Source organism: Benincasa hispida, chromosome 12 (assembly GCF_009727055.1).
Source record: "Benincasa hispida cultivar B227 chromosome 12, ASM972705v1, whole genome shotgun sequence".
In the NCBI taxonomy this organism is placed as follows: Eukaryota; Viridiplantae; Streptophyta; class Magnoliopsida; order Cucurbitales; family Cucurbitaceae; genus Benincasa; species Benincasa hispida.
The window spans coordinates 55,699,185-55,771,273 of NC_052360.1; the positions used below are offsets into that span (position 1 = coordinate 55,699,185).

General features: G+C 31.7%; 2 protein-coding genes across 2 annotated transcripts; one reads left to right on the forward strand and one right to left on the reverse strand.

The window, feature by feature from the left end:
- The first annotated feature begins 15,324 nt into the window (after positions 1-15,324).
- Positions 15,325-18,823, forward strand: LOC120092836. Its single transcript, XM_039051061.1, has 8 exons — positions 15,325-15,484; positions 15,574-15,639; positions 15,753-15,850; positions 15,954-15,991; positions 16,109-16,196; positions 16,424-16,633; positions 16,739-16,804; positions 18,472-18,823. The coding sequence occupies exons 1-8, from the start codon at positions 15,454-15,456 to the stop codon at positions 18,646-18,648; spliced, it is 774 nt and encodes a 257-aa protein (XP_038906989.1). The 5' UTR covers positions 15,325-15,453; the 3' UTR covers positions 18,649-18,823.
- Positions 18,824-25,102: 6,279 nt separating this feature from the next.
- Positions 25,103-31,337, reverse strand: LOC120067292 (probable linoleate 9S-lipoxygenase 5). The gene is made up of 9 exons (XM_039018832.1): positions 30,817-31,337; positions 29,873-30,165; positions 27,637-27,877; positions 27,169-27,504; positions 26,975-27,060; positions 26,780-26,887; positions 26,384-26,688; positions 26,021-26,284; positions 25,103-25,946 (listed from the first exon to the last, which is right to left on the reverse strand). The coding sequence occupies exons 1-9, from the start codon at positions 31,064-31,066 to the stop codon at positions 25,178-25,180; spliced, it is 2,652 nt and encodes an 883-aa protein (XP_038874760.1). The 5' UTR covers positions 31,067-31,337; the 3' UTR covers positions 25,103-25,177.
- Positions 31,338-72,089: the final 40,752 nt, after the last annotated feature.

Sequence of the window (72,089 nt, forward strand, 5' to 3'; positions counted from 1 at the left end):
ACCTATTATTGTCCGACCTTTTCTAAATTAATGTATGTGTTTATACATTTTTGCAGGTTATTAATTAAATCTTAATTTCATCCATATATTGGTTTGTGAAATTTTTGCCTTTTTTTTATTTAATTTGATTAAATTAACTAATTTAGTCAAGGGTAAAAAAAGAACAGAAAAAGTAAAATTTTTTAATTGGGATTTGGTTAGCCTAAAACTCTAGCTCATTTTGAGCTTAAACTATGTTAGGTAAAATCATAAAATTTAAATAAGTTTCATTTAAAAGAAAATAGGCAAATATGGCAATGTTTTGAGTTTTATAAGTCCCACTTTCTCTTCCAAAAAACGCTATCCTCCATCATTTTCTTCCTCACGAAAACCCTAGATGCAAGAGCCAAAAAAACCCCAAACTCTCCATCTTCTCTTCCAAAAAAATCTTAGCTAGCCACCACATTCATTAGTCTACAAATTAGGGGTGTTCAAAAAATCCGATGACCCGATCAATCGAACCCAATCCGTGCAGTTTGGGTTGGGTTGGGTTCAAATAAATGAAAATTTTATGGGTTGAGTTGGTTCATGGATTCATCTAATATAACCCAAACCAACCCGAATTTAATATTAACTTTAAAATATATTTTTTTATTACATATAACACAATTATTTATACATATATTGATTTTAATTTTATTTAATTCTAATATTTTTTTAATAATTTATTCTTCAACAACTCTTAAAAGTAGTTTCTTTGCACTTAAAAAGAAAATTTTCATTATACTAATTGAAATTAAGTTGTTAATCTTAATTGAATATATTAAAATAATTAAATAAGACTTTTACATATTTACGTTGTGTTTCTTTTTAGAACAAAAACAAATGACCCGATTAATCCGAACTAACCAAATCCAAATATTTCATGGTTGGGTTGGATTAGGTTCATTTTTTAATAAGGGTTATTGGGGTTGAAGAAATTTGCAAATCGAACAATTGGGTTGGGTCTAAAAAGTCTTTCAACTCAATCCAACTCAACTCATGAACACCCCTACTCCAAACCCCTTTCTTTTCCAGCCATTAGACGTCGTTCCTCTCTTTTCTAGCCATCAAACGCCATTTCTCTCTCTCTCACACACGTTAGATTCAGTCATGCACACACATATGCGCACACATACGCACACCCGTACACACATAATTTTTATTTTTATTTAATTTTCTTATCTACATATTTCTTTTTATATATATTCTATTTTAAGTAATAGATTTAATCATTTTTAAAATTATTTATTATCTTGTTGTTTTATTATATTCATGTTATGTATAAAATACATTAGGCTAATTTTTTTAATTCTTGTATTTTATAAAAATTTTGCAATGACATATTCTAAAAATATTTGGAAGTCCAATTTTCTAGAATCTTGAGGTGAGGAAGTTGATTCTTTGAGAGTCTAAAATCGATTTCCAATATGTTTTATTAAATTTTTAATATTCTTGTAAATATTATTGCTTGTTCGTAATTTCTTTAAATGCATTATTAAATTATGTATTTTGTCCATATAAATTACGTTTTAAATTAATGTTAACTTTTTTTAATAATGTTTCTTTATTATTTTCAACACTTTTAAGTTTATTTTCATATCTTTAAAATTTAATCTTTTTAAGTTTTGTTAAAAAGATGTTTTAATCTTTTTTTCTCAAAATTTTGTTTTCAATTATATTTTTCTAAAATTTCTTTGGGAATCTGATTTTCTAGATTCACGATGTGAGAGCTTCTTTTGGAGTCTGAAATTTTGAACCCAAGATAAAATGGATTTAGTTAAAATAATATTTTTTAATAATAATAAAAAAAAAAAAAAAAAAAAAACTTTAACTAAAAGGTTATCCTATGACGGATTTGAGAAATTATAATATTTTATCACATTCTTGAGATGAGAAACATTCCTTCTATTCTAGCATAGCCCAATTGATGGATTCTTTTCACTTATTTTATGGGATTGATGGATCGAACATATGCGCAGCGGAAGAAAAAATGATCTAAAGTATTCTAATTAGATTAATTACAAAGATAAGCATGCATGCAATAAAACAAGTAAAAAAAGAAAAAGATTACAACCTTCGTAGTCTTTAAATCTTCTCCAAATCAACTCCAATCTTCTTACGAACGTTTCGTAGACCACTACGAGAGTCTTCCTGACTTTTCTCTGGCCTTAGAAGAGGATGGTAGAATCCGGTGAGTGACTAGTTTGGAGTGAAAAAATGCTAAAGCTTTGAGAGGAAAAAAGGATGAGATTATCACATAATCTCATCAAAACCCACTATGGCCAAAAGTCCTTCAAAAACATTAAACACTCGCTTTTAAAGACCATTATATGCAAACTCATGCAACTTTGAGTTTGATGAGAATTTGACACTAAAAAATCCACTAACTCAAAGTGGGACTTAGTGAGACAAGTGTCTTCAAATGAAATCAACACTTAGCCATGCAAAAGTTGGTATTTCCCACTCACAAATGTTGGATCTTTCCACTAACTTAGTCAAAGTTTGACTCTCAAAGTCCAAAGTCGAAAAATTTGACTTTTTTACTTTCAAAAGTAAAAAAGTCAACAATTTGACTTCTATTGCATTTTTTACCTAGTCAATGATTTGACTTTTTATGCAATTTTGACCAATTTCATTTAATTTCAAAATTAATTTTAATAATCAACTTTAAAATTAAATTAATATTAAATAATTAACTAAACAATTTAATTAATTTAATTTAATATTAAATCCAATACTTATCCCAATTTATATGAATCCCTATTCATAATCTTGATATTTAAATCTTATTTAAATATCTCCTATTTTCTCTCTCTTTATGTTTAATTCACAATTAAACAGTAGGTTAAATATATCGTATATATTTAATGCTTTGCTCCAAAAATCGAATTTGAATATTTCAAATTTGTTCGCCATACTATTCTAAGGTTTAGTCCGATATGAGCTAGTAGGGGACCTCATGGACCTACAGATCATGGGCTCCAACGATCCACGATTAACTGGCTAAACTCTTTAACCTAATTAACCACCATTTGTTAACTACCGGGTCACTCCACTAAAGCCCAATAGTTGCACTCCCCTCACTATAGATATATTATATCCACTCGATATAACCATGATCAGTAAATTAACCCTTCACAGGTTGTTCATAATAATGGTTAGATCAAAAGTTGTTGTACCCCCAAGATTACATCTTGCTCCTCAAGTCCCACCGATCATCTAATGAACAATGGGTTTGTGATTCAATCACTAAATTGAGTCCTTTCCAAGCCAATGAGAGGGTGGGGCCCCTTGTTCAAGACCGGAGTCAGCACTTAAGGGAACAACCTCTCTACTATCCCTAAAAGCGAGTAGGAGTGAATTCCATCTTGCACCATATGTCCCCAGCTATTTACCCGGTCTTACCCCTAAAATTGGAGGCTTATTGAGCCGGCGCTATTGAGCCAACCCTCACCCATGCAAATCTAAGGATAATCCTGAATAAACAGAAGTTCATAGTTAGCTTAGGATTAAGGTCAAGTTACCTAGGTCGTCGCTTTGAAATAGTCAGTCTTAAACAGTAAACAACATTATAAAGCAAGAGTGACTTAATTTTGAGTCCGATCTTATGCAAACTCATTGCATAGGACGTCCCCACTCCTCATGTCAATACATGAACGAATCAGGATCATTTCGTTTGTAGAACTTTACAACAAATTGTAACAAATACATAGTGGGCCACATTCGATTGTGTTACCAGAATAAGGTACCCAACCTTGTTCACATACTATAGACCATTTTGGCTATTTACTGAACTTGATCCACTTATGTCTCCACATAAAGTTCATGTATTCAAATAATAGCCATGAATCTTTAGTTTATTGGATTTAGACTTTATAAATTAAATTCACATATTCAACAACAGTTTAATTGAATAAACGTCAGCAGCATCTTTATTGATAATAGAATATATTTAATAACAAACAGTGAGTTTTATGACAATAACCCAACAATTCTTACTTCAATATTGGGGTAAAATAAAACATTTTTTTATTTAAAAAAAAAGAAAAGAATATTTTGAATTCAAGATTTAAAATTTGGTCACCATTTTCTAAACGGGTGTTGTGGGTTGCTAACACCTTCCGCATATCCAAAAAATTCCTGAACACACTTTCAAAATTGTTGTTGAACAATACAATATTGATTTGTGCATTTTTCTCTTCCATTTAGGGATTATTTGTTTCATGAGAATCTAAGGTTTTCATGATATGAGCATCTAGATTATCGTGTTTGTTTTGCAGTAATATAAAATGTCTAAACATTTGAAAATGTCGAACCATCTCAAAGTTTTCTATACCTTATTGAAATATGGGTTTTCAAGATTTCATGTTGACTTTTTTAGTGTATATATATATATAGTCTATGTGGGAATCTTGAAAACGATATATATCATTCTCTTTTGTTTACATTTTATAACTAAAATAAATATTGTCAACTATATATATATTCTTATTGGTTATATTGTAGTTGTTCTTATTTTTTAAGAAAGATATTCATATTCAAATTCAAATTTATTTTACAAAAAAAACTCTTAAAATAATATATATTATTTTATTAAAAAAACAAAATACAAAAATAATATAAATTACATTAATGTAAAAATAAATTTAATTATATTAAATTAATTACAAATTAATTGGAACATTATATAAATTTAAGATATTCCGAGTAGAAGTCTTAAATACAGTTATATAAGTAGTCCAAAATTTCTTTAAAAAAAAGATATATTCATATAAAACAAATATGATTATCTAAATATATCAAACATTATAATTTCGAACAATAATACTGATATTATGAACTTATTATAACATATATACCGTTTTATATTTTAGTATTACAATACATTGACTTTAGTTTGCTTATAAAAAAAAAAAAATATTAGTCTTATTAGAGGTTAATTTAACGATAATCGACATAATTTTTTTTAAACATGATAGATTGACGTTTCGATCTCTTCTTACAGTTGCTTATTTGATTGGTCGAACACCACTGAAAGACTTATTGCAGATATTATTCATTAAGATTACTGACAAGAAAATTAAAAAAAAAAAAAAACAAAAACAAATTCGAAAGTTGAAGGAATATAATTTAAATATGGTAAAAATATAACATAATTGCGAATAATTGAGAATAAAGATAATGTTGGAATGCTGTTGTTGACCTGGCTATCCAACTACTCTCTTATCTCTCTCCAATTTTCAAATATTTTATTAAATTCTTGAATTTTATATCTAAAACCAAAAATATTACAATTGTTTTTTCAAGTTCATTGAACTTATAAATATCTTCAAATTTTTTAGAAGAAAATTTTGATCTTGTAAATATTTAGAAAGTTTAGCAACAAAGTGGAATAATTCTAAAATTTTCAAATACCAATCAAACTATATTGAAAATGCATGAATTCGATTTTATAGAAGATTGTTAAATAAAAAAGTGTTTGAAATATGTTGAGTTACGTTCTATTAGATACAAAATTGAATATTTAAAAATCTTATTGACATTTTTAAAGTTCAAAACTTATTAGAGATATAATTGAAAATCTGTTGACTTATTAAAGTTTTTTAAAGTTTATGAACCAATTAGATAGTAAAATGGGTAAATTATAATTTACCCTCAACTTTAGGTTGAAAACTACACTATTATATTTCCTTTTGTGCTATCTTAGTGTAAAGGCACTATAGTTACATATATCATAAACCATAATGTATAACGTCATAAAAAGTTAAAATCAACAAGGCAATCCTATTAAAAAAAAAAAAATTAATCGACTACTTTAGATCATAATAAAAGACATTGATTATCATCTCAAAGATTGATATTTCATGTAATTAATAGGTGCAAGTGCACGCATCGAGTAATAATATAGTTAAAATAATCAAGAGACTGAGTACCGTGATCCTCTAGAAAATTGGTTTGATATATACCTTTAGTTATTCATAGATCAGTCTAATTTTATCTAGAGAAACTAATTATCCAATTCTAGAAAGAAAATAAAAGATAACAATCAGGTAAATCAAGCAAACATCGTAGGGTAATGGCTTCATTAATGGATTAACTAAATTAATTATTTAAATCTTAGATTGATTAAATGCTAACTATAAACTTAGAAGTCTTATTTTCAGGTATCCTCTCTCAAGCTCAACTCTTTCTAAGACCTAATCATTACCTCATTTTCATGCAATCAACTAATTAGGTACAACGTTACAATCCTTTTTCATTAATCTCTATTAATCTCCTATATCACTTTCGTGCATAATTGATTAACAGTTTAGCATGTTAGATCCTACCTAGTGCCCTTTCTCTCAAGCTAGACATTAAATAATTATTATCCAAACAGTGACCAATTTTTTTAAAGCAATAAAAACAAACACGCTAAATAGTTTATGCTTTCATCAAATCTAAGAAGCAAAAGAAATAGTTTTCAACCATTCAAAAACAAATTCATAAACCCTAAGGACTACAAACTAAAGACAATTTACATCATATCCAAAATGCAAAAAAACATACGATTAAAGAGGGAAAGAGATGTAAATCACACTCTTAACTGTCATCCTCAAGCTTGAAATCACCCTTCAACAATGTCCCCGATCATCCATTCCTTTGGAAGCTCCAACATCGTCTCTACCCAGAAATCAGCTCCCAGTAAAGGCCTTTGACGAACTCTAAAGACACCATAAGACTAGCTTTTCCAAATATTGACGGCAGAAAGACATATTTATAAAAATCGAGGTAGCGTCGCAGCATCATAAAGTGGGTAAGAGTTTTTAGAGAATGTGGGAAAAACTAAAATGTGGGCTTTATGGGTTTTTGCCCATACAAGTTGCATCGACAGTTACTGAAAGTTGCGTGGGCATAAACCCAACCTAATGATTTTCACCAAGACCACACAACTTGTTACCCAAAATATATTTTCGTTAACGAACATGATGTTCTACCCATGCATTGAAAATGTGTTAGTAAAATGTAGGTTTGGCAACAGTTTTTGTTGCATCGGCCGAAAAACCATTAGAAAAGAAAAAAAAATCCTTATAGTGTAAGGTAGCATTGCTGCGCTGTCTAAAAAACAAATGAACACCACATGAAAATTTTGTAGTGCCAAGGTGCTACTTTTTTTAGTGCCTTCTATCTGCAATGTCGTCCACACTCATTTTTGCCCTAATTTTCATCTTGTTTACCCCTTTCTTGCCTTAGGTCAAACTTTGACCTACTATAGGGTATTTTCGTCATTTCACGTTCAAATTAACCAATTTTTATCCAAATACACAATTTCTACAAATTAAACATAAAAAACATCAACGAACACAAATCAATAATAAAACTAACAAAATTTTAAGCCCAAGAAAACACTTTTAGTAATCTCTATCCATTGACAATAATTGAACTCGAACCTATATATATATATAAAGGTTTATGAAAACTAGGCTTGGAACTAAAGTCTGATGGAGATATATAATGATTTCCACCTCTCTTTTGTAAAATTTTATAAGGTCGGACATGAAAATAATCAAAGAGTTTTGCAATACAATATATAATAGTATGAATACTACTTTCTTTGATGACAACAATATTGACACATTCATTTCTATTAATTCCTAATAATATTTTCATATACAACCAAACAAAAAGTTATTTTATATATTGTAATATTCGTTTCAAATATTTTACTTCAAATTATTGGTTATTTTCTACATTTGATAATAATTTTAAACAAAAATTAAAAAGTCATAAAGTTAGCAATGGAATTACGTAACACACATAAAGTCACAACCCACGTCCCATCGCCAATTAATAATTGAACACCCAAATTTCTTGCTTAGTGGGGTTAATTAACTAATTAATCAAGAGTGTTCGTTCAATTATTTGGGAATACGTCATTGCTAAATGTGACTGTATAAAGACAATGAAGCCTTTCGTTTTCTTAACACCTCCTCCCAAGCAAGAGCTAGTGGTTATCGATAAGTGAAGCAATAATAATCGCAAATATATAATATTAGAGTTAATTTCTTGTTATGATTTAAGTTTTCTTATTTTGAAAATGATGGGGTTTAGATTTTGTTTTGGTTTGTCAACCTTTTTTATTTGTTTTATTTTGTTTTCATTTTTTTTTTTTTTAATGTTTATGGTATATTTGATATGAATAAAATATTATATAATATTGTATAATATTGTATTGACTTATGAGGTAATTAAGTTCAAAACATTAGGCCTATAATTTGAAGGATAAAACGAAAATAAATGTTAAGATCTCGTTTGATAGTCATTTCGTTTTTCGTTTTTTATTTTAAAAAATTAAGCTTATTTTCTCTTCATTTCTTACCATGATTTGTATCTTTCTTTTAATATAATTGTTGAATTCTTAACTAAATTCCAAAAACAAAAATAATATTTTAAAATTTTTTGTTTTTTAATTTTCGAATTTTGGCTTTGTTTTTTAAACCATTGGTAAAAGTAGATAATAAAAGAAGATATTTAAAGGTAGAAATAGTGTCTACAAACTTAATTTTTAAAAACAAATAATTAAAAATCAAAATTTTACCAAACAGGACTTAAGTTATCAAAATTTAGGATTAAATCATACTAAGTTATAACGAAATATATATATATATATATATATGAAAAGAAGTGTTTAAATGTGAATGTGATTATGATAAATAAACTTAAAGTGATAATAAGTTATATGTACTTCTTCATATGAGGTTGGAAATTGATCAAATCTTTCATACACTACTTGTTGCACTGAAAAATTATAGGGTTAATTACAAAATAGAATTCAAATCCAAAATAATAGAATATGTAGTACAAGGATATAATAATTGCATATATAGATAAAAAAAAATGGTAAAAGACTAAAAAACTCATGCCTAGCCACCATTTTGCTCGCATCTTCCTAGTTTTGTCAAATTAAAAGCTATCACTGATAGCAACTATTAGTGATAGCCACTAATAGCTGCTATCAGCTACTATCATTGATAGCTTCTATCAATTGCTATCGATGATAGTTGCTATCAGCGATAGCTTTCAATTTGAGAAAAAAATAATACAATCTTGAAATATTAGCTTTTAATTTTCTATCAATTATTAGTAGCTATCATTGATTCACTTTCATTAATTGGAATCAACCTTGAAATATTAATACTTAAGTCTATCGGTGACTATTAATGATATATTTATAAATAGTGATCAAATTTGAAAGAAGACCAACAACTTTGATTATCATAGTAACTATCACTAATAATCTTTTATCATGCTATCACTAATAGCAGCTATTAGTCGCTATCACTGATAGAATTTTATCAATTAGAATCAACATTGAAATATTAACACTTAAGGCTATCAATGATAAACTTCTATAACTAGTTATCACATTTGAAAGAAACTCGATATATAGATATCACCTAAGTTCTATCACCGATATCACTAACATCACTTACATTGTGGTTATCAATGATAGCTTCTTTCACTGATAACATCACTGATAAGATGCTATCAATGATCTGATTGATATCATGCTATCAGTGATAGTTCTCTATCACCGATAATGTGCTATCAGTGGTAGCTTCTATCACTGATAACGTGTTATCGGGTAGCTTCTATTATCGATAACATGCTATTAGTATTAGCTTCTATCATTGGTAACACGCTATCAGTAGTAGTTTCTATCAATCATAGTCACTAAACACCTTCTTGCCCCTTTATTGTCCCTTTCTTGTCCTTCCCAAACATTTATAAGTCCCTTTTCTTTTCGATGATAGCTTCTATCACTGATAAACATGCTATTAGTGATAACTTCTAGGCATTTCACTTACATTTTAGTACGAGATTCAAATTTATTAATTAAATTCACTAAGTTGTTTATCAATGATAGATTTCTATAAGTGGCTATTAACTATGAAAATATAATCAAAGATTAAGCTATCAGTGATAGAAAATATTAGTGGTTATCACTGATAGACTTTCATTTGTTATTTATATTTATTATTTGTTATAATAATCAAACTTGATGATTGGCTTGTTAATGTTAAGTCACTTACGAATTGAGTATTTTCAAGTCTTGGGTACGAAACTCAGCCTCATAATTCTTGTGGAAAAAAAAAGAATAAAAAAATTCAAAAAGAAAAAGAAAAAAAAAGGGAAGAAGCAAAAAAAGGAAAAAAAAAAAAAAAAAAAAAAAAAAAAAAGTAAAAAAGTAAGAACCGAAGAAAGAAAAGAAAATTAAAAAAAAAAGTGAAAAAGAAAGGAAAAAAAGAAGGATATGAAAGAAAACAAAAAAGAAAGGAAAAAAAGAAGGAAAGAAAAGAAAATTAAAAAAAAATGAAAAAGAAAGGAAAAAAAGAAGGATATGAAAGAAAACAAAAAAGAAAGGAAAAAAGAAGGAAAGAAAATAAAATAAAAAATAAAAGAAAGAAACAAACCTCGGATAAAGAAAAGAAAAAAATTTAAGAGGGGGAAGCAAAATTTGAGAAGGAAAAGAAAATGAAAAAAAAAGGAAGGAATAAGAAAAATCGAATAAAATAAAGAAAATAAAAAGACTAAAAAAAAGGTGTATATCAAAATAAGACAAGTGGTGGCAAAATTGAAAATTAAAAAAAAAATTCAAAAATTGACTAGTCAACCTATCCATATTTACAAATATTTTAAAGAATATAATATATTTTTAGACTTTTTCTCTTATTCTATTATGTATTACAAATATCCAAAATTGTAAAAACAATGGGCTTTCTAAAAACAAATAATAATAAAGATAGTCTAAATTTTCATATGTGTGGAATTTGCATATAATGTTTGGCATCTTTAGGAACCATATTTGTTTTTCAGGGAATTTGTAAGAATGTTAGAAAATATTTAGATCACCAAATTTGTTTTGTAGGAGTTCTTAAATGGGAATGTCTTGAAATGATGTGTAAAGATACCTTTTTATTTTTAGATAATTTTTATATTATTTTAATATAACTAAATTTATATAAATTTTAGTTTCTTTAATAATTCAATATTCTATTAATTATGAGAATTCCATATATTAATTTTAAATGTTTTTTAAACGGGTTAATTTATAGGTTTTTAAAATTTTTAAAAAGAAATGATATTAGGGGAGTTTTAAATAGAAATATAACGCAAACTATTTACATAAAATAGTAAAATTTTAATCTTCTTTAATAGAGGCGAATAGAAATCTATAGAAATCTATCACTGATAAACGTTAATGAATAGTTTGACTTTTTTAGAGTCTAGCAGTATTTTCTTTTTGGTATTTCTATAAATAATTTGACATTTTTTACTATATGTAAAAAAATTTTATGATATTAGGTATTGATTTTATCTAGACTTGAAATATTTTAGCATATTTAAAAAAAAAAAAAAAGACAATAATTATTTGATTTAATAGATTATATAGTTGATAGTATTTATTTTAATTAATAAAATGGAATAAAGAAGAATGAAAATAAAGGAAAGTATATATATACACACACACAAAAGAAAAAGGAAGTGCAAAAAGAAGTAAAAAGAAAATGTCTCAACATGAAAATTTTAAAAATTTATATTTAAAGAGGGCATAAAAAGACTTGAGATGTCTTTTGGATGCCCAAACATTTTTAGATATTTTAACATCTTGTACTACTTTAAGATAAAGGACTCCTTAAATGTTGGTCAAATCGCTTCACAACAATTTATCTTTACAAGAAAAAAAACAAAAACAAAAATATCACCTTGCAATCATCGTCTACAAAATTGAACCAATAGTCCCAAAACTCTAAAAATTATTCCGCACATAAAATTAGGTCAATTTAAGCATAACTTTCCTTTAACCCAGATGGAGTGTTAAAATCTCTCGATTTCACATGTCGTTGAAGTAAAGAAAATTATTAAAAAAAAAAAAAACAAGTAAATAAAATATTTGAACTTTTAAATATGTAACTAAAATGTCTTTGAAATTTTAATTTTGAGTTTAATACGCCATTAACATACATAAAAATCTTATAAATTAATTGATTAAATTTTATAAATTAGTTGATTTATTAGAAATAAAATTGAATTTTTTTTGTCTAAATTCTAAGCATTCAATCTTATGTCAAATAGGATAGTAAATTTTGATAAAGTTGAATAAATATAAAATATTTAAAATTTATTGATCAAATAGACACATTTATCTAAAAATTGATAAATTTATAATTGACATCATATGAACTTGTACAAATATTGATAGATCAATTAACAATGGTCAGATTACAATGTTGATCTCTATGTTTAGTTAACAACCCTTGGTCCCTTACAAAGCATACATGTCCGTACTATATTGACATATTTTTACCATAAATTATTGGAGAAATGATGTTGTTTAGGAAAAAAAAATAATAATTAGACATAACAAGTACTTTTAAAATTATTTAGACAAAATATACAATTTTTTTTGTCTGTTATGAAATGCATTAAAGAAGATTTGTATCTTTAACGTTAGTTTTTCAAATATATATATATATATATCATTCTTCCACATTAATTTTTTGGAAAAAATTGTTATGAAATCTTGAATGTATTATTGAAAAGACGCATTCTATAAAAGATTTAAAAAAAATGGACATTTTTAAAGATAAAAAATATTTACACTTTTATTGCAAAAAAAATTCAAAGTACTTTTTGGTATAAAATGTAAATATTTTTTGAATTTTTCTATTTATAAGAAGAAAAAAATTACATGTTTTACCTAATAATTTCAAAAGTACTTGTTTTGTCTAATTGTTTTTTAAAATAACAATATTTTTTTTATTAACCCGATCTTTTGGGTTAATGTTTTTTTTTTATCTATGTTGTAAGATCGAAATTCAAATAGAATTGATATTGTGTTATTGTTAGCCTAATATATCCAGGTGCTTTCACTTTTTTGGGCCCAATTTAAATATTTTTCTCTAGGCTCCTTTATTGAAGTTGTTATACTCTTTGATGTCTGAAGGAAAAAAGTTAGACCATTAGTCTTTCTAAAGCTTATATGAGTGGTTAAGTGCTCGGTTGGAAGAAATCTTCCTCCTTCAAAGTTGTTACAGAAGGTTTTAGGAGATTGACGGATGGCTGAAACTGTTCACTTTACAAAGGAAATAGACATGCGTGAAGAAGGCCAAACTGAAGAGATATATTTTGTTGTTTAAATAGTCTCCATATAGAGAGGTTTCGACAAAGAAAAATTGAATGAGTAATTAAATTTTAAAAAGAGTTGAGAGTAATTGAAGTGATGAATTTCATGGAGATATTATTCATTTTCTTCCTCAACATCATCAAGAAAATTGAAAAATTAAGAGGTGGGAAGTTATATAGAATTAAAAAGAAAAATTAAAAGATAATGAAAATATCAAAAGTTCATAATTGAGCATATAATGAAAATGAAATTAAAACTAAACGGGGATTTTTTAATTGCTTTGGAAGGCCGCAAAGTCGCACGTGGGTGGTTGTGCTTTGTCCAAAACGTCGAGTTGGACACGTGCTTGAAAACGGCGAAGGTTCGTCTCGTCCTAACCTTGATCAAACTTTCAACATCAAACCGCGTGGCTAGGCCCCATTCCAACTCGACCCACCAAATGGACAAATTATCTATAAATAATTCTAACCTAACAATGTGACTAATAACTTTACACTCTCATACTCTTTCACGATGAATTGTCGTTGGCTTTTCATACGGATATTCACTTCAAGTGGAAACGTATTACGTTCTTTCGTTAATTGTGGGAGGATTTTGTGCAATAATTAGTTCCAACTAATAATCGATGACATTTAATGTTTACGGAGATAACATCACTCTTCCATATTTTGTATCCAACGTGCTCTATGAGTACGCAAATGGAGTAGCCAATGCCTTAGATCTCTATATTCAATTCTATTGCAACTACTAAATTTGGATGGAGGATTTGTTCGTTAGGATATCACATGCAAGAAGAAACTCATGTAACACTATTGAATATATGATAGAAAAATAACGCTCATTCTATTCATTCACTTTTTTTTTTTTTTTTTTGAAAAAAAGTAAATTGTTGAATATGTAACAAGAAAATAACGGGTGAAGATTAGAGAGCGTATAGATGTTAACTTACGACCGATAATTGTTAAAATACTATAAGTTGTAGAATGTTCAAGAAGATTGGTAATTCAACAAGCACAAGTACTTCAATCCAATTGAACTCACAATTCTATTGAATTAAAAAATAATTTGAGATAAATTTGATATTTGATTTTTTTCAGTCCATTACGATTATCAATTCTTGAGTATGATGAACCTAACAAAACCAACCTAGTTTGGAAAAATATATAATCATAAATTTATGACTAGCACAAAATTTAGTCCCTTACAACCCATTTTTATATCTAACCCAAAGGCATTTTAAACCAAAGTTAGGTTGGTTATTTACCGTTTTCAAAATGTTCTTTTTAGACCACCTTTGATTGAAGACATATTTGAAAGCTAGGAAACTTAAATAAATTAATATAAAGTCAGAGTTTTAGTTGAAACTTGATGAAACTGTCTCAATTCGACTCAAAATTTATAAGTTGGTTGTGGTTGTATTCATGACTTAAAATAGTTATTCAGATTATAGAAATTTATCATCTAAACAATCGAGTTGTGTTTATAATATTAGAAAATCAACTCAACTTAACTCATGAATGTGTTTAAGAGAAGGTTAAATTACTGTTACATTACTATCTTGGTTCTTTTGCTTTCAAAACGTCCATTATAATCTTTGTACTCTTTTAGTGTGTGAAGTGTCGTGCTAAAGTTTTGGTCGAATGACAAAATGATAAAAATAATCACATTTTTAAAAAAAGACCATAAAGTAAAGCAGATATTTTGAAAGTAATGTAATCAAAATAGTATTTTATAGGATATTTGGAACAAGGACTATCCTGATAACCATCTCTTGATACAATAAATATTAAATTTTGTAGTATCTAATTAACTACAGTAAATACTATTTCAAAACACTTAACAGTATTTATTATTTGCTACCATCTTTACTATTTTACATTCATCATTTTTTTTTATTCTTTGCTACTGTATTAACTTTTTTTTTCTCAAACTAAAAAAGTTTATACCTCAAATACATATTATTATAATTCAAATTAAAATAATCTACATTTCAAATACAAATACTATAATAATCAATTCTTTGTCACGAAGATCATATCTTTATTTTTGGGTAGAGTAAAAAATGCAATTTAAAATAATAATAAGAACGAGGAGTCTGAGTCAGCATTGCCATACATGTTTATCCAAGCGCGTTATCTCTTGCCCCTTTCCCTATATATTATGCCACTCCTCCTCCCTCCCTTCTTCGCTCTCTGTTTTTCTATTGCTCCTTTTAAGTTCCTCTGTTTCCCTCTGTTTTCCTCTGTTTCTCTCTGTTTTCACCCATGGCTTCTTCTTTCGACTGCCTCATTTTTGGTATCTTCGTCCTCTTCTTCTTCTTCTTATTCTTTTCCAAGATCTGAAGGTTCAAGATTTTGTGACTCTTTTTTTTCTTTTCAATACAGACTTAGATGACACTCTGTACCCATTCAACACTGGAATTGCTGCTGCTTGCAAGAAAAACATCGAAGGTCTCAAAAGAACTGTTTTGTTTTGTTCTTAAAGATTATATTATTAGTTTGTAATCAATGGGATTTAGTGTTCTTGACGATTAATTTGAGTAGTGAAATTGGGTATTTGACAGATTTTCTCATCGAGAAATGTGGATTCCCAAAAACCCAAGCTCCCATTCTTCGAACAGAGCTTTTCAAAACATACGGCAGCACCCTGGCTGGTTTACGAGTAATTTCCTCATCATTAACAAATTAAAATCTTTATTACAAAACCAGAGTTCTAAAACTATGTGCTAATTTCCTTTTTTGTGTGTGTATTTAATTATGTTCAGGCATTGGGCTATGACATCCAAGCCGATGATTACCATGGGTAAGCTTTTATTAAAATAATAATGATTGAAATTAATTTTTGATTGAGAAAAAGACAAGTGATAACCCAATAATTCTCGAATAAAAACGTAAAGTTTTGTAATTTATGGTTTCTTAGTTTCGTGCACGGGAAGTTGCCGTACGACCGGATCAAACAAGACATTCAGCTCCGGCGTCTCTTACTTGCCATTCCTCACAGAAAAATCGTAAGTTAAAGTTACGACTTTTTGAACAAAAGTTTGTTTGTACTTTTCAACCAAAGTAATGCAAGGTGTGAATTGATATAGATATAAAAGTTGATAACTTGAAACCATTATTAATTTAAAGTTTTAATTAATATTACTGATAAAGTTTTGATAAAGTTTAGAGGTATGAATCGATTCTTTTTGTTATTTTTTAATTTAATGTTGATAATCACTTGTTCAATTTGTAGATATTCACAAATTCCGATATGAATCATGCAACTGAAGTGCTCAGTCGACTCGGTTTAGAGGATTGTTTCGAGAAGATCATATGTTTCGAGACAATGAACCCAAATCTTCCAAAGGCGACTCGGCCAAATGAGTTTCCAATCCTTTTGAAGCCGTCGATGGATGCCATGAGAATCGTGCTTGACGTCGTCGATGTTGACCCTCGTCGTACGGTACGCCATCGCACAATAAAATTTGTGATATTTTATGAGAAATGTCGGTCTCTATCACAGACGTTCGTTTAGTTGTTTGTTTATTTGTCTTGTTGTTGTTTGCAGTTGTTTCTTGACGACAACGTCCGCAACATCGCCGCCGGAAAAGCCCTCGGCCTCCGTACCGTTTTGGTAAGAAATTTCCTTTCTCCCGTCTTTTAAACGTGCTAAATTTCTTTTTTTTTTTAATACCTAACACAATTTATTTTGTTTTGAATTTTGATGCATAAAGTTTTATTTTACCATTTAATTTTTCTTCAAATATTTATTTTAGTTTTTGACTTTTAAAATTGTGAAGGCTATTTAAGCTAATAATTCAATATATAATTAAAACACAACGTCGTGTATTTAAATTCTTGTTAGATAATTTTCTATCCAATTAACGTTTATATTTAATATAATCTATTTGCTTATACTTTTAGGTTTAATAATAATTTGATAAAAAAAAATATCTAATAAACATTTGAAGTTCTAATAAATTATCTTCTTGATCATCATTTGATCATCAATCATGTTTAGGTAGTCTAGATTACATAAATTTATTTTTTAAAATCATGTAAGCTCACTATGATGCTTCGTCAATATAAAATATTCATAGATTTTAAATATTGATAGTTAATAAATTTAATATTTGAAGGATCGATGTGAGATTTTTTTTTAAAAAAGAAAAAAATCATGAAAGTTTTTAAATGTTATAATTTATCCGCATTATTTATTTTCTAATGAGCTACTTAATAGTTGTTATCAACATTTTGTCTTTTTCAAAATAAAAAGTTTAAATAATGAAAATACATAAAATTGTTAGATAAATTCATAAATAGAAAAATCTAAAAGATATTTATACTTTATAGTTATAAATTTTAAGAGTGTTTTGTATTTATAGGACTTTTTTTGCAATAGTGTGTAAATATTTTTAAATACTTTTTATATTTAAAAAGTTCTCTAATTATTACTTTGATAATCAGTTAATCACATGCAAATAATCTTAATATTAAAAGTGATCAAGAAGTCGTCTAACAGCTTCCCTTCCTTTAATTTGTGTGTATGGTGTAAAGTGGATTTATTCCAATTAATGGGAAAGAATATTTTGAAAATGGCACGTGGCATCTACTAGTTTGTTATTCGAAAAGTAGGTACGGATCTCATCCAAATAGTGGAGCCACGTCATCTATATCCACACGAAAGAGAATTTAAAATTAAATTTAAATTACAAAAGGATTTTCTTCTTATTATTATTAGGTATTTGGGTCAATAGTATAAAATAAAATATGTACTTTCAAATATTGTAAAAAAATAAAAAAAAATAATAATAACTAACAGTGTACTCAGATGAACCTAAAATCAAATTGTTATATAAAACACTATTAAAATACAGATTTTTATTTTTAAACTTCAAAAATATCAAATAGATTTCTCTATCTTTTGAAATTTTTTCTCACATAGACTTTGACATGTTCAAATTTTTTAAAAATTAATTGATTTAATAGATATAAAATCGAATTTAATTTCATTATTTTTTCCCCAACTTTTAAAAAAAAAAAAATTGTTGAACATGTCTATGACTTGTAAAACATAAAATTTAAATATTTAGTGACATATTAGATCCAAAATTGAAGGTCAATTAAAAACTTGTTAAAACATTATTTAAAGTTCAGTTTGACCTATTGAACACAAAGTTGAAATTTTATGAATCAAATAAATACAAAAATGTAATATTAACATAAATTAATGATATGTAGTGAAAATTTTTAATTTGTTGAAAAATATAATTTATGCGGTGTTGATTTTGTTAAATGAAGGTTGGGAAGACTGTGAAAAGTAAGGAGGCAGATTATGTGGTGGAGACCGTGCATAATCTAGTACAAGAAGTTTCAGAGATATGGATGAGCATAGAATTAGATAGTGATGATGAAATGACCAATCGGAGCTGCAATGATGTTGATTCTATTCTCATGGCGACACCTGTTGGTGCTTAAATTATTATAATGAAATCTGATTTTTGTACATAAGTGATCGGTTTGATCAAATGTATAAACCCTTAATAGGGTGTTAAAGAATGTAGAAAATCCTTTACCCCATGCAATGATAACATATATAAATAGTAAGTATAAGAAAATATATTTTCAATAAATTTTAATCAATTTCTTGTCTCTCTCAAAAATAATATATTTAAAAATTTTTGCATTGTCCCAAAAGAAATCTTGTGGTCAAGTAAATGCAATTGCTTATTTGATTTTCATTTTTTCTAGAAAAAATACATACCTGGTTTATTTAGTTTACGATTTTATAGATTTCTAGAAATAAAGTATATATATGAATAACATGTTTGAGAATAAGATTTCGAAGAATAAAAAGTGAATATATTCAGTTGAGCATGAGAATGTTTTAAAAAATGTACGAACATAATAAGTTTGTATTTAATTTATTAATAAAAAAACGTATCTTTTTTTTTTACATTGAATATATATATATATATATAAAGAGCCAACTTTATGTATATATACTATAAAGTCTCAGGCTTTTCCTTCCTTTTACATAAAAAATATATTTTTTAATTTTTTTTCAAAAAAAAAAACCACGTGACAATTTTTAACTAAAATTTTTCCTTAAATTTTATAGTTTAAAAAGGAAAGGGATAGAAAAAACTCATACTTTTGTAAGCTATAAAAATACCTTTATTCATGAAATAAACAATGTCGGAAAATATACTATTTTATATCGAATCTCATAAATCTTACACCAAACAAAGGTATCAAAAACTCTTAGAGTGTGTTTGGTATGTGATAAAAGTAGAGAATTGAGTTGAGTTGAGTTGATAATTATTATATGGAGAGTTAAATTATCTGGAGAGTTAAATTATCTGTGTTTGTTGTGCAAAGTTGAGTTGAGTTAGTAATTATTGTCTATGTTTGTTGTGCAGAGTTGAGTTGAGTTGATAATTGTCTGTGTTTGTTGTGCAGAGTTGAGTTGAGTTGATAATTGTCTGTGTTTGTTGTGCAGAGTTGAGTTGAGTTGATAATTGTCTGTGTTTGTTGTGCAGAGTTGAGTTGAGTTGAGTTGGAGGATCTGATGCAGTTTTTTTGTGACTGAGATTAGTTCTATTTTTTTCTGTTTGTTTTTTATTTCATTCTTTCATTTTTTTAGTTTTATGCTTTGCTATTGTTCATTAATTTTCAAATATACACGTATTTTCTCAAATCATTTATGACATAAACTAGACGATCTCAATTTTTTTTCTCAATTTGTAGAACATAATAGATTATTTTTCATATATTCTTTTCAAAAACTGTAATAATTCTAATTCTCTTCAATCAGTAAAACATACCAATAAAATATATTTCATATTGCTGCTCATTAATTGGTATATTGTATATTGTATGTATATATATTGAAGGTATATATATTTCATATTGAATGTTTGTATGTATATATATCCAAAAAAAATTTACAAAATATATGTTCTTTTCGATACTTATAATATTAGTTATATTTACAAACACAAAAATTACATATTTCCAAGTATGCAAAAGTTATCATTCTTTTCGACATGACAGTCCATTGTCCATTTGCTGTTATCCAAAAGAGCTATAAACAAAATATAGGGGTGTGATCAGTCTACATGTTTCTTCTTAGTAGACAGAGGCAGTACCTCTTCTGTGTGTGTTCTGGTACTGCAAGGAAGCAATCTGTCTTCTGAATGTCTGTGACAACAAGGTCAATCTGATCATCCTCATCCAGGCCATTAATGCTGTATATGGCATTTACTACTTCCTTCCGACGCCCGAACTCCAGCTCATACTTCTCCTTTTGCCACGATGCAAGTCTACCCATGTGTGTGCTCTGCATTTCAACAGTCGATCTCATGATGTCGATCATTTAAGCTTGGAATGATGACCTCTTCTTCTTACTACCTCGAGATGACTCGGTAGGTACACTCGCTCTACCTGTAGACTGTCTCTTATACACATCTAGATGTGTATAAGAGACACCTCTAAGGGTGTGTTTGGTATGTGATAAAAGTAGAGAGTTGAGTTGAGTTGAGTTGGTAATTATTATATGGAGAGTTAAATTATCTGGAGAGTTAAATTGTCTGTGTTTGTTGTGCAGAGTTGAGTTGAGTTGATAATTGTCTGTGTTTGTTGTGCAGAGTTGAGTTGAGTTGAGTTGGAGGATCTGATGCAGTTTTTTTGTGACTGAGATTAGTTCTATTTTTTTCTGTTTGTTTTTTATTTCATTCTTTCATTTTTTTAGTTTTATGCTTTGCTATTGTTCATTAATTTTCAAATATACACGTATTTTCTCAAATCATTTATGACATAAACTAGACCTGTCTCTTATACACATCTAGATGTGTATAAGAGACAGTAGCAACCTAAATGCTCGCTCGATAACGATCCTTGTTGAAGAATGTTTCATGTTGAAAAATTCTCTTGCAGTTGTCAGTGTGTTTCCTGCTCCACACCAATTAGAGAGATGGTATCATTCCCCTCTGTACGGCACCAAGAATCCTTCAGCGATGGGGCTGTCTCTTATACACATCTAGATGTGTATAAGAGACAGGACCTGGACACATTTGAACTCCTCGTTCCAGCCGAACCCCGACTGACTTAACATCTCTGATACTGCGTTGTATTGTTTCTTCAAACTCCTCACCTTGCACTCAATGGTGTTCTGATTCAGTGCGCACCCAGGGACTTTCTTATGCAGAATTCGCTCTAAGTGTTGTAGGTATCCTAGTCAAAACGTCCCATTATCGGACCTCCAACCGGTCTCCACCAAATACAATAGAGCTTCCACTAACTTAGCGTCCTCCACCTTTGACCATACGTGTTTAGACATCTTACCATTACCTGCCATTATGCTGCATGCATACATTTGTTGAATAAAAAGATGCTATAAATTAAACACATGCACAAACAAAGGATAAACTGCTGAAATTATATGTTCCAATTTAACTTGTTCACACAAAGTCTTGGCATAAAACATTTTCACGACATACTTGGAATGTTCCAAAATTAAATTCCATTTAGTAGTAAAAGAAAGTAAGCAATGAACATTGAATAATCAAGCTCTTTGCCATTGAGTAAACATTTCGACTGCTAAGTCATCCCTGAACTTGGTCCATTCCTCTGATGATTCAACAAATTCAATATGATCCCCATTAAGACCAACTGATGTAGAATTCTCCTCATCGGGCACGCCAAGCATTGCACCGATTCCCATCTCCCTTGTGATCAAGTTGTGAATAAGGCAACATGCAGTTATTGTTCGACATTGGGCTTGTATTGGGTAGAATGATTTTCCCCTAAGAATAGCCCATCGCCCCTTTAGCAACCTAAATGCTCGCTCGATAACGATCCTTGTTGAAGAATGTTTCATGTTGAAAAATTCTCTTGCAGTTGTCAGTGTGTTTCCTGCTCCACACCAATTAGAGAGATGGTATCATTCCCCTCTGTACGGCACCAAGAATCCTTCAGCGTTGGGGTATCCAGCATCATATAGGTAATAGTATCCTGTACACGTTTCGAAATGTCATGCACATGTGTTGTGGCAGGTACGCATGTTTAAATAACGTATACGATTATTATAATACCCTTTGGAACCCTCAATCCGTACGTTCGCGAAACCGCATCCCTAGGAACCCTTGAATCGGCTATAGACCCTTCCCACCCTGGCAAAACGAAGATGAACTCCCCATTTTGATCACACACCGTAAGAATGTTTATGGCAATCTCTCCCTTTCTCGTCCCATATCGAGGTCGATCGACGACACTAACATTCACTTTAATGTATGTGTCGTCTAACGTACCTAGACAATTCTGTTTCTCTCAAGTGATCAGAATGAATTAAAAAAAAAAAATCTATCGTTGCATGCATATTTATGACGTATTCATGTAAAAAACTGAGTACTTTTTGTACCTGAAACCACTTCCATCTTCCATCGGTGCATGTATTTGTGATCGGTTCTGGTTTTCTTAACAAAACAGTGTGAAGTTGTAAGACTGCGCTAAGAACTGCGTTGAAATATCTCAAAACTGTCTCACTAGACCTCGAAAAGTTTCCGCGTACCACTCGATTCTTGACATCGTGTGCAAGAATGTGTAGGAATATCACAACCATCACTTCGACGTCCATACATCTTGTTGGTTCCAAACAACCAGTCGACCATAGCATATTACATAGAATCGTAGAGGTACGTCTATCCATTCGGGTGCTTTCACGACATGCCAAGTCACTCTCGTAAATTAGGCGAAAGAAGGTCAACTGCCTAATGCAGTGCCTAGCATATGTCGGTTGTCTCTCTATCCTTCGGTAGTTTTTCAATAACGTGGTTGGTGTTATGAACAACTGTATTTGAGAGTGCGAAATAATTCTTATGATCGAAAAGAGGTCTTCAACAGTATCCATCTTTATAGGGAAAGGGATACACAAGTTATTCCTGAAAGGGTAAGGTATTTGGCGGATTATGTTTCATGATTAAGAAAGAATAGCAAACGATGTCAAGCGTCGGTATTGGGCATATTGGGTTATAGTTTAGATTTATGGTGTTATTTCCAATGAGGATCTCGCTCATGAGGGGGATCTCACTCCTCATTGTTTTTCACCCATTGAAATGAACTTATTATTAGATAAAAAAATTACATAATACTACTATTTCACCCATAATTCATAAAAAATTTGAGAAGTATCAGATTAAAAAATATAATGTCGGCAACCATTAATAAAAAAATTTGTGAACTAGTATTTCAAAAAAATGTGACCAACCATTAACAAATAACATATTTCCATAAAAAAAATAAAAAAAAATAAGTCCTAAAAAAAGGAGATACTCTGAATCTCAAAATAACAAACCTCCTCAAACTAATTAGGAATGATTTGTGCAATTAGTTTAGACCCCACAACAAACACAAAATAATGATAGTTAGATTAGAAATAAAATAAAATAAAATAAATTGAACTAAGAAGTAACCAACCAAAAAAGATGGAACTAAAGAGTAACCAACAAAAGCATACCTTTTTTAGTGGAGAAAGAAGTGGAAATATAAAACGTGGAAAAAGATAGTGAAAATATAGTGGAGAAAGACCGTGGAAATATAAAACGTATGAGTGGGAAGTCATCTGTAAATAGAAAAGGGAGAAAGAAGTGGTTGTTGGAGAGAGTTGGGTGCATTTATTAAAAATTTAACCTCATTAATTAAAGAGTAAAATTAATTTGAGTGTTAGTTGAAAGTAAGTAGCAGCCACGTTGGTAGTAAAGCCAAGTAAATACAAATAGTAAAGTCAAGTATATAGAAATAACATATTTCCATAAAAAAAAAAAAAAAAAAAAACAATGAGGATCTCGTTCATGAGAATCTTCATGAGCGAGATTCTCATTTCTAGTGAGATTTCCTTCTAGAGCGAGATCCTCATCACAAAATTAGCGAGGTTCGCTCATGAGGAGGATCTCGCTCATGAGGCTGCTCTCGCTCTCTCCACTCTCACTCTCTCCCACTTTCTCGCTGGCCTCGCTTTCTCTACTCTCGCTCTCTCCAACTTTCTCGTTGGTCTTACTCTCTCCAATCTCGCTCTCTCCCACTTTCTCGCTCAAAATCTTGCTCTCAATGATCTCGTTGGTCTCGATCTCAATGGTCTCGCTCTCAACGATCTCGTTGATCTCACTCTCAACGATCTCGCTCTTAGCTCATACTTCTCATTTTGCCATGATGCAAGTCTACCCATGTGTGTGCTCTACATTTCAATAGTCGACATTCCTAGCGAGATTTCCTTCTAGAGCGAGATCTTCATCATAAAATTAGCGAGATTCAGCCCACATTTCTAGCGAGATTTCCTTCTAGAGCGAGATCCTCATCACAAAATTAGCGAGATTTCACTTGTACAGGGTTAAGTTTCGACTTATGTACAACCCTTTATACATATTGTTTCCAAGTTTTTTTTGTTTGTCGAGTTATTTATGTCGAAACTTCAACCTACAACAACCCTAATATGCATTGTTTCCAAGTTTTTCTTTGTTTATCGAGTTCTCAACGTTCAACCTCTACATTAATCCAATCCTCAACCCTCGACTTCTAGTAAAACAACAATATTTCTCTAATATAAAAGGTCTAATATTTCTCTAATATTATAAGTTTTGAAAACAATCATATTAATATAAAAGGTCCTAGTTTTGAGGGGATAAAAAAAGAAGAGTTTTGAGTGGGTAAAAAATAGGGTTTAATAACCCATAGGTTTTCTTCATGGACTTAACAAACATGATAATAAATATCCACCCAACTCAACTCAACTCATACCTATTTATCAAACATCCCCCTTATTAATTCTCATCTCTCATTTACTCGTACCAAATTGCTCTTAAGATAATTTCAAAAGTTAAAAAAACATAAAATAAACATAATTTTATTATTCAAATCCAATTGGCAACCTCACATAATCTCAAATAATAATAATAATAATAATAATAATAATAATAATAATAATAATAATAATAATAATAATAAAGTTTTCTCAAATGGAAATGCTATTTGGGATCCCTCTAACATTGAGGCCTTCTTCTTCATAGTGATTGGAGGTATTAGGGAACAGAAATGTATAAGGCATTTTCACAGGCCCAACTCGATTCCTCCATTTCTCGTCATTGTTCATCCTCATAATCTTCTCTTCAATCTCTCTCAGCCGATCCCCAAATCTCTCAAACGCCGCTACTGCTTCTTCATCCTTAGTCCAATCCGCCGTATCTCTTTGCCCTAGATAAATCTCATCCACCGAATGTCGAGATAAGCTCTCAATCAGCGATACTCCCAATATCGTTTGTAGTTGAGCCGTGATCGTCTTCAAGTAGGCTAAATCTGGGTCCGTCTCCAGCTCTTTAAACTCCGGCGTCCCTGGTTCCGGCATGAACCGCCGGCTCACTGTCGGCCGGTTCGGGAGGTACCCAGCATAAGGGTATTGCCCGAAGTTCACAGCGGCGTGGAGGGCTGATGCTATCCAAATGATGATGGTGCATGATTGGATTAAGTCTTCCCTTGTGTTCATTTTAGGCCACCATGGTTCGTCTTTCAAATCCCCATGGCCAACAGTGCGAAGCTCTGTCCACCATGATTGAATTTCTGTGTCTTCTTCAACCATTTCATCTGATTTGTAATAGAATGAAGAATAATCTCTGACCCATTTCTCAATTGCAGACCAGATTTCGAGTCCATCGACGGCATAAGGGTAATCCTCTATTAGAAGCTTGAGGCCATGGGGGCTACTCGGATCAGGAATTGCTACTCCTCTGCAAATGGGGTAAGGGAATTTTAATTTTCAGAGTCATGTTTATGAAATTTAGGAATATGGAACACAACCCACCTCTTGATTAGATCAGTTGGGAGTGCTTGATCTGTGAAAACCCAGTTCTTATAAAGAACAGCTGACATTTCTAAGGCGTATTTTCCTGGAAAGACAGTGGTTTCAAGAATTCCACCAGCATTGATGAGAACTTGTCTAGCCATGGCATTAATGTTCATTGTGTCTCTGAAGTGTGGATGAAGAAGCTTATAGATTGGATGCACAACACTTAATTGTCTGTTTGTTGCAATGATGAATGGCTCTATCACAGCATGAGTGTTCAACCTGCAAGTTCAGTAAAATTGAGTTATTAAGGGTTTAATTGAGGAAGATAATCAATCTTGTATATTGATTTGATTGTTGTAGCATTTCAGGTTATAATACCAATGGCTAATCAACTGGTGATATCCGGAATCATTCACGGCGACATAAGCTTTAGCCAACTGCCAAACAGATCCCTCGACGCCGTGTTCTGCTGGAGTGAAAATTTTGCTGACTGCTCCATGATGATAACCTTGGGGGTGGGGTAGACTTAGTTCAATTGCTAATGGCTTCAAGATGCCATTGTCCTGCAGAAGGAGGAGTGTTCTGGTAGCGTACGTCTTTGTGGATGTTGAGTTTATTCTACTGATGTATGGCATCAGTGAATCATGATGATCTAGAATGAACAACTTGTTCATTTCCAAAGCCTGATCAGCAAGTAACATAAAGATCAAGATACTAAAAGAAAAAAGTCCTCATGGTTGTAGTTTAAGGAGATGAATGAATGATGTACAGTACCTGATCAATAGTGAGCCCATTCAAGTGTTCTGCTATGTGTTCTGCTGTTATGGAACTGTTCTGGTTTCCATATGTTTTAGGATCCAACTTGCTGGCTGGAGGGAACTCCTACAAAGCAACATTTGAATTGAATTACGGGTGAAAGAAGCCTTGGAAATTTAGTAAACAAAGTTACAGATTTGAAGCATGTCATACTTCGAGTCGACGAATGATAACCGGGTTCACTCCAGCAAGCATTTCTCGTCCGAACTCTTCATCTGTCCTCCAAGCTGTTTTGCTCTCTGGAATTGCAACCCCACAAGTAATAATTTAGCATTCTAGGGGAGTTTTTCGAAAGCTTGACGTCCTAGAGTTCGATCGGAGTGAGAGGGTGGATTACATTTGCATACCTTTTATGACATCAGGCACTGGAAACTTCAGAAATTGACGGCCATCGGAACGCATCAGTTCCCTAAACAACTGCCAAGGAACTAGTTCCCTTAGGGTGCCTAATACTTCAGTTGGTAGTGTCATTCCTCCTTCATAAAGATCCAGAACATCTTGAAAGGAATCAAACTCATTAATAGTTTTATCACATAAAGATTTGATCTCTGGGAGTAATGTCTGAACAATTGACTTCACACCATAAGCTAGAAAATCTGATAATTTCAAGTTCCGAAACCGCTCGTCTCTTGGCACGTAAATATCTAAACTCAATAAAGGCAACCTGCATTCACAGGATGGATCTGTAACAACAATAACCAAGTTGATAATTAGAATGAATCGATGTCCTGACTTCTCTTTTAGAAACAAGTCTTGTTAGCAAACCATAAAGAAGATAAACTTGAAAGAATTGATCTAAAATCTATATCCTCAACCTGCTTTTGCTGGTTTGCGACTGGTACGCCCTCTTCGAGGATAAGGAAACTCCTTTGAGCCACCAAGAATGGTGCGGACATACTTTTTGCCCGAGTTTGGCATTCCAAGATCATTGTAGCAAGCGTAGTCGTAAACTCTATCCCACTCCTTAAGCTCACCATTGCCATTTCCACGAAGGTTAACAAGTTCTTCTTCTCTATACTTCCGTAATGACTCGGGTGTTTCATTTGGAAGATAACTCTTAACAAATGAACAAACAAAATAATCTCCTGTTACTATAAGATATAATTGCAAAACTTCAAAAACTCAAAATGAAGAATTTAGGTAAGTCAACGAAAAGGGAAAATTAATGGCCATCTACATCAATGTATCTTTTTCATAGTATAATGAGGGAAAGAACTGATAGGTATTTTATGCTTAAGTCTTTCTTGTTTCTTATATATATATATATATATTCCAAACACTTTTGGTATTTGAATATTTATAGTAACAATTTAACCCTAAGTTTGTAATAGTTTTGGCCATTGTACTTTCAAGCTTGTAACAATTTAGACTCAATCATGAAAAAAAATTCATCAAAAAATTCATCAAAGTTAGGTGTAAAATTTTATAGCAAATTAACTTAGTTTATAAATAAATTTGATCTCTGACCAATCTATCGATCTATTTACGTCAGAAATTTAATTAAATATTTAAAATATTTTTACGATAGATACACACTAGATTTGTTATAAATCGTAAAGTACGTGAATTAAATAGTTAATTATTAAAGTTTAAAGACTAAATTATTACAAATTTTAAAGTACAATGACTAAATCGTTTACCAACTAATATTCATAGATTATATTAAATTGTTACTTTCATAAAAGTTGATGAAGGAATAGTATTTTTTAACCCTTTTTTTCTCCTTTTGAAATGTGGATAAGGAGGATTCAAATCTTTATCCTTTAGAGGAGGTATTTGATACCTAAACCTCATTGGTTATTCTTCTGCACTAGACTTAACAAGGAAGAAAACAGCAAAAAAGATTGAAGATGATATTAAAAATATTAAACTACAAGTTAAGTAAATTTTTCAAGCTTTTATCTAAAATATTTCTCAACCCCAAAAATGCCCAATACAAGTCCTTAATTTTGTGTCTAATAAATCTATGACATTTTTAAAATTTTAAAAAATTAACTAGCTTGTTAAATATAAAATCAAATTTTATGTTTAATAGAATCCTAAACTTTCAATATTGTGTCCAGTAAATCTTCGAATTTTAAAAGTCACTTGAATAGGCCAAAAACTCATTAGACACAAAATTGAAAATTCATAGATCTATTAGATACTTTTTAATCTTCATTTTAGAAACTAACTCGACACAATTCTAATATTTTTTGGAACTAAACTTGTGATTTAGACTAGAACAAAAGATGGCCAACCCATTGTCGATTAAAGTCCCCCCCCCCCCCCCCCCCCCCCCAAAAAAAAAAAAAAAAAAAAACTTCCATTATAAGAAAGAACTAATGAACATTTAGAATATGTAAAAAGAAAAAGTTAAGCCATCTTGATCTAACTTAATAATAAAGGGATTTGATAACCTTTCTCGAAATCATACTTCACGTTTACATACACTAACAAATTACAAAATAATCTATCCATAAAAGGCTTAAAAACTCTATGGTTTAATCCCTTTACAGCCAATTCAACACCCATCTTTATCGTTTGATCAATCCATTTTCTCAACATTAAAAAAAAGGAGTTAAACTATGCCAATTCAACTGAACTTTGGATTCCATTTTTACCCTTAAAACTTTTTAAATCATTTCTAGAAGTACATATTAGTCGTAAAAAATTACTCAATTTCAACTATATAGAAGGTTAAAATTGTTGTGAACATTCTTATCAATTGAGAGATCTTCTTGACATCATCTACAAGAAAAAATAAATTGGGGTCCAGTCCATACCGTACTGGACAAAGATAGGTGTAGCTCAAGCAACACCTGAATATTTCACTCATCTATAATATCATTAACAAAATTCACTTTTTACCCAACAACGATCATATTAATTTACGTGAATAATATAATTGTAACTGACATTTCAATTTGTTTAGTTATACAAAATTTCCGTTCATCGTTAAACTCTTGGAAAGTATTTTTCAAGAATAATTTCAAAGTTCAAAATTTTGGAATATGAAAATTTAAGAGAGAAAAACAAAACAAAAAGATAAATCATAAGACAAGAATTTACCTTGTTGGAGAAAAAGACACGGTCGTAAGTATAGCGATGAGCAGGATAAACCCAAGAGTTGCAAACAAAATGAACAGAGCCATAGCCAGGAACATCATGCAATGTTACTGTCTTCAAGTAAAATTGGTTAGGATGATGGTTTCTAATGATAAAAGCTCCTGGTACTCCCATTCTCTCTTCCCATTCAAAGAGAACTGTCAACTCAATCTCGTCCGCCGTCAATGACGGCTTCACCGTCGATATCCACTGCTCCAAATTTGCCGCCTTCCCTACTATCGCCGTTTCTAATCCATCTATTATATCATCAAATCACAAATCAACTCAAAAGTTTAATTACCACCAAACTTGAACCTATAAATTTGAGATGAAAGGTTATAGTAATAAATGAGGAAATTGAACGGTGTTACGGTAACAAAAACTAGAATATTACTGGTTCTTATACAATAATTAAACTTAGAAGCGCAAGTTGTTCGGTTAGAATAAAACTTCTTAATCTTTAATGCAATGATTTCTTTTCCTTCTTATTTTTTTTAGTTAATAAGGATCGAGAGATTCAAATATCTGACTTCGATAGAAGAATTCAAATCTTTCATCTCTAGATAGAAAGTATATGGTCATGATCAATTGAGCTATACTCAAGGATAATAAACAGATGAGGTTAGGAAAAAAATCGACAAAAAGTGTATGTTTCTTTAATGCAATCATTTTGCTCTCTCTCCCTCTTTCTTTTTTCCTTTTGTCCAAGGTAGAGAAATTTAAATCTCGAACCTCTTGGTTAAACATATTGTCCGAACTATTTTTTTAGTTCAATAAGAGATCTCGATCGAAAGTATACGGTCATTGTCTTATCCAGTTGAGCACAAGTTAATAGGAGAGTAAAATCTCCCACAGTTTAACTTCAATACCATGTTAAATCATTAACTGAAAAGCTAAAACTGACGAACCTGACTGGGGAGGATTCGAGCTGATGAGTTGAATGGTGACGCCTTTTCCGAAGAATTCATGAACTCGATCGAGAATCGAAGCCTTAACATCTTTGAAGTCAAGGACACACTTTTTCATAATAACCACCGTGCCTCGAATTCTCTTCTGGTCACCGTCGCCGCCACCGCCGTAGCCGAACTTCAACAGAATGCCAGAGAAAAACGCCTCCAGCAGCTTCTGAAGCATCTCCATACCAGGACAAATTCCCATTTCTCAGAAAAATCAACAGAAACAGAGCAAAGAAGAAAGAATGAAAAAGGTTGCAAAAATGGCAGCCTATTACAGCTCTTTATCTTCTTCCACAAGAAAGAAGAAAAGGAAGAAAGGGTTAGAGAGAAAAGAAGTAAAAAAAGAAAAAAAGTAGTTTAGGAGAAAGATTTGTAGCTACTGAATTGATCTGAAGGTCTCTGCCATCGCATTTAACAGAACAGCCGAACAGGGCCATTCTGGAACCATTTTATTATTTTTATTATTCTTTCATCTCTTTCTTTTTTATTTAAGTATTTATTTAATATCATCGGTACTCTCAACGAGATAGTACTTATCTTTGTATAACTTACTCAATTACCCGATCATAATTTGACTTGTGTTAAATTCTTTTTATTTCTTTTTTAAATATTTTAATGATTTTTTATATGAGTGATGAGAGTGAAATGTATAAAGATGGGCAACCTGGGATGCACTCAAGTATTAACTTTAGTTTGTTTTGTTATAACTTTAATCTCGAGATTAATTTGATCGGAATTGGAATAATAAGTTCAAATTGCAAATTGCAAATTGCAAAAACCACCCCAAAGTATAATAATAGTCGCAATTACACGTACCCATAAACTTTTAATTATAATGAGTCAACGAACTTATACAAGTATTACAATTGGATGCTCAAACTTACATAATTGTAGAAATTGTAATACCTATAAAAGTTTGTTGGTTCAATATTTATCATTTAAGAATTTAATTTCTATAACTATGATAAGTTTGAGGGTCAAATATTAACAGTTTCATAAGAATAAGAGATCAATTGCTTGAGAGTGTAATTGTAACTGTCATAGATTTGTGTGATTTTTATAATTTACTCTAATAATAATTATGATGTAAAAAAATACAATATATTAAATATATTCCCAAGATGCTAATAGAAAATGAAAAAATAAAAAACAAACTGACCGCACGAACTAAATTCAATATTAATGGAAAGTATTTAAACTAACATTAAATAAGTTCCAGGTCAAAATGATATTTTAACATTTGTGAATTTTCTTTATTTTAGCTCTCAATTATTAGAAGTACAAGATCCCATTTAGACATTAAATTCTATATAGTCAGAAATTTTTTAATGAACTGATGAAGTGTGATTTTTTTAGAATATCTCTATTTCTATAAATAACTACAACTGTAGTATGCTTATGAAAAATGGAATGATCAGTATAACATTTACTTTCATTTAAAAAAAAAAAAAAATCAGCCGACGAATGATTTGGCTCAGTTATTTATTAATTCACTAGTTAATATTCATAATTAGCAATGACGTGATTAGTATAATTTAGCGTCGACTTAGATATGGATAAAGATAAAAGAGAATAGAAAAAATACACTTTTGGGTGAATGAATTTTGAGGTTGATGTCTATTTAGTCTCTAAAGTTTCAAAACGAACACTTTAGTCCTCGAGGTTTTAGAAATAGTTCTTAATGGTCATTGAGACTACTTTCAACTAGCGGTAAAATGATGTGGTTGTTAGATATGAGTTAGCTAACTGATTTATCAAATTTTATTAATTTAATATTATTTTTTAATGATACGGCATCCTCTTCTTCCCCTCAAACGAGCTCTTCTCAACCTCTTCCAATTACACAACAAAATTGTTGGAACTGGCTATCCTCCAATGGTCAAGATTTGTGAGCAGCAAATAATCACGAACGACGGTTGTCAGGGAAAAAAAACGAAACTTGCAAAACAGGAACTTGTTATAGGCCTCAAGGATCTCGCTCTCTTTAAAATGTTTTGTGGTTTTGCCCAATTGTACAAGCAGTTCATCAGAAGTGCCACATGTCCCCAGGATAAAACAACCATAAATTTACTAAACTGTTTCGATCGGAGTTGCATTGGGCCCGACCAAAAAGCAACACCCTTAAGGATTGAGATGCTCGAAAAACGGGAATGAAAAATGGAAAGGAAGAAGAGGTCGAGATAGAAAATCTATGAAGAATGAAAATGAGAGTGAAGGTTGATGAAAGGGCACGTGCATTTTATAAGCTTAGAAGGTCAACTGCTATGCAAAACTAACGGAGAGAGAGGTGCGTAGAGCCATAGAACGTGCGCGTAAGACGCGGACGAATAACTGGATTATGGACGCGAGCGGAAGACTGGGACCTTTTCTTTTATTTATTTTAAAATAATAAAAGAATAATTAATTAAATAATATAATAATAAATTTTTTAATAAAAAATAATCACACACATGTCGCGCTACGCCTGAACGAACAAACGACGCACGTGTGTGGGATGTCCATTGTACCCACATTTGTCTATCTCCTCACTCCCTCTAAAATATGGGCACCCCTTAGAGCCCAAACCCATAGCCTAAGGTAGGAGTATAAGAAGAAGACTCCTCTTTAAAAAATAAGCAATCTGGGATTCTTACCAAATGTCTTTCTCCTTTTTTTTTTTTTTTTTTTTTAAAAAAAAAAACTTGAATTTTCACCAACAATCCCCCATTTGAAAATTTAAAAACATAAGAAAAACATTTTTTATCGAGCAATATCAGTCTATACAATAATGTGCATAAGCATAGGTGTCTTACGACTTGAACCTTTACATAGTGTAGATGATTCAGAATATACTGAAGTAACTCTTGGTTTTGAACTCTATTTGTAACAACATCTCATATACAGTATCATTAGGGTGTAGTTCGAAAACCCGTGCTTTAAAGCCTAACACGTGTATCCCGGTTTAGTGAACGCTTTAGAGAGTATGCCAAGAACTCCATAGGAAGCGGCCCCCACTTGCACATTCACATAGGTGAGTTTATAAGAAATACCCCTGTAGCTAGGTACCCCACTTGACATCAAGTATAGATCTCATTAAAAACTAAGTTCAAACTTTCTTACGCTTTAGAATATCATGCTCATATTCTAGGGTATAGGAAGGGAACTTTTTGTTCGTTTTACCGTGATTCACTTTATCACTAGTGATCAGTTATTACCTATTGAACTTGTTTCTTAGGATCTTCAATCTACAGGTTGGGTTTTCCTCACAGTAATTCATCTTTCTATAGGCATGAGTCCAATCCTTTCTAATGTTTTGAAAACCTTATCTCTGGCCAGTCCTTTCATCAAAGGATCTGCCAAGTTTTCATCTGTTCGTATATGATGCACTCTAACTGCACCAGCAGTTAGGAACTCTCTAATGGTATTGTGCTTACGACGTATTTGTCATCTCTTTCCGTTGTAGTAATGATTTTGAACTTTTGCAATTGATTCAGTACTATCGCAATGGATCAATATGGTTGGTATCGGTTTTTCCCATAGGGGAATATCTTATAGCAGACTTCTAAGCTAGCCTCCTTCTTCATTAGTTGTTGCTACTACTATCCTTTTTTACTCCATCGTAGATTATGCTAAAATACTCTGTTTCTTGGACTTCTAAGAGATAGCTCCGTCTGCTATATTAAAGATATAGACACTTGTAGCTTTTGAATCATCTGAGAGGGAGTTCCAGCCAGCATCGTTGAATCCTTCCAGGACAACAAGAAACTTTTGATTATGTAATCCTAGGTTTTGAGTTTTCTTCAAGTACCTCATAACACTTTCTATAGCATTCCAACGTTCTATACTAGATCTGCTTGTAAACCTACAAAGTAATCCTACAACATAAGCTATATCAGGCCTAATGCAGTCAGCAGCGTAAGACTGCCTATGATGCTCGCATACTCAGATTGATTAACACAGCTACCAATGCTCTTGAACAACTTAATACTAGGGTCATAAGGAGTATATGTTGGTTTACATTCACAGTAATCATATTTCTTTAGAATCTTTTCTACATAGTGAGATTGATCCAAAGAAATTTTCTTTTTAGACCCAATCACTTTTATTCTTAAGATTATACTCGCTTCTCCTAAGTCTTTCATGTCGAAGTTTGCACTTAATGTAGATTTCACATCATTTATGATGTGCAAGTTCGACCTAAAGATTAATAAATCATCTACATACATACACGAGATAGTGCAAAGATTATTTTCAAACTTATAGTAGATGCATTTGTCACTTTCATTGACCTTGAAATCTTTAGAGAGGATAAGGTTATAAAATTTTTCATGTCATTGCTTAGGAGCTTGTTTTAGATCATATAGAGGTTTATCTAGCTTACAACCCTTATTTTATTGGCCATAGACTATAAAACCCTCAAGTTATTCCATGTAAATCTCTTCTTCAATTTCATCATTTAGGAAGGCGGTCTTTACATCCATATGATGTACTGCGAGGTTATAAAGGGTAGCAAGAGAAAATAAAACAAGGATTGAGGTAATTATAGTGACAGGGGAGAAGGTGTCAAAGAAGTCTATGTTTTCTCTTTGTCTAAAGCCTTTTGCCACTAATCTGGCTTTAAACTTGTCAACTGTTTCATCAGGTCTAGGCTTCTTCCTTAGGATCCATTTGCATCCTATTGTCTTACAACCTGGGAGTAGGTCTACTAAGTGCCAAGTTCTATTTGACTCAAGAAAGTCCATCTCATCATTTGTAGCTTCTTGCCATAAGTTGGCATCTACAGAGGACATGACGGCTTTTAAGTCTTTATGATCTTTTTCTACATTATAGGTCTGGAAGTTATCCCTAAAATTCTTGACGGTTCTAGTTTTTTTTGCTTCTTCTAGGTTATGGGTCAACTTCCTCTATAAAGGTAGGATTTCTAACTAGGGTTAAACTACTAAATCCTGAGCGCCCACTATTTCTCGATTTAAAAGGAAATCTATCCTCAAAGAAGTCAGCATTATTTGACTCAATGATCACTTGTTTACTAGGTCATAGAATCTATAGTCTTTACTATTTATGGCATAACCTATAAAAACACACTCATAGGCTCTACTAGCAAGCTTTATTCTTTTAGGGTCTGGAATTCTTACAAAGGCTAGACATTCCTAAGTTCTAAAGTATGCCAAGTTTGGTTTTTTATTCTTGAGGACTTCGTAATGTGAATTTGTGGTTTTAGATTTTGATATTCTATTTAGCACATAACAAATAGTAAGGATGATTTGACCCCACCAATAAGATGCGGCTTCTGAACTAAGTAAAATAGCAACTACTAGCTCAACTAAAGTTCTATTTTTTCTTTTGGCTTTTTCGCTTATTTCAGAGACTAAGGTGCAGTCTTTTCGTGTATTACTCCATGTGAGTTAAAGAACTCATTAAAGTCATCGAGTCGTACTCAGTTCCCTTATCACTATGAAGTCTTTTAACCTTTCTGTTAAACTGATTTTCTACTTCAGTTACAAACAATTTGAAAGTATCAAATGCATCACTGATTTTCTACTTCAGTTACAAACAATTTGAAAGTATCAAATGCATCACTTTTGTTTTTCAGCAAATATACAAAAGTAAAATCAGAGCAATCATCGATAAAAGTAATAAAATATCTTTGAAATATCAATGAAACCATTTAATATGACGGTTGAGGTCGTAAGTGTGCAAGCTGAAAACAACACCCTTTCTTCCATCAAACGGCAACATGTGTGTGGAATGTTCACCGTACCCATACTTGTGGGTCTCCTCACTCTTTCTAAAATATGGGTAACCCTTGGGACCTAAACTTATAACCCAAGGTGAGAATATAAGGAGACTCCTCCTTTAAAAAATAAGCAATGTGGGATTCTCAACCAAAGGTTTTTTTTTTTCCTTTTAAAAACTTGAATTTTCACCAATTATCCTAAATATCTAAACGCAAGGCTTCAAAGTAGCGATTACACTTTTATTTTAATTTCTCCAATTGTGTTCTTTTTATATTGTTTTGGTTTTGATTAATGATGCATTGTGATGAATTTTCCCCCAATTTCCAGACATTTGACATTTGATTGAATTTGTTTTGTTCTTCGATCTATGTTTGGAGAATCTGATGGAACAAGTGCCTCAAGTGGTTGATATGTTTAATTTTTTCCACGATTGTGTAATTCAAATTTTCTTCTAATTAATTATGTTCATATTTAAGAAAAAGTAATTTTAATTTGGAGAAACATTCGTTTGGATTGTTTTTTTTTTTTTCTCTTCTGTTTTTATCATTATAACTTTTAATTTTTAGTTAGCTAATTTAGTTGGGTCAGTGAAACTTCTTTCTAAAGCTCCTTCTCCTTCGTTTTTTATATGGCAACAGAAGAGGCAGCACATTCCCATTTTTCACTAGGCATCAATGGTAGAAATAGGACAGGTACAACAAAGAAAAAACTTCGTTAGAGGAGAATTAAAGAATATGATGGGGGAATAAGGGAAGAAGAGGGCACACCGTTTAAAAAATATATTAAATTAATAAAATTTAACAAATCAGCCAGCTAACTTGTCATTTAACAGCCACATCATTATATTGTTAGTCAACTAACGGTTCAAGTAGCATCAAGGACTATTTAGAGTATTTATCAAACCTCGGGACTAAAATGTTCGTCGCATCGGATGGTGGGTTGGGATGTAGAGTTGAGTTGGTTGTGTCGAGTGGGGTCGGGTAAGGGGGTGTGTAGTAAGTTGTTCCGTGTTTTCTGGTGTGCTTTCATATACTACATCTGACAGGAGCGTTATTGGCAGCTGCATAGAAGTCGACCGAGGTCCGTGTCAGCTCTGGTTCACCTTACGATCTCTATAGTTCGTGCTCGTGCTGTTTCTTGGCGGGTTGATCTTCTTGGTCTTATCCAGTGTGTTTACAGATGTTTTTTCTTTTTGAACTTTACGTTGTTCTTTGTTTTGCTATTGTTCCTAGTTTGTGTGGGTTTGGGTTCTTTTCTCTGGCTTTCTCCTTGGTAGTTTGTGAGTTTGCGTTTATGTGTTGGTTTTGTTCTAGTCTTATCTTGTTGGCTTCGTTTTGGTTTTGTTGTCATGCCTTTGCTTGTGGTTTATTGCTTTGATGTCTTGATCCCGGGCTGTGGGATCCCCCTTGTTGTTGTATAATAATGTCACCTATTCTAAAAAAATAAAATGACATCAACTTCAAACCTCAAAGACCAAAATAGAAAATATTTGTCAAAATGAATATATACACACACATATATAATATATTTGTTTCTAATTCTACCATATGTAAACTTCATTGTTATATGCTAATTACTATTAAACTAAATCCACTTTTTAACTTTTGTATCTTTATTATAATTTGTTTTCAAAAAGAAACTATTCATATATTTCAAATTGTATTGCTTTATTTCTCCATAAAGTAATTTTAATGTGACCAATTTTCCTCTATTACAATTAGGGGTTGTTTGAGAGGTTAGAATGTAATCAAGATTATTGAGAATCTAAGCGGAGTTAGAATGAGTGGAGAATCAAGGGCGAAACAAGAATGGAATTGTGAAACGTGAAAATAGTGGGAAAGAGAGTTAGGTAAAAAACTATGGGAAGAGAATAAGTTTGATATTAAAAATTGGATCCAAAACGCTCAATCCAAATATAGATTTGGAATTAAAATCTATTACAAACTCATTTCGTTCCCATCCTCTAAGCATACCCTTAATTTGTTATGAGTTTAACAGATGACAACCAACTTCTAGTCTAACAACTTCAACTAAACTAAACTTCTTTAAATTTTAATAGAAAGAAGAGAAATTTTAATTTTATGCAGCCTTTGAGTTATAATGATTATTATATGTTTGAATTGCAAATGTAGTCAATTTTAAAATGTCATCTTATACTACAACAATGATGAAGTTGAATTAGAAAAGATAGTTTACAATCATCATCCATCCACTATATATGTGTGTATATAAATAATGGATTTTGACTTCATTATATTTATTTATTTATTTTGTTGTTGCACAGCCTATTAATTAAATTTTTGTGTGAGGTTCCCATTAGGTGAATATTATTTTATTTCTTCTTTTTAATAATTGGAGAAACATGGCAAAGGCTGAATCTTGGATCTCTTTGGCCGTTTTTAAAAAAACAACAAAAGAAAAGAAAAAGGAAAAACAAAAAACCTTTGGTCGTCGACTTTAAAAGTTTCTCAAATAAAAAATATTAAGATCATTTGAATTTAAATATGACATTGTCAACTTAAATATGGTTCAACTAGTTCACATAAATATCATTAACCATGAAGTTCAATGAATGAGGACATCCTATATAATGAGTTTGCATAAGATTGGACTTCGAAATAGTCATTTTTCTTTATAACGACCATTTACTATTAAACTGACTATTTTAAACAAAAATGACCTAGGGTAACTCGATCTTAATCCTGAGTTAACTATGAACTCCTATTTATTCGGAATTATTCTTTGATCTGCATAGATGAGAGTAGTCTAACAACACTGCTCAATAAGTCTCTTATTTTTGGGATAAGACTAGATAGATAGCGGAGGACATAACCTTGCAATATGGAATTCACTCCTACCCGTCTTAGGGTTGGCAGATAGATTGTTCTCTTGAATGTTAATTCCTAGTCTTGAACAACAGGGCCTCACCCTTTCTTGGTAGAGAGGAACATATTCATAAGTAGTATTATGAATCAGTTGTTCGATAGAGGGTTAGTGGGAGCTTAAGAAACAAGATGCATTTACAGGAGAAAAACGGTAATTTTGACCCAGCTGTAAATATGAACGACCTGTGAAGAATCGACTTGTCAAAATGGACAGAATTACATCTACAATGAGGAGAGTGCAACTATCGAGCTATAGTGGTGTGCCTTGATAGTTAACAAATAGTAATTAATTTGGTTAAAAAGTTTAACCAATTAATTACAAATCGTTGGAGCTCATGATCTATAAGTCCATTAGGTCCCTCTACTAACTCATAAATTAGATTAATAAATGGAGTATTGTTGGATGAAATTTGAAATTAAGGTTATGAATTTGAAATGTTCAAATTCAATCTCCAACACTATACAAATTCTATTTATTGTAGTTAAGTAATTTTTTTCGAGATGGAAGTTGATCCATGAGAGTTTATACAAGAAGTAAACAATATATCATAGTGGTAACATGTGAAATGTTTGTTTCCGTTATCAACATTAAATTTTAATTATCTTCATAGTTCACTTATTCTTTAAAAATAATAATCAAGTCCTCTTTTTATTTAATAATAATCAAGTCATTTAAATATATACGAAGTGTCATATCAATTAATATATTTTTCATTATTTAAAAGAAAATTAAAAAATAGAACTAATATATAAAAATTTTAAAAGAGAGAAAAACACTTGACTTCCAATTTATTATACACATCATAAGATTGAGATGTGACTATTGGGAAGATTTATAATATATAGAGAATTTGAGTACAAATTTAGCATTGGCTTTGGTTGATTCTAGTATTTATATTTTAAAAATATTTATTATATTTATATATTTTCAAGTTATATTTTCTAATATTTTTAATTTTGATTCATTTAGATCCACATATATTTAAAATAATTTTGATAATTGTACTTTCAATTTTGGTTATAAAAAAAAATGGCATGTCCGCTCAAATCATAATGGTTGCATTTGGAAATGAATTTGTCATATTATTTAAAAATAGTTATATTTATTGGAGTATTGGATACACTAGCTTATAAAAATACTGATTTAAAGAAAAATAATTGTAGATATATTATTTACTTAAGATATATAAAGGATCTTTTTTTGGTATTGCATGAACATTTGCTTTTATTTTACCTGTTTAAAGTAACATCTCTTTTACCTACAGGAAAAAGATTCCTTTTTCTAAATGACGTGTAAAACTAGAAACATCGATTTCTTCTTTTAATATTACAAACTTTAAAACTTATTAAGAAAATATTGTAATATGAGACCAACTTTACATTTTAATTTCCAACTTCTCTTCAATAGACATCATCCATGTAAATTGCAACAAGTTTATTTCTCCATGAATCAAACTTTGTTAAACAACAATAAGTGACTTGGTTTGATAGATCGACCAATCATGTGTTAGAGAAAACATAGAAGTTAACATAATCATTAAACACTCTAATTACATTAATTTAAGTACTAAACATGCAAACTCATAGTTTTGAAGCAATAGGGTTTCAGTTTACTACCTTTGTAGAATTTTTCTAATTTCTTGCAAGTTCCACAAAATTGGTCTTCAATCTCTTTAGTAGACCATCAAGAGTGTCTTCTCTACTAATCTCAACCTTAGATTGAGTGGTAGAACTCTAATTGAAAGGGAATTTTTGAGTGAATTTGGAGAGGGTTTGAGAAAAGAAATTTATGCAGAATTTCTAATTCTTTTCAAAATTCTGAATGCATCCACTTAATTCTAATCAAATTAGAAGTATATATTCAACTAAAGCATGCAGCACTAATAATCAACTATTTGACACTTCAAATAGCACTTAATTAATGGGGTATGTGTTAAAAAGATGGAAAAATCCACTCAACCTTACAAATTTGGGATTCCACTAAATCCTATTTTGAATTTTAATTTAATTTAATTCTAAAAATAATTAAATTATTAAATTAATCATTAATTCATGTTCGGAAATTGAATTGTGAAAATAAAAATGGATTAAATTTAATTAATCAATAATTTAATATCAAATATTAAATAACACCTAATTCAAACATGAATCATATTCATGTTATCAATATTTAAATAATTTTTTTAAAATATATTGAACTCTTCAAATATGTTTAATTTCAATAAATTTAAACGTTAATTATATCGAATATAATTATCCAAACCCTAAATTGAATTTGAACATTTCAAATTCACTCAATATTCTAATCCAAGGTTTAATCTCTTATGAACTAGTAGAGGGACCTTATGGACCTACAAACCATGAGCTCTAATGATTTGAGATTAATTGGTTAAACTCTTTAAACCGAATTAATCAATATTCGTTAACTATCGAGACATACCACTATAACTCAGTAGTTGCACTCTCCTCACTGTAGTTATATTTCTGTCCACTTGATTTAACCATAATTAGTAAGTCGATCATTCACAAGTCGTTCGTATTTACAACGAGGTCAAAATTACCATTTTACTCCTATAAATACATCTTGCACCTTAAGTCTTCACTGATCCTCTATTGAATAATTGGTTTATAATCCAACTAATAAACCATATCTCTCTATGTCATAAGAGGACGAGACCCATTTTGTTCAAGACCAAGAATTCATACTTAAGGAAACAACCTATCTGCTAACCCTCAAATGGGTAAGAGTGAATTCCATCTTGCAGAACTATGTCCCCAGCTATCTATCCGGCTTTATCCCTAAAATAGGAGGTTTATTGAACGGTGATGTTGGACCACTCTCACCTATATAGATCAAAGGATAATCCCGAATAAACAGGAGTTCATAGTTAGCTTAGGATTAAGATCGAGTTAACTTAGGCCATCGATTTGAAATAATCAGTTTTAACGGTAAATGGTAGTTATAAAGAAAAGTGACTATTTCGTGGTCCAGTCTTATGCAAATGTCTTTTGCATAGGATGCGTCCACTCGCATGTCTCCACATAAATGATTGAGATCACATCGTTTATATCAATATATAAAATGGGCCGCATCGATAGTGTCTCTAGGATGAGGTACCCAATCTCATCTATATACTTATAGACCCTTTTGGCTATATACTAAAATTTGATCCTCTTTTATATCTTTGCATAAAGTTAAAGTATTCATATTATAGCCATAGGTTTGTTAATTAGATTTTATAATAGAATGCAATTTCAAGAACACTTTTATTGAATGAAGTCTCAATAATACTTTTTATTGCAAACTAGAATATATCTAAAAATTACGAACTGCGAGTTTTTAGGACATTCCCAACATCATGCAACTTTTCTTAAATGAAAAAATCACATCAGTCACAGTTGAGCAAAGCTCGTCACAGCACAATCATACAACTATCATTCTCTTGTATTTAGGGTGGGCAACGAGGCGGAACGGGGTCGAGGATGCTCCCCCTCCCCATCTTTATGGGGACTTGTAGTCCCGCCCCTACCTCATTCTACATTTTGGGAAGTCGGGATTAGGGTCAGGGATCTGTCTCTTATACACATCTAGATGTGTATAAGAGACAGGTTGGGAACGGGGAGGGTACCCTCCCCATCTCCAACCGAGGACCCGATTTGTATCCCCGATTTAACCCACATCCCTAGTCAAATCAAGGATTCCTCGCTTCGATCGGGGTGGGTACCCACGAGGACCCGACTCCGCGGGAATTTTTACCAACTCTACTTGTATTTTGGATCAAATTTATGTGAGCACATTCTTTTATTAAATTATATTTGGTTTTTTATTTGTATTTATTTTAAAATAACAAATATTAACTATTTTTCCCCTTCTATCATTTTAGCTTTTGTAAATTTTATATTTTAAATAATTTTTATAAAATAAATTAACTACAATTTCTTTTAAATTTTAAAATTTTTATATTTTTTCTTATACAATAAAACTAATTGTGTTTAGTTATGGTCAAGCCACATTGATTCTTACTTTAAAAAGAAAAGTCACATAGGTTCTACATTTCCTTTCATAAAGATGTGAAGTACATCGTGATAATTTATAATTGAGTTTGTTGAATAAGAAATTTCAGCTAATCACAAGTTACCTCATCATCACAACAAAAGCCCAAGTTTATTCTGGAAATTACAGATTGGATCAACCCGAGTAAATAAAATCGCTTGGGTCCAACTCAATTCAAGCCGATGGTAAAAATTTGGGCCCAAGCCCAATTTTTTGGCCCAAAAGCAATTGGGCCTACCCATTTAAGGCCCATGAGGAACCTCTATAAATAAAGGTCTTACCCTTTCATTTGGAGGGGATGGTTCGAAGAACTGGAGATTGAAATTCTGAAACTCTAAAGACTGAAATTCAAAGCTCTAAAGCTTTGAAGACTAAAATTCCAAAGCTCTGAAGATCCAAAAGTTGAAACTTTAAAGATCTGAAGAACACAACTCCTTTGAAGATCAAAATGTTGGGTTTTATGCCCTAAAACTTGTAGATAGTGAATGTAATTAAATGACCGTCATTAATACATAGTTATTAATGTTTTTATCAATAAGTGTTATTGATGTTTTATTTAATTTTGTCTTATTAGTCGTAAAATCCAATAAACTAACATCATAGGCTGTCTTATGAATCTTAAACTGTATGTAGAGACATATAGGGATCACTATTCAAGATACATCCTATAGGATCTATAGTATAGGGATAAGGTTGGGTACCTTATCCTGGTAATACTATGGATACGACCCACTTTGTATTTGATACAAACGTAGTGATCTAACACGTACGTATAGGAGACACGCGAGTGAGGGCATCATGTGCAATGAGTTTGCACAAGACCGGATTGCAAAATAGTAACCACTAGATGTAACTCTGTTGACTAATTAGGCAACTTAGTCTTACTCTCAAGCTCTCTTGTGTGTTTTCTTCTTCATGAGAAAAGAAAAAAAAAATTGTTTTGTGATATTCCCAAATCCCAAAAGAGAGAATCCTACAATTCTCTATAGCCTTAATTCCCTGCAAGAATAGGGAGGTTTTCGTGGTGGTGCCCAATCTCAATTCAAAAGAGAAATTTTACACAATTGTCAAGTTTGCAAGGTAGGTTTTCTTCCCTATATAATTAGTCTTTTTGGGAATTGAATACTTAATCGATATTACTTTTTATTCTGATGCAAAAAAAAAAAAAAAAAAAAGTTTTTAAATGCCAATTTGAAAAAATGAAATGGTTCTGTGTTTTGGCTTCAATTTAACCATTTACATTTTTTTTTTGTGCATTGGTATGAATGTAAAGGCCCTTGTGTCTTTTGGACATTATTGTTGTAAATCATTCCTCTATAAGTCCGGATCTAGAATTAGGGTTCGTGTCAATGAAGATCGAGAACAATTTGGCAAAAAAATTGTAATTTTACTGGCATTTTGCATCACTGCACAATTCTGCAGAGAATTATGGTTACCAAAGTGGGTTCGGTTTGACTGTGATTCAGTATGTCGTCTGGTTCAGTTCGGTTGACTTGGTTCGCAGGTTGGCGATCCGGTTCAGGTTGGTTTGATCCGGTTCTAGAGTGGCAAAAGAAATTTTAGAATAAAATTAGCTAAATTAGTGTAATTTACTACTTTATTTTATCCTAAAGGCCAAAATTGCAGGTTTATTTGCTATTTAAATGTTTTGTGGATATCATTTAAATAAATCAAATCTTAGGTTAAGAATTTCATGCATTTTTTTATATATATTTTAAGTGTTATAATGTATGGTATGAAATGCATGAATTATAATTTCGATGTTTATTTAATGTTTGTGATATGTTAAATATATGAAATTGGAGAAGCATGTTGCATGACATTAATTAGAAAATATAATTAGTTATGTTTATTAATTTATATGAATATGTTTGGTTGATTTTCATAATATTATATAAGTGTTATATTTAATTGAAAATCAATATGCATTGAGCATGACACATCCAGAACTTAATATAACGGTTATATTAAAGTCATGAAATGCATGTAATATGATTTAATTTTTTTAATTAAAATATAATTGTTAATTAATTAAAATCATAGTAAGCATATTATAAGACTAATCATTAAAATTTGTAATAGTTAGAAAAGTTATTGATTAGTAACAATTAACCTATAACAAAGAGTTGTATGCAAACGTAGGATCTTAGGAAAAATATTTTAATTTTAATTGTTTAAAATTAATTAGACCTAAGATCACATTTCTAATTAGGTTAGAATAATTACTTAGCTTCTTTTAAAATAGTTTTAAAATTGACTAAGTAAGACAAATAGGATTAAGGTTATAAAGGAACTCAACCAATACAGTTTTGTCTAGACTGGAGACATTTAAGTTGACGGTTTGCGTAACACCTCCATCGGAACCTGAGTTGAATTAACTGAGGTCCCATTACCAATGTCACTAGGTAAATTAAATGGTTTAATACACCTAGAACTTAAGTATAAAGATCTTATTATAAGAGTTATAATAAAATCCTAAAATAATTAGAACATTTTAGTGGGAGAAAAATGGTATATAAGATATATCATTTTTTATGCACTCAAGTCCATAAGAGTCCACACCGTGAGATCTATGCTCGGCTTCGTGTCGTCCTGGGTACGACCTCCCTTCATAAAGTATTTGCATGGGTCAATATCAAGGTGCATAGGGGAAATATTCAGAGTAAGTGGGAGAAAGTCACATGTCAATATATCCTACGGTCTCCTTCATAGGTTGCACCATGAGATTCTTATGATCCGCCTGCGTTTCATCCTAGAGCGACCTTCCCTTTGGAGGGCTTGATCATAGGCTTCAAAACAATGCAAACTCCATAAATGAATAGGATTTCTTAGGTTAATTTTCAACAGTTGTCTGTCCTAACAATAGTCTGTTGAAGTATACCTCTGAAATTCGAAAATGAACGGGTCACACTTATAGGATGAATTAAAAGAGTTAATGAATCCTTAACCCAATTAATAGTAGCTAAGAGCTAAAGGAATAAGGGTTATTTTGGAATTAGTAATTAACTGAGATAGTCTCAATTCAGAGGAGAGATAGCTGACAACCCTTCGGTGGCTATTATCCTAAACCTCTGAAGTATCGTTGCAAAATCAAATCAATAGTTTATTTAGAGTTTTATGATTTCCTGGTTTTACTAAACTGATTGGATGTTTTGTGTGATGGGTTAAGGAAAAGATAACTAAAACGATCGTTTGTTTGTTTGTTTTTCAGTATGTCTTCCTCAATTATCACTTTACTTAAAAACGAGAAATTAATCGGCGAAAATTACGTGATGTGGAAATCGAACTTGAATAAGATTTTTGTTATCGATGATTTGTGGTTTGCTTAACTGAGGAGTTCCTCAGGTCCCCACTCAAAATGCATCCCTAAATGATAGGGGTGCACATGATCGTTGGACAAAGGCCAATGAAAAGGCTCGAGTCTATATATTAGCGAGTCTATCTGATGTATTCAACAAGAAGCATGAGGCCATGCTCACTACTCATGAGATCATGGAATCTTTCGAGGGTATATTTGGACAACCTTCCATTCAGTTCTGATACGAGGTCTTCAAATACGTTTATAATGCACGTATGAAGGAAGGCCAATCAATTAGAGAACATGTTCTCGACCTGATGGTCCAGTTCAACGTGGCTGAAATAAATTGGGTGGTCATTGACAAGCAAAGTCTTGTGTCTTTTATTCTGGAATCTCTTCCGAAGAGCTTTCTTCAATTCCACAGTAATGTGGTTATGAATAAAATCCAATACACCATAAAGACTCTCCTGAATGAGTTGCTGACCTACTAGTCTCTTATGAAAGATAAGAGACCGGTAGAAGGAGAGATAAATGTAGCCCATTCCAGAAAGTTTCACAAGGGTTTATCCTCAAGAACTAAGTCTGTACCTCAACTTCTTGTCTTAAGAAAGTCTAGAAGAAGAAAGGAGGAAAGGGGAAGGCTCCCTCTGCTGGGAAGAGTAAAGGAAAGGCCAAGGCAACCGAAAAGGGCAAGTGCTTCCACTACAATATGGAAGGTCACTAGAAGTAGAACTGCCCAAAGTACCTTGATGAGAAGAAGGAAACGGAAGGTAAATATGATTTACTTGTTTTAGAAACATGTTTAGTAGAAAATGACCACAATACTTGGATACTTGATTCAGGAGCCACTTATCATGTTTGTTCTCCTTTACAGGAAACTAGTTTCTTCCAGCAGTTTGTGGAAGGCAAAATGATGCTCATGGTTGGAACTAGAGACGCCATTTTAGCTTGTACAATGGAACTACGAAGTTTTTTTTTTTGAAATAGATTTCTTTTCTTAGAAAGTCTATATATTGTTCCTAAAATAAAAAGGAACTTAGTGTCTATTTCCTACTTAATCAAACATATGTATTCGGTATTTTTTACAAGTAATGAAGCGCTCATTTTAAAAAATGGGGTACATATTTGTTCGGCTAAATTAGAAAAAAAACTCGTATGTGTTAAGACTAATCGAAACAAAAGAACTTTTAAATCATGAGATGTTTAAGACTGCTAATACTCAATCTAAAAGGCAAATAATTTTTCCAAGTAACAATAATACTTATTTTGACACTTAAGATTAGATCACATTAATCTCGATAGGATCAAGAGATTGGTAAAGAATGGACTTCTAAGTGAGTTAAAAGATGATTCATTACCTCCATGTGAATCTTTTCTTGAGGGTGAAATGACTAAAAGACTTTTTAGTGGAAAAGGTTATAGATCAAAAGAGCACTTAGAACTCATACATTCGGATCTTTATGGTCTAATGAATGTAAAAGCTCGATGAGGGTACGAATATTTCATCTCTTTTATAGATGATTATTCGAGGTATGGTTACTTATACTTAATGGAACATAAGTCTGAAGCCCTTGAAAAGTTCAAGGAGTATAAGACAGAAGTTGAAAATTTATTAGGTAAGACTAGTAAAATACTTCAATCTGATCGAGGTGGAGAGTATAGGATTTAAGATTCCAAGACTATCTGATAGAACAGGGAATCCAATCTCAACTTTCAGCACCTGGTACACTTCAGCAAAATGGTGTATTGGAAAGGAGAAATAGAACCTTATTAGACGTAGTTCATTCTATGATGAGTAATGCTCAAATATCTAGCTCGTTTTGGGGGTATGCAATAGAGATTGCAGTTCATATCTTGAACAACATTTCATCGAAAAGTGTTTCTGAAACACCTTTCAAGTTATTTAAGGAGCTTAAACCTAGTTTGCACTACTTCAGGATTTGGAGTTGTCCAACACATGTGCTAGTGTCAAATCCTAAGAAATTGGAACTTCGTTCAAGATCATGCCAATTTGTTGGTTACCCTTAGGAAACGAGAGGTGGTCTATTCTTTGATCCACAAGAAAAGAAATTGTTTGTATTGACAAATGTTACATTCTTGGAAGAAAATCACATGAGAGATTATAAACCACGAAGCAAATTAGTATTAAATGAAGCTACTGAAGAATTGACAAGAGTTGTAGATAATGATGTTGGTCCTTCATCAAGAGTTAATGAAAGAACTAGCACTTCAAGTCAGTCTCATCATTCTCAATCGTTGAGAGTGCCTAGACGCAGTGGGAGGATTGTAGCACAACCTGACTGTTACTTGGGTTTAATTGAAACTTAAGTTGTCATATCAGATGATGGTGTTGAGGATCCATTGTCTTATAAGCAAACAATGAATGATGTAGACAATGACCAATTGGTGAAAGCCATGGACCTTGAAACGGAGTTGATGCACTTCAATTCAGTATAGGATCCTGTAGATCCACCTAAAGGGGTTAAACCCACAGGGTGTAAATGGATCTATAAGAGAAAGAGAGATGTAGCTGGGAAGGTACAAACCTTCAAAGTTAGTCTTATAACAAAGGGTTACCCAAAGGGAAGAGATGGACTGTGAAGAAACTTTTTCCCCTATTTCTAGGCTTAAGTCTATAAGAATTCTCTTATCTATAGCCACAAATTATGACTACGATTTATGACAAACGGATGTCGAGACAGCCTTTCTGAATGATAATTTTAAAGAGAATATATTTATGTCTCAGCCCAAGGTCAAGAGAAAAATTTTTACAAACTGAATCGATCCATTTATGGGTCGAAACAGGTATCCAGATCTTGAAACATTAGGTTTGATACTGCGATCAATTTTTTTTGGTTTTGACAAAAACGTTAATGAGCCTTATGTGTACAAAAAAAATCATCAACAATAACGTAGCTTTTTTGGTACTTTATGTGAACGATATCCTACTAATTGGAAATGGTGTAGGGTACCTTACTGATAATAAAAAATGGCTAGCAGGCCAATTCCAAATGAAATATTTGGGAGAGACGCAATATGTTCTTGAGATCCAAATTATTAGGGATTTCAAGAACAGAACGTTGGCTCTATCTCAAGTAACTTATATCGACAAAATATTGACTCAATATTCGATGCAGAACTCTAAAAAGGGTTTGTTACCTTTTAGGCACGAGGTTCACTTGTCTAAGGAATAGTTTCCTAAAACATCTAAAAAAATTGAGGATATGAGACATATTCTTTATGCCTTAACTTAGGCAACTTAATGTATGCTATGCTCTGCACTAGGCTAGACATTTGTTATGTAATGGGAATAGTCAATAAGTACCAATCCAATCCAGGGTTATATCACTGGACTACGGTTATAAACAACCATAAGTATCTTAAGAGAACGAAGTAGTACATGCTGGTGTATGGAGCTAAGGATTTAATCCTAATGGGATACACTGATTTTAATCTACAAACTAACAAGGATTCCAGGAAGTCCACCTCAAGATCAGTGTTCACCTTGAACGAAGGAGCTGTAGTAGAGCGTAGCATCAAGAAAAGATACATTAAAAACTCAACCATGGAGACTAAGTATGTAGTTGCTTATGAAGCAGCAAATGAGGCAGTTTGGCTAAGGAAGTTCCTAAGTGATTTGAAAGTTGATCCAAATATGAAATTTTCGATCACTTTATGCTATGACAACAATGGGGCTATGGCCAACTTGAAATAACCTCTTAGCCACAAACGAGGAAAGAAATTTGAGAGGGAGTATCACCTGATACGGGAGATTGTGCAACAAGTAGATGTGATCATCACAAAGATTGGTTTGGAGCATAACATTGTTGATCCATTTACGAGGCTCTCTCGGCTAAACTGTTCGAGAGTCATCTAAAGAATCTAGGTCTACGAGATATATACATTATGTAATCTAGGGCAAGTGGAAGATGTGTAATGGGTACGAGATGTCATAGTTTATTGTATTTTTCTTTGTATTTGTAACATCCCCATTGTTCCATATAATGTACATCCCACTAACTAGAGTTTTAGTTCAAGTGGAAATTTTTTGGATTTTATGCCCTAAAACTCATAGATAATGAATGTAATTAAATGATCGTCATTAATAAATAGTTATTAATATTTTTATCAATAAGTGTTATTGATGTTTTATTTAATTTTGTCTTATTAATCGTAGAATCCAATAAACTAATATCCTAGGTTGTCTTATGAGTCTTGAACTGTATATAGACACATATAGGGATCAATGTTCAAGATACAGCCCAGGGTTTGTAGTATAAGGATAAGGTTGGGTACCTTATCCTAGTAACACTATGGATACAACCCACTTTGTATTTGATACAAAAGTAGTGATCTAACGCGTTCATGTAAGAGATACGCGAGTGGGGGCATCCTGTGAATGAGTTTGCACAAGATCAACCGCGAAATAGTAATCATTAGATGTAACTCCGTTGACTAGTTAGGTTTCTATTTCAATAGGATGACCTAGGCAACTTAGTCTTACTCTTGAGTATATTATGAACTTCTGCTCACGAGAGATTGTCATTTGATTTGTATGGATGAGAATGGCCAGTTCATCGACACAATATGTCTACCATTTTGGTGATAAGACCGAATGGGTAGTTAGGAACATAATATACAAGAGGGATTTCACTCATTCCTGACTTTAGGGTAAGTATATGAGTGTTTCCTTAAATGGTGTCTCTGAAACTTGAACAAAGGGCCCTACTCTCTCACTGGCTCGAAAGGGATTTTTGTTGAATGGTTGAACCATAAACAAGTTGTTCATTAGAGAAGCACTGATAATTAAAGATGTAGAGGTAACCTAGGGGTAAAACGTAATTTGGTCCAGTTGGTGTTACGAACACTCATGAAGGACTAACTTGTTGTTATTGTTCTATATCAGTGGACATAGAAACATATCTGTAGTGAGAAGAGTACTGTTGTGGGTCTTTAGTGGAGTGTACCTACAGTTAATGAATATTGATAATGAGTTTAGCCATTTAATCTCACGTTGTTGGAGCTTCTGATCTGCAGGTCTATTAGGTCCCCTTCTTAACTTGTAAATGGTATTGAGGTAACTTTTCATTAAATAGAATTGAGAATTTTTTTAATGTATGTAGATACATTTTAATATAAAGTTTAATTTTAGACTTTATTATTAATTTTGGATATGATTCAAAATTAATAAATGAGAGACCGAAGTATGTATTTTAAAGAAGTTCAAATATTAATTTAATATGAATAAGAGTCATCTTGAAAACTATAGGTTAAAAATAATGTGTATTAAAACTATAGGTCAAATGAGAGAAATGTTTTTTAATATGATTCAAATGGGAAATTAAATTAAATATGTGATATTTAATTGGATGATTAATTAATTGAAGAATTGATTAATTATTTAATTTAATTTAATATAATATAATTTTAAATTTAATTAAATTGATTAAATCAAAACTATAGGTCAAATTTAATGTACACTAGATGCACATTAAAACTATAGGTTATGCGAGAAGAAATCATTTAAATATGATTTAAATGATTATTTAATTAAATGTGATTTAAATTATTGTTTAATTAAATATGATTTAATTAATAAATCTAGTTTAATTTAAACAAATTAACTCCTCATTTTAGGGAAGTTATGAGAAAACGTGGGATCAACCCCACATTTTTCTCTCCCTCTCTCACCATCTCTTTTTAACAAAACAATTTGGTTTTGTAGAGAGAGAAGAAGGCTCTCAAGCTCTCTGTGTGTTTTCTTCTTTCTGATAAAAGAAAGAAAAATTGTTATGTGATATTCCCAAATCTCAAAAGAGGGAATCCTACAATTCTCAATAGTTTCAATTCCCTGCAAAAATAGGGAGATTTCTAAATGGTGCTGCTCAATTAAAATTCAACAGAGAAATTCTACACAATGTTAAAAGATTTGCAAGGTAAGGTTTTCTTCTCCATATAATTAGTCTTTTTGGGAATTGCATGCTTAATCGCTATTACTTTTTATTCCAATGCAAATAATATTTTGTTTTTAAATGCCAATTTGAAAAAACGAAATGGTTTTATGTTTCAGCTTCTGTTGTACCTTAGGGTTTTCATCCCTTCACAAAAGATATACTAAAACTCTGAAGGTTGTGAAGGGATTGAATCCTAAGCATAAGCATGTGAACACCATGCAATTTTAATTTCATTTTGGATCCAAAATCGAAAATAAAGAGTAAACCAATTATTTTTCCAGGATAACCAAAATAATAAAATCTACTGCATGCTTGAAAGGTGAAAAATGAAGGTAATTAAGTCTCACCCTTGAAGATAAATGTTTTGCATGTTTCCTCTCCAATCTCACGAATGGTCGCCTTCCCTGGTCTCATTTCCACAAACGCAACAAAGGAGAAAGAACCAATGGGCATGACCATGAGGCCTTCCTCGTTATTCTCAAGGATGAGAATCGTTGCGGAGTTGTGGGCTCACAATTGGATTAATTTTGGAAGAAGGGAGTAGGAGATTTGTGAGAGAAAATTCACACCAGAGATTAATGGAGGAAGTTATAACTTCCTCGCTAATTATTAAAAAAATATATATTTTTTGAATTTTAAATAAAAATAAAATGTATAATAACTAACCTTATCATATATTAATAAAACTACATATTATATCACATATAATATATAACATATAGTATTATATCACATATAATATAACCTATAGTTTATTAATCTCTCATCTAACTTATAGAATTAATATGAACCAAATTTATATTAATTTTAACTTATAGTTTTTATATGAACCATATTCATATAATTCATATTTGAATCATATTCAAATATTTATTTCTCCTTTTAAAACTTTATATTATAAAGTATCACATACATTTAATATTTGAATCATATTCATATATATATTATTAAAACTTATAATGTATCATATACATTATATTAATTATATCTTATACATAATTAATTCCCTTTAATTAATTTGAACAATTCAAATTAATCCTATATTATATCATATACACTATAGCAATTATATCTCATATAATTAATTAGTTCTTTTTAATTAATTTAAACCATTCAAATTAATCCAAAATTAATTCGATTTTCATTAATCCTAATTGAGCTAGCGATGGGACCTTATGGACCTATAGATTGAAACTCCAATAGTACTTGATTAATTAATTAAACTCTTTAATTAAATTAATCAACTTCGATTCTATTAACTGATGGTCACTCCACTAAAGACCGACAACTTCACTCTTCGCACTACAAATATATTTCTGTGTCCATTGGATATAACCAATCAACAACGCGTTGACCTTTCATAAATTGCTCATAAGTACAACTTAATAGAAATTACCGTTTTACCCTTATAGTTACCTCTAACTTCTTAAGTACCATTGATCCCTCTAATGAATAATTAGTTATAGTCCAACTATAACCAAACCCCTCTCTGATTAGGAAAGTGTGTGGTACCACATTGTTCAAGCCTCGAAATCAGTTCTTAAGGGAGCAATTTCTTTACTTACCTTAATAATAGGGAATGAGTGAATTCCTTCTTGTGTAGTTGCTTCCCAGCTCCTCAATCAAATTAATTCCCAAGAGGTAGGTATATTGAGTTGGTGAAACTAACCACTCTCACGCATGAAAATCAAAGAATCGCCTTCATAGGTAGGAGTTTATAACACTCAGGATTCAGGTCAAGTCACCTATGGTTATCTTGGTGAAATGTAAGTCTATTCTAGCAATGGTGTTATAAAGAGAGACTATTCATTTTGTGGTTCGATCTTATACAAACTCTTTGTATAAGATAACCCCGCTCACATGTCTCCACATGAATTATCAGGATTAGATCATTTGTAGCACTTTACAATACTTGTAACAATTACAAAGCGAGCCATATCCGTAGTGTCAGAAGGATAAGGTACCCAATCTTATCCATCTACTACAGGCTATTTAGGTCAGTACTTAAACATGATTTATCTGTACGTCTCTACACACATGTTTAAGTTACATAAAATAATCAAGGAACTTAGTTTATTGGACAATAAAATGTACAATAAAATAACAATTATTCTATTGATAATAATTTGTTTATAAAGAGAGATTTAGGACACCAATCCTAATAGGCTGAAGCTCCTAAGATCAAAATACTGAAGCACCCAAGTCTTGGAAACCAAAGCTTTTAAGCTCTCAAGTGCTAAAGATTAAATCGTTTTTCAAGTTCCAAAAATTGAAGTACTCAAGTTTTGAATAACTGAAGATCGAAACTATTAGAAGCTTCAAAGATTAGAAGGATTCAACAAATTGACCGTAGCTTCACAGCCTACAAGCTAAAGATTCAAACTCTTCAAACTCAAGGAAAAGCTCACAAACAGATCAACAAGCCATACTCGAATCCAAACTTATTAACAAGTCAAGAGGCTACTCTAAGCTAATCAACAACTCCAAAGGTCGATCCTCCAAAAAGATCATCAAGCCCAAAAACTAATCATCCAAGAAGATAACAAGCTTAAGAATTAAAGTCCAAAGGCTACTCCAAGCTAATCAGCAAGTTCAAAGGGCGATCCTCCAAGAAGATCAAGAAGCTTAAGGATTAAAGTTTATTTTTCGAGAGAAATAATTAAATGATCAAATATTAGAGATTGTACTTAATATACTATACTGAAATTAATACAAATGTAAAGTTCAAAATCTATGAATTAAATTTCTCCAGAAATCTCGTTGAGTAGTTCACATGTCTAATGGGACCTATCTACCTTTCATCTTTTTCTCTCACACAAAATCTATCTACTAAAAGCGAAACTTTCAAAGCTTCAAGTGACACTAACATGGGACAAATTACTCACAGTCGCTCCGACGATATTCAATAATCTGAAGAGCAACTAGCCTTTGAAATTATCTGGAATATATGGGAGCAACTATCAAAATCAACAAATAGCAGGATTGTCATCAAGAAGAATCCTCTATCAAATGAAGTCACTTCCTTTTCTGAGCAATCAAACAAGGAAGCATTAAACCCCAATATAACGTCAGTCGTGATGATAGATGTAGGTACAAATGAATAAGAACGAATGAATTAGGAAAGAAGGTGAACATGCTAATAAAAACAATCAAAGAGAGAGATTATGAAATCGCATCTCTAAAGAATCACATTGAAAGTCATGACGCTGTCAAATTAAGCCAGACACATGTTGTCAAGGATAAGACAAAGGGAAAACTATCCTATAAGAAAAATCAACGACAACATTCAACTTTAATTGCTTCATTGTCTATCCAATAATTGTAAGATATGATTACAAATTCCATCAGAGCTTAGTATGGCGTGTTAGGATTTATGTCCTAAATCTCGTAGTCTGTATAAATTCGTAAACAAATTATTAATAATAAATAATATGTTTATCTAATGAATAAAGTATTCTATTATTTGCATAATTCAAATTCCAATAAACTAAGATTCGAGGTTATTTAATGTAATCTGAACAGTATATAGTTGACATACAACCGGATCGTGTTCAAGGAATAACTTGAAAGGTCCATAGTTGTCACACCCCGCCCCAGATCACCCTCTTAGCCTAGAGAAGGGTGTGACTGCAGCAGTTATAAACCTTAGGCCTAAACTTACGCCTAAAATCTCTTGTGGAATTACTCTAATACCAAATACAAATTATATGCAACGGGACGGCTGTAGGCCCACAATTTATTAACTTAGAATCTTAATATGTTTAGAGTATTTACAACATTAGATTTAAAAGTCTCAAAACCCACAAACCCTAGTCCTTATATGAACAATAGTAAACATGTATACAATATTAACAATAACCACCTAGCAAATGGTTACAAGTCTTTTCGTCCTTTAGTGGTAGAGCATATACTGAGCTGTCTTCAGAGGATTTGACTGCTATCTGGGGGGGAACAAAAACATTTGAAAACAGGTGAGCTTACGCCCAGTGAGTGACCGAGAAAACATAGTAAATTCTCATGCATAATTTCAGAAAAATAATTTTATTTGAAATATAAACTTTTGCAGCATAAATAATTTCCAAGCATAATGTATATAAAACTGTTTTAAACATAAACAGTAAAATTATTTCTCAAATCAAAGTACTGTATATCTGGTAAAATAATTCCAACACCAACTACTAGTCCAGAGAGAACCCTTTTGCTCAATCTCTGACTTTATTCACCTGTGGCCACACTAAGTACCTTCACACATTAGGTACTATTGCTATCTAACCTTCTCCTTGTACTTCAGTATCGAGTTACTAGGATACCTTCTCCAATGTACTTCAGTATCCCGTTGGCTTGGTACCTTCTCAAACATACTTCAGTACCAATAGATACCTTCTCCTTGTACTTCAGTATCTAGTTGGGAGGATGCCTTCTCCTTGTACTTCGGCATTGCATTTTACCAAAATTATTTATAAACAACTTTTCTCTTTAAAGCATGTACAGTATAACACATATACAATATGGCTTTAAAGATGGTAACGCATGCTAGATAAAATCAATACATATACATATGTAAATAGTTTTTCAACAATATACATGCGTTCAAATCACAATTCAAACTTGCTTGGAACCACTTTATAAAACTAGTAGGCATGAGAATTATTTTCGCAAACATGCTTTCTGTAAATATTGTAATCAAAACAGTTTAAAAACTTTTTAGTTCGAAAAAATTTTAGCCACTCACCTCGAACTCTTAGGAACTTTTCGCTCTAGTAGCTCCTCGGGTCCCTTTTTCACCCCTAGAATCCAGATTCAACTTACAACTTAGATTACTTATAGTTCCAAATATTATTTGGAAATACTTCCTTCTATAAACTTATTCTAAAATGTCTTAGAATTTTACCCAAAACTTTCAGCTCAGAATTCCCCGTGGCTAGGCCGGAATCTTAAAATCTTCAATACTGGCCCAGACTGATCCGACAGTCTGACCCTTCTGGATTCTTCTCAACCTCCAGCCCAGTTCCTTTGTGCCTTTTCCTCCGGTAATCCTACTCTGAAAACTAGACTTCCAGAGCTTTCAGATGGCTTTAGAATCATTCCAAACTCATGAGTAGATTGGAAGATCTCTTCATCCAAAATTGACACATTCCTCTGAACCCTCACCGCCCTCTACTTTTTCTAGGAAATTTATGATTTTTGTATGATTTGAAAATGAAATCCCAACTCCCTATTTATATGCATTCAAATTGCTCGTGGGATTGACAACACCTACTTGGTTGCATGGCCAAATGTTTAATCCTCCCTTTATCAATGTAAGTTGACATCACCTTGGTTCAATGTGTTCTTCCCAAACGCATCCAACACAGTTTTTTAATGTTTAAGAATTTCTCTTAATCGGACACATATATTTTAATTGACGCTTGCCCTTATGTCTTCAAGCTTTGTTTGTATTCAAATTAGGGTTTTTAAATGCATAATCCACCCCAACGCGTCCAAATACATCGTCTAGAAGCTTTCTCGGCCGTTCAATGCATAGGTGAAGCGTGGGCGTGACGTTCGAATCGGACAAAGCAAGGCTAACGCATAGGCACTCTCGCTCTTTCCGCTCTCGACAGTGTCGCTCTCTCCCACTTTCTCACTAGTCTCGCTCTCTTCACTCTCGCTCTCTCCAGCAATCTCGCTGGTCTTGCTCTCTCCAATCTTGCTTTCCCTCTCAGTCTCTCCAGTATTAACTTTTCTTTCCGCTCTCGCTCTCTCCAGCTTTCTCGTTGGTCTCGCTCTCTCCCATCTTCTATCCAATCTCGCTCTCTCCCATTTCCTCTCCAATCTCGCTGGTCTCAATCTCAATGATCTCGCTCTCAACGATCTCGCTCTTAGCTACTGCGAATTGCTTGTCTCCGTGCAACTTCTACACGTTTGCTCACCACTTTATGATACTTTTACATGGATTTTCCAAATTTTTCCAAAGTAATTTCTCATATTTTTTGCATTTCACATAAATTCCATTTTTTCCTCAGTCCTTCAGCCATAACGCACTTCACCTAATTTCTCCATACTTAGCCGATTTTTCCCCAAATTTTCCAAACTTAATTTCCATATGATTCCATACTAGCTCAACCTACTTATTATTTTTCCCCAACTTTCCCAACTCAATTCCATATTTTTCTTTTTCAAATCCCCATTCCTTCTTCACCATTCCACACTAACTTTCTCATCAAACTACTCAACTTATTTATACAAATTTAAATAGAGACACACAATTAAGTGGAAAATTAAGACAATTTAAATAAGAAAACACACTTAAGTGTAAAATTGAGATTCGGGGTTCACAATAGTATATGGATAAGGTTGGGTACCTTATCATGTACCACTATGGATACAACACATTTTGTAAATGTTACAACAGTTGTAAGTGTTACAAACAATTTAATCCAAATCGTTCATATGATGACATGCACGTGGGAGTATCCTATACAGTAAGTCTGTATAAGATCAGATCATGAAATATAATCTTTCTTTATAACAACGTTAATTGAAGAGATTTATATTTCAAACGATGACCATATAACTTGATCGCAATCTTGAGTGAGTTATGAACTTCTGCTCATAGGGGTCGTTCTTTGATTTGCATGGGTGAACGTGGCTTTAGTTGCCGACTTAATATGTCTACCATTTTGGGAACGATACCAAGTGAGGAACTGGGAACATAGCTCCACGAGATGGAATTCACTTTTTCTTGACTTTGGGGAAAGTAGACATATTGTTACCATAATTGTTGACTCCAGGATTTGAATAATGAGGCCTCACCCTCTTACTAGCTCGAGAGGGACTTTGTTTATGTTTTGACCATAAACAAAATTGTTCATTAGAGGATCTATGGCACTTAAGGTACAAGAGGTAACTACAAGGGTAAAATGGTAATTTGACCTAACTGTAATTACAAACAATTTGTGAATGGTTGACTTACAAAATATGGTTAATTCAATGGACACATAAAATATATTATAGTCGCAGTTGTGGGTCTTTAGTGGAGTGCCTCATAGCTAATGAAGATTGATTATTTTAATTAAAGAGTTTAATTAATTAATCTGGAATCATTGGAATTTATAACTATAGATCTATTAGATCCCTCTGCTAGCTCACAACGGGTTAAACAAGAAAATTAAGTATTGAAAGAATTTGAAATGTTCAAATTAATCAAGGAATTAATTGTTTATGATACAATTAGAATAATGAATAAGATACATTATAATATAAAGTTAGTTTAAATTAGATTTAAATTTGAAATTTATAATATGAGAGTATTAATATTTGAATAATATTCAACTATTAAGTTAATGTGAATTAAAATCATATTTAAACTATAGGTTGAGAGAGAACAAGTATATTAGATATGATTCATATATACACATTAAATTAAATATGTGATATTTAATAAATTGATTAAATTGGATTTAATTAATTAACATTTAATTGATAATTTGGTTAATTAAACATGTTGTTTTTAATTAATATTTAATTAATAAATTTCTTATATATTTATTATTTATTATTATTAAAAATAACTCCCTTGCAATGTAGGGGAATGGTGAGTGGGATGGGAGTTTCAACTCCACTCATGTTAAATTGAGATGAGATCTCAATGAGGAAGGTACTTTATAGAAAGAAAAGATTCACCTTGAATTCTCCAGAAATTATCTCAACCTCCAAAAGGAAAAGAAAAATCTCTCTTCCGTTTCCTGTTCTTTCAAGAGTTCCCACAAACTCTTCCTTGTTCAAGAGAATAGCATAGAAGTCTTTTTTGGTGGTGTCCTATTCGTGAATTTTGTTCTTGCGGTACTATGAAGGAACAATTCTATTTGGGTAAAGACGTTGAAGACTGTTATTCAAAGGTAATTTTTTTCTTTTTGAAATCCTTAAGAGCATGTTTAATTCTACAGCTTTATTATTGTTCTGTTTAAAATTCATATAACGAGTTTGAGGCAAACAACGTTCACACGCTTCCACTCAAGGAATTTGATTCCTTCATGGTGGTCCTTCTCAAAGTCCTCTCTTGTATTCTAAACCATATACCAAGAGAATTGAAAATGTCAATCCGATACCAATCATCTAAGTTTTAACAATTTGATGGGAAGAATAATCCAAAGCAATATGTTGCTCATTTCATCGAAACGTGTGAAAATGCTAGTACACAAAAAGACTTATTTGTCAAATAATTTGTACAAATGTTAAAAGGAAATGCTTTTGACTTATACATTGACCTAGAGTTTGAGTCAATGGATAGTTGGAAACAACTCGAAAAGGGTTTCTAAATCACTTCTACAGCATAAGACAAATAGTCAGCTTGTTGGAGCTCACCAACACTTAGCAACGAAAAAGTGAACTTGTTATTGACTACATAGATCGCTAGAGAGCCGCAAGGTATGTAACCAAGGTATGCATTGAGGGCTACTTTACATACTTCAAGGTATAAAGCCTCGCACCGTTGAAGAGCAAGCAACTCGATCCCACAATATGGAGCTAAGTATTGTTAGTCAAGGAGACCAAAACATTTTATTCCATAATGTAAAGAATGAAAAATGATGTTGATGTGACTTTAGAAGATTCTATGGTTGTTAATACAACCTCTTAAGTCATCCTGTAAAGAAAAAGACTGGAAAACTAAAAAGCGTCAGGAATATAAAATATGTTGCTTAACGTTGAAGGAAAGATAAGAAAAAGTATGTTCTTTTCTTGATTATGATATTTTTGATATGTTAAAACAAGTACTGAAAACAAGATTGATTCAACTTCCTGAGTCTAAACGATCGAAAGAGATGCAAGAAATCGGTGATCCAAATTATTGTAAGTATCATCAAGTCATCAGTCACCCAGTGGAAAAATGCTTTGTTCTAAAAGAGTTATTTCTAAAATTAGCTCAAAAAGAAAAAATTGAGCTAGACTTTGATGAGATAGTTCAATCAAATCATATTGCAATAACAAAAAAAATAGTGTACCTACTCCAATTTGGAACTTTAGAATCGATGTCTATTTAGTTTCAACATGACGGGTCATGAAATAAATCCAAAGACGTGATCAAATAATTAAAAACGAAAAGAGTAAACTTGAAAAAAAAATAAAATGAAATTGCTAATATTTATTATTTTAAAATAAATAAAAATTAAACAAAATTACTTGTAAGTGAAAAAATTGCACCCAACTAGATTTGATTCCAGGCACCAGGGAACATCAATAGGTAATTAAAATATGAATTTAAAACTACATAAGTTTTGAAACCTATATATATTAATAATAAGTTTTAAAGTTAATAGTTATACCATAAAAAAATGTTTATATGTACACATATAAAAATTTGTTGCAAATGTTATGACTTTTATTAGATTTCCATTTAATTACATAGTCTTCCACTAACTTGTTCTTCCCCTTAGTTAGTCATTAGACTCTTCATCTCTCTATTTTAAGTACTCTCTACTTGGTACCTATTCCATTGTAAACATTATAGATAAGAGGTGTATAAACCTTTAGAAATACACCTCTCAATAAAAGAGCTCTCTCCTTTACTCCCCAATTTTTTTTATCTTGTTCTTATTCTTGTTGTTTTTATAATATTCTTGTTTCATAATACGTTATTAGCATGAAGCTTTACGCCTTTACCTCTTTCTTGTTGAGCTAGAGGTAGGAATTGTTTTCTACTATCTTCTATACGTTTCAATATAGGCGTATATGTATAATAAACCTAATATATGTTGGAGTTGATGCTCTAAACTAGTGGGTTTCGTAGTTTATAAATGATTTGCACACAAATTATTTTTTTAATAAAATAAAGTATTATTTTATTCGATATTTAATCTGAATTAACCCAGTCTAATAAACTAAGATCCAAGGTTGTTTAATATAACTTAAACATGTATGTAGTTAACATACAAGTGGATCATGTTTAAGTAAAACCTAAAGAGTCTATAGTATATGAATAAGATTAGGTACCTTATCTTGGTGACAATATGAATACGACCCACTTTATAATTGTTACAGTAGCTGCAAAGTGTTACAAAGGATATGATCCTAATCATTCATGTGAAGACATGTGAGTGAAGGTATCCTATACAAAGAGTTTGTATAGGATCGAACCATGAAATGATTAGTCTTTCTTTATAATATCGTTACTTGAAAAGACTTACATTTCACTAGGACGACTGTAGGTAATTTGACCTTAATCTTGAATGAATTGTGAACTCCTGCGTATGATGCAATCCTTTGATCTATATGAGTGAGAGTGGTCAGATTCACCAACCTAATAAGTCTATCATTTTGGAAATTTTTCTAAGTGGGAAGCTGGAAACACAACTACGCAAGATGGATTTCACTCCTTCCTATCTTGAGGTTAAGTAGATGAATTGCTCCCTTAAGGGTTGATTCCAGGTCTTGAACAATGAGGCGTCTCACCCTCTTATTGGCCAAAAAGGGGTCTAGTTTATAATTGAACTATAACTAATTGTTTATTAGAGGGTGAGTAGTACTTAAGGAGCTAAATGTAACTCTAGGGGTAAAACGACAATTTGACCCAATTGTTCATTAGAGGGTCGGTGGTACTTGCTACTGATTGGTTATATTCATGGACACGAAATATATCTACAGTGTGAAGAGTGTAGCTATCGATCTTTAGTGGCGTGATCGATAGTTAATGAATGTTGATTAATTTAATTAAAAAGTTTAATTAATTAATCTCGTATCATTGAAGCTTCTAATCTAGAGGTCCATAATTGTTTTTGAATTGTTCAAATTATTTAAGGGAATTAAATGTGTAATTATATTAATGTGATTAATATAAAGTATAATGTATATTGATACATTATAGCATATAGTTAATTATAAATATGGTTTATAATTAAGTTCATATATGTGAGAGATGAATATTTGAATGAGATTTAAATATAATTTATATAAATGAGATTTTAATTACTATAAGTTAAAATTTAATGTGAATATGATTCATATTAAAACTATAGGATATAAGAGAGAGATGCATTTTAATGTGATTAAAATGTATATTATATGATTAATTAAGTTAGTTAATTAATCATCTAATATATTTTATTATATGATAATTTGGTATATTTAATAACTCCCCATTGTAGGGACTTATTTTCATCATGTTGAATGGGATTTAAATTAACTCCCATCCTTACTCTTCCTTGGTGTGTCTTGTATTGTATATACGAAAAAAAAAAGGTTGCAATTCTTACATGAAAGAAACTCTCTTAAACTCATTCTCTCGATCTTGCCTTTACTTTTCTTCCAAAAATAAAAGGAGACCACTCTTCTCATCTCTTGTCAGAGAATAGCAGAGACTCCAAGTGATGGTGTCCTGTGTTAAAGAATTTTCCAGTGTTCTGGCAATTTTGGTGTTCGTGAACTTCGGAGAGGAAAAACAGGAAGAGGTTTTCTTTAAGGGTAAATGTACTTCTTCACTTCCTCTTTAGAGCAGCATGTTTATTGGTTATATAATTTTTATCTCGCTCTGCATTTTGAATGTTTCTCTGCATTTTACCTTTTTCAAATTGGATAATTACATGTTGTTTGCATGCTTCCACAAAGGAATTCCATTCCTTCAATATATACCATGTGTATTGAATGTTGATGATATATAGCTTATATGTAACTTAGCATGACCAACATATTAGTTTTTACTTTACATATTATGATTAGTATCTATTATTTGTTTATGATGATACTATGCATGAATTAATTATTTATGATGAATCTAATTTTAGATTTTGAGCATGGTATATCGAATTCAAATTCCCTCATTTATTTCCTTATCTTCATGAATTGCTTGATAGATTTAAACCATTTCATAAGTATATAATATTCAAATTGTTAAATCAATATTGCATTTGATACTCTAGCATATGATATACTAAATATTGCAAAATATTTTATATACCCATGTATTTTATATTGCATTAATATGTTTGTTACGAAGTATCCACTAAATATATTCATTTATATTTAATATTGTTAAAATAAAAATTGACGGTAAGGGAACTCTGTCTAAGGATGATTTTGTCTATACTAAGGTATTTAAGTTGATCGAAGGGGAATACCTTTACTTGAGAACTAACCTGAGAGTTGAATTAGTCAAATTTTATTTTATTTTATTTATGGTCATGTGATTGATTAATTGAATTTTTTAAAAAGTTATTTATTAATCATTTATATATTTCATATAGAGAGAATGTGTGTGTATATATATATATATATATTTGTTATTTTATGGCAAAGTTTGAAAGATGTATTATAGTAATTACTCTTCCAATTTTTATTATATGCACTTGAAGTTGCATAAATAAATAAATGCTCATGTTGATAAGAAGCACCTGAAGCTGCATTATTTTATATAAAAAATTGCTCAGTTTAATTATATGCACCAATAATTGCATAGTTTTTAAATCAATAACTGATTTGTAAACTAATGAGCATTTAGCAAAGAAGACATATTATGTTGTTCATGCTCTTGTAGTAGCAATACTAAGAAAATTGTTTAAAACTTTGATGAGCAATATCATGTATTCATAACATAATGAGTTGTTTATGAAAATCATAAATTTCGATCAAATAGTTCGATATATCATTTTTAGAAGTGAATGATATAACATTTAATAATTGTGGTTGAGATTGAAGTCATGATTATAATAGAGGAAGATGTATTTACTCATCTCACGATGGTTATAAATCACTCAATTTTTCAAGAAAACTACAAACATAATATAATGGTTAAAAGGAAAGCCCCACAATTTAGATGTGATACAAATAAGGTGTATGTCTTGTACCTGTCATACATTTAATTTGTTTTTCCTAAATGAAAATTGGAACAATATGCATAGAAGCAAACTTTACAAATTTTCTGAAGAGATAAATTAATCTTGAAAATATGAAATACTTAAATGCTGCAAATTCATTTAAATCTTCTGAAGAGAATATGACCATCATTGTAGAAGCAACAAATATTATTTGAGGTCATCAAAATATTTAATATTTTGTTATGTTTTTCTCATATTTACTTGTAAATCTAATTTTACATTTTGTGTTTTGTTTATTACTAGAGCTCTTTACTTATTATTATTGTTATTTTTTCATGAAGACATATAAATATTTCTCAAATATTAGATAACTTCGACATGACCAACGAATATTTATGTTTGGCAGATAGTGTAAAGACGCATGCTATACTAAAAGGCAGAAAATATTTCTCAAAATTGACAATGATTAAAGAAAAAGGCAATACAATATCAGGTCTGCAGACTTGATTGAAGGCTTTGGAAAAGCAAATATAATTTTACCTAGAGTAACAAGATTTATAATTGATAATGTTTTATTCTCTAGTAAATCAGTTTTAGGAATAAACATTCTAATGGTTATCATATAAAGACTGGTAGAGTGAATAATGTAAAGTATCTCTATATCATATCAACTGTCTCACATGAAAAATGTCTTACCCCTTTCCGAATTACCCTTCTAATCTGAGAAGAAGTGTAAAGACAGCGATTACCAACCCTCTTATGACAATTACTACCAACATACTTCCATGAACCAACACCCTTGGTACCTGATAAACAATTTATATCTTATAATGGACCATTATCACATAATCAACACAATTTAAACATATAGATTCTCAAAAAGTAGAATACTTATTCACATATATCATAATTAAGGGGTCCAGTAAGTCTATTTACATCAACCATAAAACTCTACCCTGACTTCCCACAATATGAACATAAGACTCAAATTTAATAAAGACGTGATGAGCCCCCTAAGCTTCAAGTTCTTGATGTTCTTGAGAAGTGACTGACTGGCAGAACTGCTAGGACTTGGGACGTCAACCTCTACTTTGGGAGGAAAACATCGAAAAGAGTGAGCTGAAAATTCTCAGTGAGTGACTTCTTTAAATAAATCATACTTTTATAACTTATGATATAAACATATTTAGAACAAAACATTCACATTCACATTCCAATGTTCGGAAATAAAAATGTAGAAATATAAAATCATAGCATGAAAAACCCTAGATTAAAGCTCTTGAACATTTCCTGTAAAATTCCTTTACTCTTTTGCCTGAACAATGCGAGAGAGCCCTTTTGCTCAATCCTTAATAACCTTAGTCGAGAGAAAGCCCTTTTACTCGATCTCATTAACGTCGATAACATAGATCTTATGTGCACGTAGAACTGAGTAGGATCCTACTTACCTTACCATACATTCGGTAGAAAGGATCATCATGTATCTAGGTACCTTACCATAGCTTCGATACCAATGCTCAGGAGTAGGTTTTACATATCAAACATACATTTTAACATTATAAAACAACATACTTATCATGCTTAAGGGAATCAATAAATACCTCATTCTAATGTTAAACATGGCATAAAACTTAACTGGAACACATGGAAATTACATGTAAAAAGTGTCTTTAAATCATCATCATGCGTTTATAATTGATTCCCTATTACTTAAAACATGCATTAGAAATCAAGATAAAAGTAACCATGCGTTGGAAATTCATAAGTAAAACTTAGCAAATATTTTGAAAACTAGTCACTCCCTGTCTTGAGTTACTCCTTCTAAGGGTTATAAGCCTTCCCTATACGCGTCTTCCCTATACGAATAACAAGAATCTTTTATTAATTCCTTAGCTCCCTCTCGAACTTAACTTATTATTCAAGGTAACGCATGTTAAGCCTCAAACCTAGTTCAACACATCATCTTATTCCCTTTTTTACTCGATGCATCATCAGTATATTGTACTTAACGCATTACCACACTTAAGCAAAGTTTTACCTTGCGATTAACTAGGTGGGTGACAACTAGCACACAAACGGCTCCTAGGTGTTAGAACGTGCATGTCTCGCCTATGCGATGGATGCTTGTCCACACTTAGCCTCTGCTGGTCAGCTGCTTGCTTATGTGCGGATTGTAAATGCATACTTGTTCATCAAACCAAAATTTTTTATTTCACTTTTAGCTTGAATAACTTAAATTCTAGACTTAATCTCATGAAATTTTCTTTTAAGAACTCATTCCTAAACGTCTTAACTAGATTACCTTAGAATCCCTACCTCTGATTCTTCTTTACAAGCTCGAAATTTACCAAGTTTTACAAATCATCCGCGTGGCCTAAGATTCTTGAACACTTGAAGAATTTCCCCAACTTTCAACTTGATTTCATGGAAATCTTTTCCCAGTAGCCTTGGATTCATTTCTTCACAGCTTAAGTGTCAAGTCATTAGCAATTCACCTTCCTTAGCACATTCAAAAATGCCTAAACCGAGCTTTTTCAAATTCAACCTCCTTTTATACTAAGGTTGCATGTTGTTGGGGATAAATTGGTTTGATGATATGCATTAATGGTCATGCGTTGATCATGCGATAGTCTGAAGAATACGCATTATGCATTAAGCGTGTATGCGATGATCATGCGATATTCTAAAGAATATGCATTATGCGTTGAGCGTGTATGCGATGATGATATATTCCTGTCACAAGTTTTCTTACTCTCTCACCAAGTATAACAAGATCGCAAGTTTATCGAGATGATCTGAGGTCGAACACGGGAATTTACAACTAAAAGATGAATGTAAAGTGACGTGTTTGAGACGAAGAATAAAAATAAAAGGAAAGAAGCTGATTAACATGCGTTACTTCTACTTTTAACTAAACAGACTGGGCAATTGAAGTTTAACTATGAGAATTGTTAGAGATGCGGCAGCTATTAATGTGTGATAAGATGCATGGAAAAGCAGGGTTGAGGAAGAGACATCACCAAGTCCTTAAGTTTGGTTACAAAGGTAATTCCAGGTCGCCACACTTGCACATCGCACACCTCTCAATGGTCAGCCACATCCGTTATATCTCTATAACACATGATTAATCTTGCGCTGAACATAAGGTTATTCCTCTCTCTAGGAACACTTATTACTTTGCTTAGTGAGTTTCACAACTACTTACCCTCTCAGGCAGCTGGTTATAGCTACTTGTTTTTATGAGTGATCATAGACAAGCATTGTGATAGCCTTGCACTAAGCAAACAGGATCGACTCACTATACTCGTGTGACGTACACCTCTCGGTGGTTCACTGCATGTGTTATATATCTATAACGCATGATTGAGTATGCGATAAATTGTGTAATCTGCATTTAGCTCATGGCGGTGAAAGAAAAAGATGATAAAATAGAAGAAATTAACGGAAATGATAATGAAGGAACTAAAGAGATGCATTGGGATAAGTAAGAGATTGTTGGGGTTGATGCCCTAAAGTCTCGTGTCCTGTAGTTTGTAAACAATTTGTACGAACACTTGTAATGTATAATATATGATATTTTACTTCACTTCTTGATTTTCCTTAGTTGAATGTTTTATTTTCTTTACCACAAACAAATAAACTAAAATCCCTGGTTGTCTGTATGTAACTTAAACGTGTATGTGGTGATATACAAGTGGATCATGTCTTAAGTGATAACCAAAATAGTCTGTAGTATATGGATATAGGAGGGAAACCTTATCCTGGTAATGCTACGGATGCGGCCCGCTTTGTGGAATAGGTACAAGTGTTGTAACTTGTCACAGCTGGTATGATCCTGATCATTCATGTAGGGGCCATACGAGCAGGAGCGTCCTATACGATCAGTTTGTATAAGACCTGACCACGGAGTGCTAACGTCTCGTTATGTAACACCGTTCATGACAAAGACTTCACTCCACTAGGATGACCATAGGTAACATGACCTCAATCTTGAGTGAGTTGGAACTCTTGCCATTAAGGGCGGTTCTTTGATTTTCATGGGTGTGAGTGGCCAGGTCGCCGATTCAAACCTACCACTTTGAGGATTCATTTGATTTGGAAACTAGGAACTTAGCTACACAAGATGGAATTCACTCCTTTCCCGAAGTAGGGGTAAGTAGATAGATAGCTCCCTTGAGGGTTGATTCTAAGGCTTGAACGATGTGGCGCCACACACCTTCTTTTGGCTCGAGAGGTGTTTACACATAGTTGAACTATGTTGTATTGTTCATTAGAGAGATCAGTGGTACTTAAGGAGTGAGATGTAACTACAGGGGAAAAACGGTAATTTGGACCAACTATACTTACAAGCATCTGTGAAGGGTTATCGTACTCATGATTGGTTATATCCGATGGACACAGAAATATATTTGTGGTAGAAAGAGCTCAGCTTTTGGTCTTTAGTGGAATGCTTGGTTGTTAATGGTGGATCTCGTGACTAAAGAGTTTAGTCAGCTATTCACTATCGTTGGAGTTTTGAGCCATACGTTCATAAGGTCCCCTTGGTAGCTTGGATAAAGTTGAGAATCAGTTTTGGGTCAGTTTGAAATGTTCAAATTGACAAAAGGGAGTTCAATTATATATGATATAATGGAACTGGTTAATTATATATGATATGATTGACAAAATGTATGAGATACATTATTTTGGAGAAAATTGGATATAAATATGATTTATATCAAGTAGAGGAGATAACACTAAACTATAGGTTAAGAATATAATATGATTATATTCATTAATTAATTAATTAGACGGTTATGAGATAATTGACCGAGTATTTCTCCGGTATTGTGCAAAAGTGGGAAGTTTGAATTCAATTCTTGTAACTAAAGAATAAAATGAAAATTGTTTTCATTTTGTAAGACACAAGAAAAATCGCTCACAGTGTGAAAGTATACGATCGCATAGCGTTGAGACCTTATACAATAGTGCCCGTCTTCCTAAACAATCGCACACCTGCGTACTAAAAAATCACCTGAGATTTCTAAACGATCGCTTACATTTATTACACGATCACTTAATGCGCCGAGCAGACCTAAACGATTGCTTACCTTTTGGTAGATGATCGCTTAGCTAAACCTACATGATTGTGTACCTTTCTCTAAACGACAAGCACCCGACTATACGATAGTCTTCTACTATCTCCCACTTGTTTGTTCGTTCAAAACGATCATTTTCCTCCTCCCTCTACCAATTCTAAAGTCCACCCTTTGGATTCTCACTCTGAGAATACCGAAGGTTTCATGTGGTAGTGTCGTCTCCGGTTGCTATTGGTTTGTGCGCTGTTATCGTGTAGACGACCGTGGTGCTAGTAGGCGATTGTTTGTTGGACGATAAGGAGCGTAGAAGAGTTCACTTTCGCTGGACTGATTTTGATTGAAGAAAGTCTTCAACTGGTAAGTCTCTCGGTCTTTTATATTTTATTTGTTAAAGCGTGTCAGTAATTAGTGTTACAATGCATATTTGTATGTTAGAATGTATGTATGGTAATTCTGTCACAATGAAATCAGAAAGATCCGCTTCCGCTCATGAATACTCTTGTTTAAGAGATCCTTCAGTAACGACCTGAGTTCAGGAATGATACATGAATGAACCACTATCACATCCGAATGAAAGGGATCATAAGGGCATGAAAGTATGGTTAAGAAAGGCTGATAAGAATTGAAATTTACTACCTATACCATCAAGGTACACCTTCTTTTCGGTGGCTCAGTCATAGGCAGTGTTTTAAAATGTCCAAGGCACACTAAGGCGCAAGGCTCTCTGGATCCTATGCGTAAGGCGCACAAAAAGGCGCAGTCTTTTTTTCATGAGGTGCACTATATATATATACTATATACATGCTTATTTACACAACCAAAACATAGATGGATATAAATGTGGCATAAAGAAGAATATACAAAAAAATAAATAAATAAGAGATAGATAATATTTAAATATTAGCCATTGACTCATTGTCATTCAACACCAAGTTAAGTGAAATGACACAAAAAGAATCATAAATAAAATTCTAAAATCCTAAATATCGAATTCATCTTTACTAAATAGGTCTTCATCCTCATTCTCTCCATCATTTGACTTATAGCCATCCATATCTTCTTCATCAGTCTCAAAGTCATTGAAATTAACTAGTGTGAGGGTGGGTTGGGACAGTGGTTGCGTGGAAGATGAAGATAAACATGAAGCGTTAGTCTTAGACTTAGTTATTGAGGTACCAGCTCTAGAATAATAGACAAGTTCTTTTTCTCCAGCAACTCTTGAAACATCGCCCCATGTTAAAGAATCGCAAAAAACAAGATCATCCTCCTTCTCTGAATCGTCATCCATTCTTCCAATCAGCCACTCATTATTATCATCTATCTCTTTTAAAGAGATAGGATCGACGATGTCTCGAATATTATATCGACGCTTCAGTGCTCTATTATATTTTATGAATACTAAGTCATTTAGACGACTTTGAGCAAGTCTATTTCTTTTCTTGCTATGAAGC

Bases quoted from the DNA above. Each gene is read 5' to 3' on its own strand.
- LOC120067292 (XM_039018832.1), bottom strand. From the start codon at position 31,066: ATGGGAATTTGTCCTGGTATGGAGATGCTTCAGAAGCTGCTGGAGGCG. The intron at 27,878-29,872 runs GTAAATTCTTGT...TCATTTGTTAAG, and splicing joins GTGTCTTTTTCTCCAACAAG to AGTTATCTTCCAAATGAAAC. The intron at 27,061-27,168 runs GTATGCAAATGT...TTGCAATTCCAG, and splicing joins AGTGCCTGATGTCATAAAAG to AGAGCAAAACAGCTTGGAGG.
- LOC120092836 (XM_039051061.1), top strand. From the start codon at position 15,454: ATGGCTTCTTCTTTCGACTGCCTCATTTTTG. The intron at 15,640-15,752 runs GTCTCAAAAGAA...GGTATTTGACAG, and splicing joins TTGCAAGAAAAACATCGAAG to ATTTTCTCATCGAGAAATGT. The intron at 16,197-16,423 runs GTAAGTTAAAGT...TTCAATTTGTAG, and splicing joins CCATTCCTCACAGAAAAATC to ATATTCACAAATTCCGATAT.